Here is a 63,538-nt window from a genome sequence, read left to right on the forward strand (position 1 = left end):
TATTGAATCTAACTTAACTTAATCAACCTAAATCCATTAAAAGTAGAAAACTAAACTGAACTAACTTCAAAACTGATTCATAATTAATATTGAAATTCTACTCAAACCAAAACTACATTAAACTACAATTAAAGGAAGTGAAAAAGAGTTGTTCAAGAACCTGTAATGAAGAACAGAGCAAGAAATAAGGAAACACGTGGATGTTGCAGTGGTAGTCGCCGAAGTTGCTGTGGCGGCAGATGGTGGTGATGGCAAAGGAGAGAGAGAAAGTCATTGGAAGAAAGAGAAGAAAAAGGGGTATCCGTAAAGGTATGACGGCAACGGGGAGGGACTGGCGACGGCGGTGTTCTCGGCAGCAACGGGAGAGGGCAGAAAACTGAGGTGGTGGCGATGATGTGAGAGAGAGGGTAAAGATGAAGAGAGAAAGTGTGAAATTCGAAATGGGAGAGACAGCGTTCGCGCTTTCATTTAGGGTATTATTATCATTGGAGTTATCGTCGGATTCATCCGACAGTAACGTTTTCCATGTGCCCAAAATGCAGCGTTTCACTAAATATTGTTACTGTTGGATTGTCCTGCCGGTAGTAGCGCACCAAAAATTTGTTCTTTTCCCTCTAAATATTACCGTAGACGTTATCATCAAACATGTTCTGACAGTAATATTTTAGAGTGATAAATTTATTGTCAAATCTAACAAAAAATTTGTCGTTAACGTCCGACGCTAAATTTGACGATACTCAACGTTTTTCTTGTAGTAAAATTTACGTTTGATGACTTTATACAAGATAGTTATTTGTAATCTCTAAGGTTATCTTTACTAATTTTTATTTTAAAAATTCAAGCTTCACGTATTTATATTATCAACTATTTTGTAAGTACAAATGGATTTTATTTTTCATTCTAATTAGAACATAAATACTAAAATGAAATAACATTGAATGACCACTTGAAAGAATTCAAAAGTTAATTTTTTTAAGTTAACTATTATTATTTTTTATGATCTTATAAATGTGAATTACTTTTTGAGTATATTTATTAATAACTTTATATAACATTATTATTTATTTTCTTATTTTGACTATCATTTATCATAAATTAATATTTGTGTTTTTAATTTGTAAAACCATTAAAGTAAATACTAAAAAGTTTAAAATTTAAAGTAAATGCTCAAATCCGTAATAAAATGTAATTATTTTTTATAGTGTAGCAAGGAAATAAAATTTTATGACAACCTACTCCAAAGATTGCCTCTTATGTGTGTATGCATGTAAATTATGTGTTTTATAACATATGAATTGAATAATTAAGATATTTAACATTATTAAAAAAATATTTTAGCTATAGGAAGTGGAAGTCATCTTACTAATTATATGAGGATCGTTACAAGATATACATTGAATATAGTTGGAAGGACCACTTTACTAATTGTTGTAGGAATCGTTACAAGAATTAAGGTTAAAATGAGATATATTTAAGTTTATAATAAAATGATATTTATAAATTATAACAATATATTGACGTGATAAAATTATAAGTAATTTATGTGTCAAACTTAAATATAGAATAACTTTGTTATGAGCTTTTACGTAATATAAATAGATAGATTAGACTTAGAGAATAGTATAATAAGATTTAAAGAGAGTTATTTTCTTTAAAAGACATGATAGTATTATTAGTATCTTAAGTCTCCGCTAAGTTGTTATTCTAGAACTCATACACGTCAGGAAGGCCAAATAACCAGCTTCGGATTGTTTTAGTATGTATAAATTGAAAAATAGAAAATATTTCCAAAATTTATTTCATACCTGGATGTTAGCGTTTATATTAACGGTTTGTATAAATTAGACTTGTATGTTTATCATGAATTATTTAACTGAAATTGTAAATTAATACATCTATGCTGATTCCCATGTCCGTTTTGGGAAGAAAAATACTTGAAAAAAAATGATAAGATTAAACGGTTACTATTTGGCGTTAGTTATGCATAAACCAAAGTTTGTTAGTTAGGAGGGAAAAAAAACATACGCGCAACTTTTTCAGTTATTAGGAGAAAAAAATAAGAAGGGAAAGAATCAGAGTATGCAACGGCTATATTTGTGGAAAGCCATTTTTTGCACATCTGTCATGCTGTTGAAATTCTTAACTACCCTCTTTTTTTGTTAATTAGTTAGTAGAAGAGGCAATGAGACTGCTGATTTCTAGGCCATATCCGGCTTAGTCGAATTTCAGCCGTGGCGGCCTTCAACTCTGTAGTCTCTCTAGATCTTTCTGGAAACAAAATTCATATTATTTAGTCTTCAATATGTAATGTTCTCATTTCTCTCTGTTTCATTATTTATTTTGTAACTAAATGTTTTGCTTATGCATGGCATGAAAACTTCAATCATTGCTTTGGATTTGTTTGCATAGGAAGCTATTTTTCCAAACTTTTGTGAAGTATTGATAAGCATATATACCGTGTTGAATTCCAGGTTTGGCAAAGATTCATAAACTTATTTGTTGAAGCCGAAGATTTACAATTGTGCATGCATTTTATTAGTTCTGATTCTCTGCATTTTGCTTAGAAGAAAAGAGAAAAAAAAAACTATGGTTAAGATTATGCCTTCAAGGTGTTTGATGTTATGATTCTGGTTTTGCAGAGTAACTCAGGAGCCTGAATCACATAAAGCTGTTTAGATATGGAAGCTACGAGTTATGATAAATTCAATTCTGTTTGGAGTACTGATCCTCCCACAAAAAAAGGTGATTTGCGTAAAGAAACTGTAGTAACAGAACAAGGACATGGAAGCACAAACAATTCAAGCACCCCTTCATCATCATCATTACAATCCCAAAATCCCTTGGTACAGAATGATTCAAAAAATGACATTATAGAAGGTAATAATAATATGAGCTTCAAGAACATTGGTAGTTCTAGCACATGTCATTTATCATCCACATCTGAATCATCATCACTAAGGAATGATCCCTTAAAAGGCACAGATAGAGGTTCTAAATCTTCTAGTCAAGAATCAAACCAAGTTTCTACAAACAATTCAAGCACCCCTTCATCATTGTCATTACAATCCCAAAACCCCTTTTTGAATGATTCAAAAGATGACACTACAGAAGGTAATAATAATAAGAGCTTCAAGAATAGTGATAGTTCCAGAACATGCCATTTATCATTTACAGCTGAATCATTATCACCAAGGAATGATCCCTTAAAAGCCACATACCATGGTTGTAGATCTTCTAGCCAAGAACCGAACCAAGTTTCTACAAACAATTCAAGCACCTCTTCATCATTACAATCCCAAAACCGCTTTCTGAATGAGTCAAAAAATGATATTATAGAAGGTAATAACAAGAAGAGCTTCAAGAATATTGACAGTTCTAGCACATGGCATATATCTTCCACATCTGAACCATTATCACCAAGGAATGATCCCTTAAAAGCCATAGATCAAAGTACTAAATCTTCTAGCCAAGAACCAAACCAAGTTTCTACAAACAATTCAAGTACCCCTTCATCATCATTACCATCCCAAAACTCCTTGCAGCAGAATGGTTCAAACAATAACATTATAGAAGGTAATAATAAGAGCTTCAAGAATAGTGATAGTTCTAGCACATGCCATGTATTATCCACATCTGAACCATCATCACCAAGGAATGATCCCTTGAAAGGCACATGTCAAGGTCCTAAATCTTCTAGTGAAGAACCAAACCAAGTTTCTACAAATGCCACCAATAAAAAAACCAATGTAGACACTTCAAACTCTAGTGATGATGATGACAATGATGATGATGATCACACACAACCAGAATCATCAGCTGCAGCTTCAAATGATGAATTTGGCTCAATGAACAAAGGGTTAGAACTAGAAATACAAAAGCCTGCAGTGCAAGTAATGGAGCGGCCAGATTTAAGCATCGATGCTAGCTCGTCTTATGTATTTCCACCACATGTGTTTGCTAAGAACACCACAAATGCCCAAGCAGATTGGAGTCTTGCCTCCAATGAATCACTTTTCAGCATTCACATGGGAAACATGAGCTTCTCACATGAATTGGCTTGTTTGAGCAGAAATGATTTTTGGATTGATACTCCTCTTGCCTCTCCTCTTGCCTCACCTCTTGCCTCACCAAGTCAACCTCAACCACCACCACTGCCACTGCAAACGCCGAGTAAATTCAACGATATAAGCCAAAGAGCTGCTGAAATACATGAAGAGAGTGCAGGAGTAAGTGAAATGGCTATTGAGACAATGAGAGAGGTTATAATGGAAACTTGTCAAAACAAACCAAATGCTACTAAACGGGGCAAAAAGAGTAAGAACACACCTGTTGTTGCTGCTGCTACTGCTTCTCAATTGTAAGTATTGTCCACTAACTACTTATTTGTTATGTGTAAATGTGGTTTGATTCACTACATGAATTAGGAAAAACTAAACTAGCTATTTAGTTCTTTAAAGATATATGGGATATGTGACATCAAATTAGTCCATGAAAGATTTCTAATATTAGTTTATTCGTTTGAAAAATGTATATTTGACATCAGTTTATTCCCTGAACAATATATTCACATTGATTTGTGTTTTGGAATATTATTGACAATGGTTATTCCATGAAAAAGATATTTGACAGACTTTGATCTTAAAAGATGCACCTGACATCAAATAAATTAATGAATTTGACACTAGTACATGAATTTTTAGAAATGTATATATTTTGGTGACTAAATTGATGTTTTAAATCTTTTGTACAACAAAATGGTGCCATACCTATCTTTAAGAGAAATAAGTATTATTAACAAAAACTTTTATTCTGAAATTCCTATGGAGATTGTAGAGAAATGAGCTGACACTCTTTTTTCTTTTTTGGGTTCAATGTGAAGATCAACCGATCAAGATCAAAATGTAGCATCTAAGAGCACTGATGAGAATGCAGATAAAACTGTGGCAAGTAACGGTGCTATGGGGAAGCAGCAACAACAACAACAAACATCAAATGCATTTTATCAATCACCAAAGCCAATGAAAGCATCTAGGGATGCTGAGGAGGAGAATCAAAAGAAACAAGAAGCACCAAATGTAGTTGAGGATAACTCCTCAAATCCACAAACCATAAAGAACCCTCCTAAAGCAGGAGGAGGAGGATGGCTGTCTTGCTTCCTATGTTGTTGTCATTAAAAGTAATTAATATTCCAAAGTTCTTGGTGGCTTCTTCTGGCCAAAACCACATACTATTCCTCTATTCTAATCTTGTCCAAGCTAGTTTAAATTCACTAGCATTGCAGAGTAGCCTTAGCTAGTATGTTGTACATCTTAGTTGAGAAAATCAGAGATGAATTTCACTGATTTTAGCATTGTATATAGGGTTGTTAGTTCATGATTGTACTATTAATCAGGAGTGTTTAGGAACTCCATTGGTGAGGTTGTGCATAATTGTATTGCATGCTCTCTAAACTTCTTGTTGAGTTGTTGAAATGCCTCTTATTTAAAGAGAAACTAGATAATAAAGAAGAAACAAAATATAATTTAATGGACTCCAAATTTGAAAACACTGCAGATAAGATAGTTAGCTTATACATGAAAACTGAAAAAATGGTTCCAACCATTAAGGGGAACTAGCAGTTGACCCGCGCCTCCGCCTAATGTCAATCGTTTGAAATAGCACAAAAAATTTGAAAATATTTGACCCTGTAATGTAATTCTTATTTGATGAAAAAGAAATGTTCACATTGATTTTCATTAGAATATTACATTCCAAAGCCAACATTGCACAAAATTACCTAAAGATGATTTTGATTCACAGCCACCATTGCCTCAATATCCCCATATGAGCTAATACGAAAGGGATTGTATACGAACGTGTTATTGGGACTACGTTGATAAAAAATTGTTCGTACCCTAGTCCAAATAATTTAGGATTGCAGACTCATTAAGGGTTGGATCATTCTAAGAACAACCCGTTAATCCTAGAGATCCAATCTAATAGGATTATAGATCTACTAACCCGACTTATTGAAGTATGGGTTCTGTAACTCCCGACCAACCCGACTTGTGCAACAAGCAAAGTCTTGTCTCCTCACTACCCCAAATGCTATCTACAGCAAACATTACAACGTGAGATAACCTCCCTAGAAATAAGGTAAAACCATCCACTACTACAAGTGCAAAGAAACAAAAGTGATGGCCAAATCATTTCCTCTATAAATATTTCATTAATTTTAGGTATTTCTCAAGTCAAATTCAATTAAATTTGCCTAAAACTTTTGCTATTATAAACATCGAAGTTCTTTGCAGGTACTCCCACCACTATTTATTCGTGGACGTCGGACATTTTTACCATTCTAGTAAACAAGTCAGAGCCTTCATTCAAAGGGGTATGGACCTAACGTCTACTACCGGGGACCCAGAAATCAACCATCAACCATGCAGATGTTCACCGAGAAGATGGACGTACTGCACCAGACTCATAATCACGAAGTGAAGGTCACCACAATGAAGATTGAGCGCTCTCTATACCTCAGCATTTTGAAAGCGATAAAGGGGGGCAAGGTAGACGAAAAATGAGCTCCCAAATTCACATCCCAGAAGTATTGGGAACTAGAAATGCAGCAGAGATCATGGGCCTTGTTCATGGTCACCAAAAATGACTCAAACAACTAGAAATCGAGCTGGAAAACAAAGTGAATCCGAGCGATAATTGCGGAGGGAGTTATGCAACCGCAAAGAATTAGAAGACAAGTTGAAAAAGTTGGAAACCAACCTAAGGAACTAGGAAAAGTTGGGAAGAAAAGAACTCAAATCCCTCAGGAAGAGATCATTTTTCCAAAGTAATCATGCATGCTAAAGTTTTCAGAAACTTCAAGAGTCTAGATATGAATCTTTACAACGGCAGAATTAACCCCTGACATCACCTCAACAACTTTAAGAGCCGTATGTTAGTAGATGCGTCTGATGCGATTCGGTATAATGCATTTTCGACCACATTAACTAAGGCGACCATAAAATGATTTGACAATCTACTCCTAAGGTCGGTAACATGTTTTGATAATTTAGTCAAAAACTTTCTCCCCCATTTTTCCATTCAAAAAGACAAAATCAAGCACACTCTAACTTTGTTCGGCATAAAACAAAAGTTAGGATGAGTCTTTTAGAGCCTATATAAAAAGTTTCAATAAAGCTTGCTTAAAAATCCAGAGCCTACCAATAGAAGCGGCCATCATAGGGTTAGTGAATGACCTCAAATATGGACCCTTATCGCAATCAATCTCAAAGAGGCACCCGATCTCTCTCTATAAGGTACAAAAAAGAGCAAAAAAATACATTAACATAGAAGAAACGACACAGCTAAAAAGGACTCATCAGAATAAAGAAGTCGGCCAAAGTGGCAGGAAAGAAGAATAGAGAAAGAACGAAGACTATACTAGTCGAATAAAGAGGTACTATTCCGAGGGTTACCTAAAACTGGAGGTCGATCTCGGTCGAGATCTTCTGTACTGGTCGGTGTCGACGTGTCCGGCTGGTGAGTGGCGGCCGGAGCTGTACTGCTGATCCTTGGTCACCGGAGGGTGGGGGATACCTGCAAGAGACTCTGATGCTTAAGTTAGCACGGGTATTAAGCAGGTTTTTAGTAGAATCAGAGTATGAGTTATACATGGGTGCTCCAGTGTATTTATAGTAGTGTGGGCTGACCTTTCTGAGAAGATAAGTTAGTTATCTTATCTTATCTTATCTTATTTTGAGTGAAGTCAGCTTATCTTTAAGGGAACTGCCTTTATCTCTATGGGCTTGGGTTGCCTTTGGATTTGGGTCGTGTTCCTCTATTTGGGCCCTTTATTGGGCTCTCCTGTCGATTTGGCCGACCTCTTTGAGAAGAGGTCGGGTAGCCTGAACTGAAGAGGTCGGTCGCTTTATCGCCAATCATCCCAGGTGGGATAACTCGACCCAGGGTATAAACAGTGCCCGTGCTTGAGCTCGGTCTTTTTGTTGAGGTCGAGTCTTTGACTTCGGTCCTTCTCTGGCGAAGCCGAACTCAAGCATTTTGTCGATTCCTTTCTTTGTAGAGCCTTTTTGAATGTGAAACGTTTTCCTTTAAAAGCGCGCGCTTTTATATCGGCGCTTTGGAAACGTGCGAAGGTTTAATACCCTCATTAATTGACTTCAAATGCCCCGTTTTCCTTGGTTTTATTTTGAATTTTGCCATCAGAAACGGTTTCTCTTATTCGTTCCTCTTCGTAACTTCTCCGTTTACTCTCTCATTTTCTATTTTTTTTTAGAGTTTCACAGTTTCTTCCTACGACGCCTGCTCTTCTACCGCTTTCTGTGGAAAAGGAGTGATTCTGGGTTTCTCCTTCTGTCTTCTTCCGGCGAATTTTTTTTCGTTCGAAGGGTGGCTCTGTCGCTTCTTGCTCTTCAGCTTTCTTTTGAGGTTTTCTTCTATTTTCCAGGTTCGATTTTTCCTCTTCTGTCATTTTTATGCCTGAGTTTGATTTTTTCTTGGAGAAAGTTTGGATCTTTTTGCTTTTACTGCGCCTGATTGTTGCGTATTCTGGAGTTTCTTCGTATTTTTTTGCCTTTCCTATTACTTGATGCTTTTAGGGTTTTTTTGCATGTTGTCGCCGTTTCTGCTTGTGCTTCTGATTATGGTTTTTTGCTTGGTTCAAAAAGGTTGTGTCTTTGACGATTCTCTTTTTGGCATGTTTGGTGTTGTCGAAGCTTTTTGCTGATAGACTGTAAAAAGACAGTGGCTTTGACTTTTTGTACTTTTTTGTGTTTTGTCTTTTCTCCTATGAAAATGCTTGCTGTTTGAATTCTTCTTTTCTTGTTTGGGGGATGCCGAGACGTAAGCTGTAGATTTTTCCTGAAACCTTGCTTTGTTACTGCCTCCAAAAGATGCCCCAGGACTTTGGTTTGAGTCTTGGGATTTTCCTTTTCTGTTTGTTCTTCTGTATACTAGTCGAGTTATTTTTCCCCTTGTCCGAGATGTTTTTTGGTAATCCCATCTTCTTTTCTTATTGTAGGATTAGTTGGCCTCATGTCTTCTCGCAATAACATTGTAGAGATGTCTTCTAAAGTTTTCGAGGGGATGTCTGATTGGCTGGACTCCCTTGTCTTGATGTGTGTCTCTGTGGTGGATGCTAATTTTTGTGTAGAGCTGAGAAAACGTCATAAGATTTGTGGTAGCGGCGCCCGAGAGAGGGATTATGAGCTTGTAGCGCCCGATTCTGATGAGAGGATTTGTTTTCCTACTTCGGTCGAGGGGGAGCGTCCCTTTTTTTATGCCTATGAGTATTTCTTCAGCCAGTTGGACATTACCTTTCCCTTTACTGCTTTTGAAACCGATTTGTTGTGGTCTTGTAATATTGCTCAATCCTAGCTTCATCCGAATTCCTGGGGTTTTATCAAGATTTTTCAGCTGCTTTGCCGAGAGTTAGGCATAACACCTTCTCAGGCTCTTTTTCTCTATTTTTTTGTATCTGCCAAGCCCGGAGGGTCTGCCAAAAAGAAAGCTTCATGGGTTTCTTTCAGGTCGGCCCAAGGGCATAAAGTTTTTGCCATGTATGATGAATCTTTTAAAGATTTTAAGAATTATTTCTTCCGAGTATGTGCTGTTGAGGGGCCCGCTCCTTTTTTCTTGATGAAAATGATGAGCCTGCATTTCCTCTGGAATGGCAAAAGAATGTGAAAGTGTCTCGCTATACCTGGGAGATGCTTGAAGAGGTTGAACGAGCTTTTGTAGTTGTTCTCGAAGATTTATGGGGGAAACCACCCCATCTTGATACAAAAAGGTTTTTGAGTGACCCGTCTTTGGTTCGAACTGTTTTAGGTACTGTCCGACTTGTTTACATGCTTGCTTTTTAGTTTTACTTCTTCTTTTGTGATTATAACCCATTGCTGTGGTTGATTCTGTTTTTCAGAGATGTCGAAGAACAACGATTCTATGCAGGCCTACAAAAAAGCGAAGAAGGTTGCTGCTGCTCAAAATATCTCGGCCAAGGCGGCGGGAGAGGGGTCTTCGCAAGTTCAGATGAAGCCACCCGTAGCGAGCTCTCCTGGGCCAAGGAAGGTGGTTCCCACTCCTCGGGTTCGCCTGGCCGAGCCTCCATAGTCTTCCACTGCTACCTCTGGTGCTCCTCCCAACAAGAAACAAAAAACAATTGAGCCTTTCAACCTTGATGTCCCTGACTTTGACGCGGTCGAGTTCGTAGATCAGCAGATCGGTCCTTACGGTGTCCTTCCTATGGATGATGTATCACTCATTCGTCATTTGGACTTTATAACTCGGAGTAGTGTAAAAATGGCACATATGGGAGCTGCCTTGTACCGAACAGCTCAAAATCTTCCTTTCCATGCCACCAAAGCCTTCATGGAGGAGGCAAAACAGGAATTCGATCGGATGAAGGGCTTGAAAGAGGAGCTTGAGATGAAGGTGGCCAAACTGGAGAAGGATCTGGAGAATGAGAAGGCGAGTTCTCTTGCTCTGGCGGCTTCTGTGCGGTTGGCTGAGGACACGGCATTGAGGCATAAGGACAGTTATGTTACATCTTATCGGGAGGTGGTGCGTCTGAGGGAGGAGCTGAAGTCTGCCCGAGTTGATTACTCCGAGCTCCAGGGGCATCTCGTTGGCAGTGTGAATGCTGCTTACGAGAATCTGAAGGACCAGGTCCGAATTATTGCTCCCGAGGCCGACCTGACTCTTTTTAGCTTGGACAATATTGTGAAGAATGGAAAAATTGTTCCCGACGACCAAGATGACGATGATGTCGAACCTCCCTCTGCGCCTGCTGTTAAAGTGTCGACCTCTATAGTTCCTCCTGCTGGGATTGCTCGTCCAGAATTAGATCCTGATTGTCAAATTCTGAATAGGGACGATGGTACGGTGGATGCAGTGCCTCTCCAAACTCGCCCTCCTTCACCCCAGACTGATGCCACTGAGAAGGCTCCCAATCTTAACTAATCTTTCTTGGATGTTTGTGTAGATAGCCCGACTTGTGGGCTTTTTAAACTCTTTATTTCTGTAATTTGAATATTTTGCTGACTGTTGATACTCCTTCCGGTTGCTTGTTCAGCAACTTTTGATTTTTTGAAAAAACAAGTAGTTTTCAAGCTTTTGGGCTCGACCCTGAAGCTTGTTTATAATATTGTATTTTATATCATGCTTGTTTGCACTTGTCTTGGCACTTTTCTGGGTTTTGAGGATGCTGAAACCTTGCTGCTCGGCCTCTTTTAATTGCTTTTGTGCTTATTGCTCGTAGCTTGGATCCTTTGATGTTGTGGATGTGTGTATCCCACTTGTATTTCGGTTTTCTGGCTCTTACTAGCAATCCATAACCGATTTCTTTTCGTTGGTCCTTTTTCCAGTTATTTTTGTAGTCATCTTTTTTGGACCTTTGTCAGGTCTCTTTTCAGGGACTACTCTATAACTTGTTGGTTGTAGAAGACCGTCTTCTTTGCGTCATCCTTTTCCAAGTTATTTTTGTAATCCTCTTTCTTGGACCTTTATCAGGTCTCTTTCAGGGATTACTTTTATAACTTGTTTGTAGGAGGTCGACTTCTTCATGTCGTCCTCTTCTAAGTTATTTTTGTAATCCTCTTTCTTGGACCTTTGTCAAGTCTCTTTCAGGGATTACTTTTATAACTTGTTTGTAGGAGGTCGACTTCTTCATGTCGTCCTCTTCTAAGTTATTTTTGTAATCCTCTTTCTTGGACCTTTGTCAGGTCTCTTTCAGGGATTACTTTTATAACTTGTTTGTAGGAGGTCGAGTTCTTCATGTCGTCCTCTTCTAAGTTATTTTTGTAATCCTCTTTCTTGGACCTTTGTCAGGTCTCTTTCAGGGATTACTTTTATAACTCTTGCATTATTCTGTGTTCATCTTTGCTGATTTGTAGAAGGTGGTTTCTGTCTTTCTTTGGTCGACCTTTAGATGAATCGCGTTTTCATCTTTATTGGTCTTTTATCGTGATCGTGCAGTGAATCTGTTTTTCACTTTCTGCCGATCTATTACTTTATAATCGGACAATGAATGCTTCAGATTAATGCGTCTTGAGAGTTTGTAGAATATCTAAAATATTTTTTATCCAAAAGAAAGTGCAAATATATACATGTTTGGAGTTTTTCATCATTTTAAGTCGGATAATATCTGGATCTCAACTTGGTGCCTCATTAAAAAACCTATTCAGGAAAAAGAGTGCATCCTATGATGAGATCTTTTACCTTCTCTAGCTATAGTACCTTCTTAGGTTGCAGGCGTGCCACGATCTGGGAAGCTCTCGTCCATCGAGTTCGGACAGTCTGTAGTAGCCCTTCCCAAGTACTTCTAGGACTTGGTAGGGTCCTTTCCAGTTTGCTGCCAGCTTTCCTTCTCCGGGTCGAGTTGTTCCAATATCATTTCGGATTAGGATGAGATCATTCTCCGCAAAACCTCTTGGCACTACCTTTTGATTATATCTTGAAGCCCTTCGGCGCTTTAGCGCTTCTTCCCTGATCCGAGCTCTTTCTTGGATTTCCGGAAGTAGGTCGAGTTCCTCTCTTTGAAGTTGAGAGTTGGCTTCTTCATTGTAGTGGACTACTCTAGGCGACCCTTCCTCGACCTCTACTGGGATTATTGCCTCTACGTCATACGCTAATCGGAACGGTGATTCGTTTTTGGTGGAATGTGGCGTAGTTCGATATGCCCATAGGACCTGTGGAAGTTCTTCAGCCCAAGCTCCCTTCGCATCTTGCAATCTCCGTTTCAACCCAGCCAATATGACTTTGTTGGCAGCTTCGGCTTGCCCATTGGCTTGAGGATGTTCGACGGAGGTGAACTGGTGCTTTATGTTCAAGTCGGCTACTAATCTCCTGAAGCCTGCATCTGTGAATTGAGTGCCATTGTCTGTGGTGATGGAGTATGGAACCTCGAACCTCGTGACAATGTTCTTATATAGGAATTTTCGGCTTCTTTGAGTAGTGGCGTTGGCTAGGGGCTCTGCCTCAATCCACTTTGTGAAATAGTCTACTCCGACTATGAGGAATTTGACTTGTCCTGATCCCTGGGGAAAGGGTCCAAGAAGATCGAGTCCCCATTTTGCAAATGGCCAAGGCGAAGTTACGCTGATGAGCTCTTCTGGCGGGGCGATGTGAAAGTTGGCATGTTTCTGGCATGGGGGACATGTCTTTACAAATTCTGTAGCTTCCTTTTATAGAGTTGGCCAGTAAAATCCCACCCGAAGTACCTTTTTGGTGAGAGCTTGTGCCCCGAGATGATTGCCACAAATACCGCTGTGTATTTCTTCTAAAACTTCCCTTGTGTTAGAGGTCGGCACACATTTTAACAATGGTATTGAAATCTCTCTTTTGTATAGGGTGTTGTTTATGATGGTGTAGTACTGAGCCTCCCATTTTAACCTCTTTGCTTCCTTTTCATTTGTGGGGAGTGTTTCTTTTTTGAGGTAATTAATTATGGGGGTCATCCATCCTTGATCCTGATTTGTTATAGCTAGGACTTTTTCTACTTCCGAGATTGACGGGTTCTGTAGCATTTCCTGGATGAGGCTTCTATTGTTGCCCTCTGGTTTGGTGCTGGCTAGCTTTGATAGTGCATCAACTCGGACATTTTGTTCGCGGGGTATGTGGCAGATCTTATATTCCCCGAGTTGTCTGAGATGTTCCTTGGTTATATCCAAATACTTTTTCATGGTGGGATCTTTGGCTTGGTAACTCCCTGTTATCTGTGAGGTGACTACTTGTGAGTCGCTGAAGATGTTGAGTTTTTGAGCTCCAACCTCCTTAGCCAGCTTCAAACCAGCTAGTAACGCTTCATATTCTGCCTGGTTGTTTGAGGTCGGGAACCCAAATTTGAGGAAAAGCTCAACTTGGGTTCCTTGGTTGCTTTCTATTATCACACCTGCGCCGCTTCCAGTCTTATTTGAAGACCCGTCCACGTAGAGATTCCATTCTGTGGGGGCTTCCAGGGTATCTGTGAATTCTGCAATGAAGTCGGCCAAGTACTGTGATTTGATGGCTGTCCGAACTTCATATTGGAGGTCGAACTCGGATAACTCGACTGCCCATTGTAAAATTCTGTCTGCTAGATCTGTTTTCTGCAGTATCCCTTTTATGGGCTGGTCGGTCCGGACCTTAATGGTGTGAGCCTGGAAGTACGGGCGTAGTCGTTGAGATGTCAGTATGAGAGCATAGGCAAACTTTTCTATTTTTTGGTAGTTCAGCTCGGATCCCAGCAGCGCTTTACTAATGAAGTATATAGGTTGTTGCCCTTTGTCGTTCTCTCGAACTAGTGCTGAGGCTACTGCCTGACTTCTTACCGCAAGGTACAATACGAGTGCCTCTTCCTTTCGTGGTCGAGTTAGGATAGGTGGTCGTCCCAGGAAACTTTTGAAATCCTGGAAGGCTTGCTCGCATTCCATTGTCTACTCGAAGTTCTTTCCTTTCCTTAGAGTGGCATAAAAAGGAAGGGATATTATCGCTGATCCCGCTAGGAACCTGGACAAGGCCGCTAACCTCCCGTTGAGTTGTACTTCTTTGACACAAGTTGGGCTTTTCATGTTGAGTATGGCCTGGCATTTATCCGGATTTGCCTCAATTCCTCTTTGTGTGAGTATAAAACCCAAGAACTTGCCTGCTTCTACTGCAAAAGTACATTTTACGGGATTGAGGCGCATGTCATGCTTCCTTATAGTGTCGAACACTTGGGCCAGGTCGGACAATAATGTCTCTTCACTTTGTGTCTTTATTAACATGTCGTCCACGTAGACTTCCATGATCTTTCTGATATGGGCTGAAAAGACTTTATTCATTAGCCTTTGATATGTAGCTCCCGCATTCTTGAGACCGAAAGGCATTACAATGTAGCAATAATTTGCTTTTGGCATAAAAAATGAGGTCTTTTCTTGATCTGGTGGATATATGGGAATTTGGTTGTATCCAGAATATGCATCCATAAATGAGAGGTATCTATATCCAGATGAAGCATCTACCAGAGCGTCGATACTTGGGAGTGGGTAGGGATCTTTTGGGCAGGCTTTGTTGAGGTCGGTGTAGTCGGTGCACATTCACCATTTTCCATTTGATTTTTTCACCAAGACGACGTTAGCTAGCCATAGTGGGTACTTGACTTCTCTTATGAATCCTACCTCCAGTAGTGCTTGTACCTGTTCTTCCACAGCTTGGGATCATTCTGGCCCAAGTTTTCTTCGTCTCTGTTATATCGGCCGAGATCCTGGATAGACCGCCAACTTGCGACTCATTAGCTTGGGGTCTATGCCTGGCATGTCTGCAGCTTTTCATGCGAAGAGATCGACATTATCTCGTAAGAATTGTACTAGTAATTCTTTTGCGTCTCCCTTCAGGATCGTGCCAATATTAGTTGTTTTGTCCGAGGTATCCCCGATCTGAACTTTCTCTATTTCTCCTTCAGGTTGTGGACGGAGTTCTTCACGTCTCTGAACTCCACCAAGCTCAATTTTATGGAACTCTTCTCCTCTACCTCTGAGGTTTAGACTTTCGTTATAACAGCGACGTGCCATCTTTTGATCTGCTTTTATCGTGGCTATCTCTTCTGTAGTTGGAAATTTCATACATAGATGTGGAGTCGAGACTATTGCACCGAGTTGATTTAGTGTTGTCCGACCTATTAGGGCATTGTAGGCTGAACTCACGTCGACCACAATGTAGTCTATCTTGAGTGTTTTGGATTGATTCCCTTTTCCGAAGGTTGTATGTAGCGACACATATCCCAGTGGTTGTACTGGGGTATCCCCTAGTCCAAACAGGCTGTTCGGGTATGCTCTAAGCTCTTTTTCTTCTAAGCCGAGTTTTTCGAAGGCAGTTTTGAATAAGATGTCGGCAGAACTCCCTTGGTCTATTAATGTGCGGTGGAGATTGGCGTTTGCCAGTATGATGGTGATGACCATGGGATCGTCGTGTCCTGAGATGATACCGGATGCGTCTTCTTTGGTGAACATGATTGCAGGGATGACGAGTGCTTCCTCCTTCCCTTCGACATGATATACTTCTTTGAGGTATCTTTTGTGGGATGATTTGGAGATTCCACCTCCTGCAAATCCTCCGTGTATCATATGGACATGTCTTTCTGGCGTACAAGGTGATCGCTCAGCTCGTCCGACATCTTCATCTCTTCGTCTTTTTCTTTGTTCATCATCTCGGGTGGCTAGATACCGATTTAGTTTTCCTTCCCTTACTAACTTCTCTATGATGTTTTTTAAGTCGAAGCACTCGTTGGTGGAATGTCCTTGGACCCGATGATATTCACAGTATTCGTTCTGATTTCCTCTTTCTCTTTTGCCTTTGAGTGGTCGAGCCGGGGGTATCTTTTCTGTGTTACAGACTTCTTTGTAAATATCCACAAGGGACACCCGAAGAAGGGTGTAATTATGATACTTTTTGATTTTTTCGCCCGTTCGATCTTCCTTCTTCTTGGATTCTTTATCTTTATCTCGGTAGGTGAAACCGGATTTCGAGGCTTCTCCAAGTCGGAAATTTTCTTCCATGTTGATGTACTTCTCTGCCCGCTCTTGTACCTCATCTAAGGATGTGGGATATTTCTTTGATATAGATTGGCTAAAAGGTCCTTCTTGTAGGCCGTTGATGAGGCCCATGACGGCAGCCTCTGTTGGTAAGCTTTGCATGTCTAGGCACGTTTTGTTGAATCTTTTCATGTAGTTGCGAAGACTTTCCCGATCTCCTTGCTTGATACCAAGTAGACTGGGGGCGTGCTTAGCCTTGTCTTTTTGGATGGAGAATCTGGCCAGGAGTTTTTTGGCCAGGTCGTCAAAGTTGGAGATGGACTTTGGAGGTAGGTTGTCAAACCATCTAATTGCTGTCTTCGTGAGAGTCGTTGGAAAATCTTTGCAGCGAACGGCGTCTGAGGCGTCGGTGAGGTACATTCTGCTTCTGAAGTTGCTGAGGTGATGGTTGGGATCTGTAGTGCCATCATACAAAGTCATATCCGGAAGTTTGAAGTCTTTAGGGATTTTAGTCTTCATGATTTCCCTAGTGAATGGATCTTGATCTTTGCGAGAGTTGTCTTCAGGGGTGGTCCGGGTAGTCTTTGCTTTGAGATCGGCTTCAAGTTGTAGAAGTTTATCTTCTAATTCTCGACGTCGCCTTACCTCTCTTTGTAGATCCTTGCAGACTTCTTGCTGGTACTGGCTTTCTTTTTCGAGTTGCTTTAGGCGATCTTGAAGTGCTTCTATTACTCCCGGATGTGATGAGTTTTTGTCTCTGTTAGATTCCGGAGTGTCCTTTGGTGTGGCACCCGTGTTTTTGTGCGGTGTTCTGTCCTCTAAATCTGAGTTGTGGTCGTTATCCTATTCGTCCACCATGGTGAAGGGATGACTTCCAGGTTCCCCGGCAACGGCGCCAATGTTCTGAGGGTTACCTGAGACTGGAGGTCGATCTCGGTCGAGATCTTCTGTACTGGTCGGTGTCGACGTGTCCGGCTGGTGAGTGGCGGCCGGAGCTGTCGTGTCCGACCTGTTGACTGGCTGTACTGCTGATCCTTGGTCACCGGAGGGTGGGGGGTACCTGCAACAGACTCCGATGCTTAAGTTAGCACGGGTATTAAGCAGGTTTTTAGTAGAATCAGAGTATGAGTTATACCTGGGTGCTCCAGTGTATTTATAGTAGTGTGGGCTAACCTTTCTGATAAGATAAGTTAGTTATCTTATCTTATCTTATCTTATTTTGAGTGAAGTCAGCTTATCTTTAAGGGAACCGCCTTTATCTCTATGGGCTTGGGTTGCCTTTGGATTTGGGTCGAGTTCCTCTATTTGGGCCCTTTATTGGGGTCTCCTGTCGATTTGGCCGACCTCTTTGAGAAGAGGTCGGGTAGCCTGACCTGAAGAGGTCGGTCGCTTTATCGCCAATCATCCCAGGTCGGATAACTCGATCCAGGGTATGAACAGGTACCACTCCTACCTCCATTAAGAGTGTCTCTAGTTGAAGTTTACAAGGATATCTGTCAAGTCAAAAAGTTACCACCTATGACCTATTTGAAGCAATAAAGGAGGCAAGAAGTAAGAGTATTGTAAATACCATCACATCTATGGTCACTACACCAGTGATTGTTACGACCTCAAACATGTCATTAAAAAATTTGCACAAGATGGCAACCTTGGTAAACATCTAAAAAATTGATTGGTCGAATAAGAAGCACAGGACACCTAGGAAAGATCATAAGAAAAGAGAATAAGAGGGATCAGATCAACCAAGAAGAACCCCAGAACTTCATATCCATATGATTGCAGGAGAGTTTGTAGAAAGAGGCATCTCAAAGACATCCATAAAAAGGCACCTAAATGAGGTATATCAGGTAAGAGTAGGGAAGCAAAATATTTATCTACCTTAGATCACCTTCACCAAAGAGGATGCCCGAGGTGTGTTACCCAGTCATGACAAGCCACTGGTAATCACAATGGTTCTAGCAAATGCCAACTTGCATAGAACTTTAGTAGACTAGGGTAGCTCAGCTGATATTCCCTTCAAAGAAGCATTCGACAAACTTGGGCTGGACGTGAAAGACTTGATAGCATACTTGGATACTCTGTTTGGATTAGAAGAAATACCTATTCATCCTCTAGGATTCATCAGTCAATACACAATTTTTGGAATGAACCCCAAGAGTAGCACTATAAAAATCGACTACATAGTGGTCAATTTTTCCTTCGGCTTACAATACACTCACTGGAAGAGGTACATCAAATCGATTAATATCTGTAAGCTCTATACCACATTTATGCATAAAGTTCCAATAAATGAAGGAATTGCAACAGTCCACAGAGACCAGGCCCTGAGCAGATGATGCTACATTCAAAGATTAAATCTCAAAGGGATAAAGGCGAACAAGCTTGTTTTTGTGCTAGAAGTCGAAAGACCAAGGGAACGGAATTATTTCTGACTTCATCTAAAGGAAAGGTTGGAAAAAGTACAAATTGAAAAGTGTGCTAGGCAGAACTCTATCAAGAACTCAAGCAGGAGCTGATCCAACTCTTGCAGGAGAACTTGGATATGTTTGCATGGAAGGCATTTGACATGCTAGACATCTCACCTGAGCTAATGTCACATAAGCTATCTATCTACCCTGGTTCAAGGCCAATTCAACAAAGAAGGAGAAATCTTAGTGATAAAAATACTCATGTAATAAAAGAACAAGTAGATGCACTCTTGGAAGTCAGGTTCATTATAGAAATCAAATACCTACTTTGGCGGGCTAATGTAGTCTTAGTCAAGAAACAAAATGGGAAATGGAGGATATGTGTTGACTACACCAAATTAAACAAAGCATGTCCCAAAAATTCTTACCCTCTCCCTAGCATTGACGCTTTGGTGGATGTAGCATCATGGTACAAATTCCTATCATTCATGGATGCTTATTCAGGATACAGTCAAATACTCATGCACATCCCAAACTAGGAAATGACCTCATTCATCACCTTAGAGGCAAATTATTGCTATATACTAATGACATTTGGATTAAAAAATATAAAGACTACATATTAAAGGCTACACAAAGTCTTCCACGAACATCTCGGGCCTCTAATGGAAGTATATGTGGATGACATGCTTGTTAAAAGCAGAGAGGAAGAAACTTTAGTATTTGGCCTGCAAAAGGTGTTTGGTACGATCAGAAAGCATAACATGAGGCCCAACCCTACTGAATCTGCATTTGCAATATAAGCAAGAAAATTTCTAAGATTCATGCTCACCTAAAGATGGATAGAAGCCAACCTGAACAAATGTTTTGCCATCATAAACATGTCAAGTCCGACCTGTCTCAAAGAGGTATAACAATTGAATAGGAGATTGGCAGCTCTTTCCTAATTTCTTGGGGGATTAGCTCTCAAGTCGTTGTCTTTGTTTTCCCTATCAAAGAAAAACACCAACTTTAAATGGACCAATGAGTGTGAAAAAGCATTCTAAGAATTCAAAGAATACCTAGCTTAGCCTCCAATTCTAACTAAGTCAAAAGTCAGGGATGAGCTGATCATCTATCTACCAGTAGCTATAAAGGCCATGACAATAGCTCTCGTTCGAGAAAAGAAAAGGGCAGAGCAACAACCCATATATTTACAAGTAAAGCACTACAAGGAGCTTAACTCAATTGCCATAAGATTGAAAATGTAGTCTATGCACTTATTTAGCATCCAGAAGGCTACGAGCTTATTTTTAAGCCCACATAATTAAAGTTCAGACCAACCAATCCATGAAGAATATCCTGCAAAAAACTGATGTGACAGGACATATGTTACAATAGGCAGTGAAATTGTTCGAGTTCGATCTCAAGTATGAATCAAGATTAGCCATCAAGTCTCAATACTTTATTGAATTTGTAGCAGAACACACTGCTCAAGAATCTGAAAAAGTGTCAACAACTTAGAAGATCTATGTTGATGGATCTTCCAACAAGGTTAACAATGGCACAGGAGTAATCCTGGAAAATATAGAAGGCATTACAATAGATATGCATTCGAAATTAAATTCTAAACCATTTAATAACCAAGAAGAGTATGAAGCAGTGCTAGAAAGATTACGACTGGCTCGAAAAGCAGGAGCTACCAATGTGCCTATATTCAGCGACTCTCAAGTCATTACATCACAAATAAATGGAAGAAATCAGGCAAAAAGTATCAACATGAAGCAATATTTGCAAAATACCCTAGACTTGCTATCTGGATCCATGAGGCTGAGGTTCAACGCATAGAGAAAAAGGAAAATGGCTGAGCTGATGCATTGTCAAAACTTACAAGCACAAAGCCAAGAGGGAATGACAAGAGTTTAATACAAGAAAATCTCAAAGTTCCCTCTGTTATAAACAACTCGGACACAATGGTACTCATGGTAACTAGATTGGATATGGGTTGGATGAATCCCATCTTAGAATACATCAAATTTAATATCCTTCCGACTAATCAAAGAGAATCTAAAAGGCTCGTTCGAGAATCACAATACCATGAGAGACTCTTTACCGAAGGGGGTTTTCCATACTACTGCTCATGTGCATCCCAACGTCCAAAGTTGAGAAAGTATTGGAGGAAATCCATGCAAAAATTTGTCGAAACCACCTCGGAACTCGGTCACTAGCCAAAAGGTGCTCCGACCTGGATTTTATTGACCTACTCTATAAAAAGATGCCACTAATTATGTACAGAGATGCCCGACTTGTCAACTCTATGCCAACATTCATGTAGCACTGCCCGAAGAGCTCATCAGTCTCACGCTATGAAGCACAGACACAGACACGAACACGGGACACGACGGTACACCAATTCTAAAAAATTGTCGAACATGAGGACATGTATATATAAATAATATATATCCATTAATATTAAATTAATAACTATTTAAAAAAATAAGATATGCATTTCTTCCTAAGTGTATAGATATTAAAAAAATAAAATCCTAAACTCTTATATCTTAATAGAGTTAGTAAGAATTTTGTACATCACATGTGCATAAAAAAATTATCTAAAGTCATATTATTTTTTCATTATATATGGTTGATATCGTCATTATTAGAAAAAGTTACTCTTTCCAACTCTGGTTCATCAAGAAAAAGATGAAAAACTATAAGGATGCCATTTTCTTCATCAATTGGTGAAAAATCATCTCCAATAAAATCCGACATCATAGTTTCTCTTTCATTGTATCGTGGAGTTTTTCTTGAAAAAAGACAAAGATTAGTGTGGATAAATACTAAATTTTCTGCACGTTTAGGCTTCAATTTTTTTTTAGGAAATGTATAAAGGAATAAGTGCTCCAATTCCTTTCATAATAAGAGATGAAAATAGTTGCCCAAGTAGCTTAAAAGCAACTGGATCAACTATATTTTTATCATTCAAGGAGTCATAATCATCAAAGACCCAAATTTTATGTTTACTTTTCTCCTCTCTTCTTCTTTAGGAAAATACTTCTTCAAATATTTAACTCTTTCATTAGTAATCTTAATATCTTGATGAGGAAAAACTCGTGCAGGGTCTTCTCTCAACCATTGGTGGCTATAATACCTAAATAATTAGTGGTTAAGAAGAAATTAATAGTAATTCAATTATCTTTACTTAAACTTATAAACACAAGATATAAATTATAAATGTAAAAGGTTACCTTAAGTTCAATAAATGTGCTAAATAATGAAGAGGTGTGCTAAACTCTTATATATCATTTTTTATCTTTTTGATCATAGAATCCTACATCTCATAAACCAAATGAAGAGTAGGTGCATCGGTGTCTGTGCTTCTTAAAATATCATAAATAGGATTTGTGAAAGCTAGAATATAATCAATTTGTTGCCGTTAATTTCACTCAATTTTCTTTTGTAACAAACTCAGTTTTGCCAACATTTATCTTTCTTGTATGAAGACCACTTCTCACTTATAACCATCTCTTTGAGTCCTTGCTTTAACAACCTAAACCTTTTGAGTATCACAATGGTAGAGGCAAATTGAATAAGAGCAACATTAAGCAACTTCAATGTATTAAATTCATTAAATATAGATAACCTCATAATCTCATATGATTATTAACAATGTTTTTTTATAAAATAAGCATCTTCAGCAATTTGAGTAATCTATAAGCATTCTTCATAAATAAAATTGTTCTTCTATGTATTCTTAGCTGCACAAATATCCTTTAAAGCAAGATTGAGAGTATGAACAACACAAGGAGTCCAATAAATAGATAGAAATTCAACTTTAATTAATAAATCAATTTCTTTACAAATCGATGTATTATCAATTATAATATGCACTATATTTGAGAGACCAATAAATTCTCTTCTCTTATCACATCTCTTATTTGCTTTGCAACATAATCCTTGTCTTTGATCTCATCTGAATAATCTACAGCTTTCAAAAATACAGGTCCACTTTCAGTCACAGCCATAAAATCAAGAAGTGGCCTTCTGTGGGGATCACTCCATCCATCACTTACAATGCTCACTCCTTTTCCACTCCATGAATTTTTTATAGGCTCTAAAATTCTTTTCTCGTGTTACTTTTCTTTCTCAAGTAAAATTGTCCTCAATTTATTGTAACTAGAAAGAATATAACCATCAATATAATTATTGGTAGCATAAGAAAAAACTTTGACAAAGTAAGGATTCTTTACTAGATGAAAAGGTAATTCAGATGAAAAAAAATATTCTAGTAATGTGTAAATTTAGAGTCTCCTTTGCATTCAAATTAAAGGCATTCATTAAAGACCCAATAGCCCTTCTTTTTCTTGAATCAGGTTCACTTGCATTAGATAAAGGTGGAAGATGAATTGACTTAGACTTTTTACTTTCATGCAATAACGCACTTTCACTATCAAATTTCTTAAGTTCTTCAAGCTTTATTGATGTAACTTTTGCACAAAATCTAATTTCTTTTCCTAAAATCTTCAATAAATATGCTCTTACTCTAATATAAGAACTACTAAATAAAACCTTGCAAAATTTACATTGAAACTCAAGACACCGCCTTCAATCTTATCTTTCTTTATTACAAATTTTCATAGAGGCTTATCTACACTTTTTCAAAATCATTTTAAAAGATTCTCTAAGCTCATCTCTCTTAATCCTACAATAATTTAAGAAAAATAATTATTTTTCACAATCTAATTCTTTTTGTACGAAACAACAGCCACTAAAGAANTTACATTTTACATTCAAATTTTTTATAGTTTTAGAACTCACTAAGATCTAAGAGAGGGAAGTGAGAGCAAACCACAAACAACAAGTTTAAAAAAAAAGTCACAACAGACTAATACAACAACCAAACATATAACATAAGACTCTAAGCTAAGAACCAAGGCTACAACTATAATATCATAAACCGTGCAAGCACTAATACATCTAGGATCACCATCAAAGCCTTTAATTATTACGAGCAGGGTGCCCTACTAAACAGTAGCTTACTATTTTTCATCTGAACGAAATTAGTGGATTAGGTTCTTGAACAATGAATAATTAAGCATCTGTGTGGATCAAACCAAAAAGAAGTACAGAGCAAATCAGAAGTATAGAACAAAAATGAATGACAAAAAAAAGAAGGATTCTCTCTTAATTGAAATGGAAAAGGCAGGCGGTGACCAGAGGGATGATGAACACGATAGCAAGCACAGGAGCAACAACGACAAGCACAGTGGAGGTGGCGGAAGTGAGGAGAAGATGTTAAGATTGAAGCGACTGGAGCACTTTGGAGCATGTATAGCAACAGGAACGAGGGATGAACACTCGTACAATGGCGACGATTGGAGGTGGTGGCAATGACGAGAAGAGGGTGAGACCGTGAGATTGAGGGGGTGTGACACTAGAAGTGGGTGGAAAGGAAAAAGTTAGGGTTTTTACTACCTTTGAATGAATTTTACTGATGTAAAATTTGGGGAGTTCACTACGCCGTGTCTGGGCAACGTTCGACTATTTTTTTTGTTTTTTGGACAAGACACTTGAGGACATGAGAAACATGCGTGTCGGACAAATGTCTCTGTGCATCATGTCCATAAGGTGTCCGACATGCTGACACGACAATTTAGGAATGTGCCTGTGCTTCATAGGTGTTACGTCACCTTGACCCTTTGCAAAATGGGAAATGGATATACTCAAACCATTCCCGCAAGCCCCTGAGCAAATAAATACTTGATTGTGGAAGTAGATTATTTCACAAAATAGATAGAGGCAAAACCCTTAACTTCTATCACAGCTCAGCAAAGTAAAAGGTTGTTACTCAGGGGAATATCATTATGAATAGGATTTGTACCGGTCTAGAATTTCTCAATAAAAGAATCACTTCGTTGATAGCATAGTTCAAACCGGCAATTAAATCCCACCATCAAAGTTTAATTCAAAGATGTCACAATTCAAATCAATTAACCGAGAGTTTTAATTTTCGGGTCGTTCTCTCTAAGAATTGCAATAGAATGTTCAATTATTGGCTATGAGGGAATGGGGGTTTGATGGCAAGAGGCAAGAAATGTAAATAGCAAGAAATTAAAGAAACGAACAATAACTAAATATTAAAAGTAATCAAGCTCAAGGCAATTAATCAAAAGAAAGGAAAAATCAAGTGCTAAGAAACCTCTTGGCAAGGATTGAGAGTTAAGGTTATCTATCATAGCCATTGACCACAAACATATGATGATTATGAAGAGTTAATCCTACTTAGTCAACCCTTACATCGAGAATAAGTCAAATAGGCATAATTGATCTCAATCCACAAGTCCTAGCCAACTCACTAATTAACTTAATGAAAGACTAGTGTTAGTGAAAACCAAATCAACTAACTACTTTAATATATCAATCAAGAATGGACATCAATGACTCAAGGTCACCTAAGTCCTCAATTCCAAGCCAAGAGTGGGAAAAAACTACACTAAAACTAAGCCAAGCATTTTATCAAATACTTGGTATGTATGAAAATAAAATCATATTAAATTACAATAATAATAAATTCTAAAGCTACCAAAAACAAGAAAATAATATTAACAACTCAATTAAATAACAATAAACAAAGAAACATTAAATTGCATTAATAGAAATTCAAATTAACAAGAGTTCATCAACAATAAAATAACCAAATAAAAGAAATAACAAGTAAAACTAAAAGAAGTAAGATGCTAGAACAAGAAATAGCAAAGAAACTAAATCAAGAGATGAATTAAAGCATCAATCTAAGAGAAATTTAACTAATCTACCCTAAATTCTAGTGAGAAGAGAGAGCTTCTCTCTCTAGAAAAATTAAGCTAAAACATGTAAAAACCTAAACCTAATTGTTCCCCCCTTTGTTCCCTCTTGAATTAGGCTTGAAATGGCTTCAGAAACGAGTTGGATTGGGTTCTGGAGGCCCAAAAATCGCCGCCAGTGTTTTGCATTTAAGGGAGTCACGTGCCAGGACTTGTGCATACGCATCGATGTGTACGTATGCACACTTGCTGATTCTCTTCTCGTGTGTACGCACGCTGATAAACCCTATTTTTAGGGTTTTTCTGGTGCTTAATTTAGGGGATTTTATGACCTTTTTCTCACATTTATTCAATGAAATAGCATGATTTCATGATTGTCTCCTAATTTGTGCTTGAGTGTGAAAACATACTTTTTAGGCCCTTAATTACTAATTTTAATTCACCTTTGATTTTACTAGATGCCTTGATATCTGTGTTAGTGATTTCAGGTTGAAAAGGCTAGGAATGGATCAAAAGAATGGAGAGAAAAGCATGCAAAGTGGAGAAATCATGGAAAAGCAAGGATTTGGGATGAGATCAACGACGCGCAAGCGCAGCAGACGCACACGCGTGGACTGTGACGTCACATGGCGACGCGTGGAAAGAAAATTGTCAAGCGACACGTACGCGTACATGACGCGTACGCGTCGGTGTTCGCATGTGACCCACTTAAAGTGAATCTGCTGGGGGCGAATTCTGGGCTTCCTAGGCCCAAATCCAACTCATCTCTGATGCTATTTAACCCAAGGACTGAAGGGGAATCACATGTCTAGTCATCATTAGTTTAGTTTTAGTTTTAGTTTTGGAGGGAAAGTTAGTTTCTAGAGAGAGAAGCTCTCTCTTCTCTCTAGAATTAGGATTAGGATTAGGTTTTAGTTCTCTTCTCTTAGATCTAGATCTACTTCTTCTCTTGCTTCAATTTTCCTTTTGCTTTATGGATTTTTATGTAGATCTTTATTTCTCCTTCAATGTAATTTATGATTTCCATGCTTTTTCATGTTTGATTTGATTTTCTATTATGGATTTATTGCCTTTGTAGTTAGATCTCTCTTTAATTCTTGCAATTCATATGTTTATCTTTATTGTCTTTTATGTGTTTGATAAAATGCTTCTTTTAGCTTTAATGTAGATTTTATTCCTCTTGGCCTAGGTAGAGTAATTAGTGACTCTTGAGTTATCTAATTCTCTTGTTGATTGATAATTAGAAGTTGCTAATTGATTTGAATGCCACTAAAGCTAGTCTTTCATCATGATTAGGCTAGGACTTGTGGACTCAAGTTAATCCATCCACTTGACTTTCCTCCATGGTTAGGGGTTAACTAAGTGAGAGCAATGGACAATTGTTGTCACAATTGAGGAGGATAACTAGGATAGGACTTCTAGTTCTCATTCCTTGACAAGAGCTTTGTTAGATGTTAGTTTATTTTCCTTACCATTTATATTTCTTGTCTATTAATTTAAAAACCCCAACCATACTTCATAGCCAATAACAAGAACACTTTATTGCGATTCCTAGGGAGAACGATCCGAGGTTTGAATACTTCGGTTATTAATTTTAGGGAGTTTGTTACTTGTGACAAACAAATTTTTGCATGAAAGGATTATTGTTGGTTTAGGAACTATACTTGCAACGAGATTTCATTTGCGAAATTTTATACCATCAAAAATTCATTCATCAAAATGGCGCCGTTGCCGGCGAATCGCAATAGTGTTATGTTGTTGGTTATTGTATATATGTAAATATTGTGAATAGCTTGATTTTTGGATTGCTTGTTAGTTTTTGCTAGCTTTAGGACTTTATTTTATTCTTTCTTATTAGTGTTAGCTTCTATTTTCTCTTTCTATTATGAATTCTCACTTTGGCTATGAGTTTGGTTCTAACTATATTGTAGGAAATGAGAGCTACAATGAGGATGTGTATCAAGGATGGGACAATCAAAGGTGGGAGGAGCCATATGCATATGATCAATCTTCATGGCAACAACATCCACCAATATACTATGAACAAGAGCCATTCTATGATGTATACCAATCAAATGGCTATGGTGAATCCCCTTGTGACTTTCAAGTACCACCACCATATGCCTATGAGTCATATCCTCAACATAGCCATCTACCACACTCACAAGTCTCTTTTCACCAAACACCTCCATATGACCTTGACCCATATCCACCATACCAACCACCTTTTGAACCATATGAGCCATACATAGAACTACCATTCCAATATCAATACTCCCAAAAACCACCGCAATATACACTACCACATCCTTATCATAATGAACCACCTTCCTACCATGAACCCTTTCTCCAAAATGATGAACCCTCCTACCCTCCCCAATCCTCAATGGATGAAATCCTTGGCCTTATACTTCAAGGGCAAGGCGAGATGCAAAGGGAGACACTAGAATTTGTGGCTACCTTGACCGAGGTAGTAAGCCGGTTAGCCTCCCAATGCTTGAGCACTCAAAGCACTCCCATGGTCACATGTGGAGAATCAAGTGAAGAGCATAGCATGAAGGAGAGATTGGAAACTCTGGTGGGTGATGAGGGATGCCACTTTGTATTAGAATAATTGGAGGAACCTATGCTTGTTGAAGAAAAAGGAGAAGTGGTTGAAGACCTAGGAGATGCGGAACCTCCATGGGAAGCTATAATCATAGAGAATTCCTCCAAAAGGATTGAATTTGATGTTGAGGAGGAGAGTGCACACCCTCCAAAATAATTGTTGAATGAAGACTTGGAAGGAATGAAGCAAGGATTGAGTTCCCTTGGAGATGAAGATCATGCACCCAATTTTCTTGGTGGTGAATCCTTTGCACTTGAAGAACCTTCTCCCAATGAGATAGAGAGCAATGTGGAGGTAGATTTTTCTCATCCTCCCATTTATGATTTAAGCGATGGAGAAGAGTTAGATAAAATTGATGAATAAAGGATTGAAGTTGAAAAAGTTTGTGAAGAGGTGGAAGCAACCAAGGAAGAATACAAGGGAGTAGAGCTTGTAAGGATATTGAAGATACCTCTCCCCAAGCTATCACCACCCATTCTTTCATTCAAGTGGGTAAACCTCTTATCTCTAAGCTTTAAGATTCCACTTGAATATGGGTTGCTCAAGACGGGTGGACAACTTAGACATATTTGTGGCTTTAAGAGCAAGAGAGAGATGGTTAGTAGTTGGCATCATAAATCAAGGTTCATTATGGTGACATGTTCAAAGCCTAACAGCAAGGGTTGGTATAGAGCTAGATTGCTTGGGTCTAGGAGAATGTTTGGTCACTTAAATGAGAATTCTAAAGTCATGCCACCCGGATGGATTAATGATAATCATTAGGGCTGGCAATTCATACCCTACCCGCGGGTATCCAACCCGGTCCAACCCGTTCGGGTAGGGTAGGCTACCCGACCCGCTGCGGGTAGGGTAGGGTACGGTCCGGGTATGCCTGCGGGTAGGGTAGGGTACGGGTTTAGATGTACCCTACCCTACCCTACTCGCACCTCATATATAACACATATTTTATAAAAATTAGGTATATAATGAAGGAAGTGAGATTTGAACCCACAACCTCCCTTATGTAATGACTTACAATAAGTGAATAACCACTAAAACTAGTTAGTTAATTTAGTAATTTAGAGCATTAGTTTTTTATTTTATATGTTATTAATATGTATAAAATTTAAAATGATTGAATTTTATATTTACTTTGAAAAAAATTGATATTTCTGCGGGTAGGGTAGGGTTTAGAATTTTAGGGTGCGAGTAGGGTTAGGGTTGAGAGATTCTCAACCCGCGGGTAGGGTTAGGGTAGGATCCAAACCCTACCCTACCCTACCCATTGCCATCCCTAATAATCATCTCCAAGATGGGTGTGAAAACAAAGTATGGGATTCCGGATTACAAGATGTGGATCAACCTTGGGAGCTCATGGTTTGTGAAGGACTCCATCAAAGTTTGGAGCTATTAATTGTGAATGATGAAGTTTATTGGAGGCTCAAGCATTGGTGGGTGTTCCAAGATGAGTACAAGCACAAGCCACCTTGATGAGGAGCTCCCCATAAGTCCAACTTAAGGACAATAAACAAAAATGCTAGGTGGGAGACAACCCACCGTGGTGAAATCTTTTCATTTTCCCTTTTGTACATATTGGTAATTAGTTTAAATTCATGTTTTGTTTAGTTTGTTGAGTTTATTTGGTAGTTTAGTAGGTTAAATAAGGTTTTATGGTGTCTCGGTAGCTGTTTGGAGGTTTGGAGGGATTGGTATGGTGCAAAAACATAGAAAAATTTTGAAAAATAGAGCACAATCCACGCGTGGGCGTGCCTCACGCGTACTCGTGCATCAAGCATTTTCGACCATCCACGCGCACACGTCATGCGCGCGTACGCGTGGATGCCACATTTTCACCTCCCAGCCAAAAACCCGAGAGTTGTGTGTGTACTGTGCGAACGTTGAGCCGGAGGCACAAACCAACCATGCGTAAGCATGGAGGATGCGTACGCGTCGCTCTCTGAATAAGCCATCGACGCGCACGCGTGACCCACGCGTACGCGTCGCGCCCAATTCACCACCATCCACGCGCATGCGTCACCTACGCGTACGCGTGGATTGCCCTCCTCCATCATCTTCTTTTCTTCTCTTCTTTCCATTTCTTTCCTTCTTCTTTTCTCTTCTCTTCTCTTTCCACCCTTCAATCATCATCCAACCTGACCAAACACCATCCATAACCATTCCTTTTGGGTAGTTAGTTAGTTAGTCTAATCTTTATTTAAATTTCTATTTTCCATTATAAGTGTTGAATTGTTAATCTTGTTTACCATTCATTGCTGCTGAGTATTAGAACAGTATATTATCTTAACATCCTTATGTTTATAATCTTTGTTAGATTTCTTGATTGAGGTTATATTTTGCTACTTGGTTTTGAGTTCTTCATGCTTACCTTTTGAGAATACCAAGTGATGAGAATTGTCTTGGAGCTTGTAACTCTTCTTGAATTGCATGATTTGGCCACCATGTAATTTGAATCCTTTTTCTCGATTAGGCAAGTTCTTGATGGTTGATGTTGTGCATTTATCTTAATGCATTGTGTTTCATGATTATATGCATCTATATGTTTATGGCTTGAATGCTTTCATGCTTCTTCATTGCTTGTTTGGTTGTTTAACCCACAAGTTTAAAGCGCCCCAAGCACACTAGAATGAGTGAAGTGCATGTTCCTCTTTTGTATAATTGCGACATAGTTCTTTTCATACTAGTATGTGTTCTAAACCGCGCGCAACTTAGAATGCACACTTACTTTTATTAATGTCACAATAATTCACTCGCTCCATTCTAGTGAGTAACCTCATTCCAACAATTTAGGCTTCTTTGTTTTTCTGCGTTTACTTTTCTTACTATCCGGTCTTCTATTTTTAAGATAGAGTCATTATAAGCCAAAACGGACGCGGGAAAGAGAACACGCAGCAAACCGGTTGATCTACCAGCTGAAGGTGGCAATCCGGAGAGTCGTCGTACCCCCTTGCTCATATTTGAATGCACCGAGAACGATGCAAACTTTTAAGTGTGGGGAGGTCGTCCGACCAATCGGCATTTTTGGGTGACAAGTTTCTAATCCCGACACTCTTGCATTTCATTCTTAGGTCTTTTAGGATTTTTAGTTGTATTTTCTTATTTTTGCGTATATATACACAATAAGCTTAGTCAAAATAATAAAATTTTTAAGATTTCTATCTATAGGACACCTCAACTGATTTGAGTGAAAGCTTTTCTTTAGAACTTGCTTGAATTATATATCTTGTGGATCATGTCTTTGAGCTAAGGACACAAACTTGTGAGTTTTGAGCCTAATAGTGTGGTTACATCTTATAACCACTTGTCTTCCTTCTTGTGTTCATTATTCTCTTTCTATAATTGTAATCTTTGATTTGTTTGATTCTTTATGTCCATTATTTTGTGTAGACATGCATTTATATGATTGAGGCCATTGTTTCACTAGCTCACTCATCCAAATAAGCCTACCTTTTACCTTCTATTGTTAGCCAAATTTGAGCATATGCTTAACCCAATTGTTCTTTATTTTATCACATTACAAGTCTAAAGTGAAAAATAATAAAAGTCCCTAGTTTGAATCTTTGATTGGCTTAGCCTAGTGAGAGTGTTTATTATTCAAGTTTGGGGAGATTTGGAAACATTGGTTGGGATAAAAGGGTGCTTTGTATTTTTATATTTGGGAATTGGGTGCGTGCTCATGTATTAATCAAATATTAGACCTTACGCATTGATGTTCTTGTATATAGAAAGAAAAAAATGAGAAAAACAAAAGAAGAAAGAAAAAATATATGGAAAAGAAAAGGAAAAAAATAGAAAAGAAAGAAAAAGAAAAAAGAAAAAAAAAATAAAAAGGGGACAAAATGTCCCAAAATAAAGTTCAATAAAGAATCAATGCATAAGTGTTGTGAAATGAAAAGAAAATGCATGAGTATGTAAAAAAGTGAGAAGAACGGGTAGTTAGGTTAGCTTTGAATTGTATAGGTTGTCATAGGTGTTAGGTGGGAAGTTTAAGCTTGTCAAAGATTCAAATTTCAAGCCCACTTGACTAAATATGCATCCTACCTTTACCCTAATCCCATTACAACCGATGAATAAGACCTCATGACATTTGTATGCATGCATGGAATAAATGATGATTGTTAGATGAAAAATAAATCTTGGAAAGCATGATTAGGGGAGAATTGAGTGAATCGACCCTAAACACTTGAGCGACTAGAGTGCAAACACTTCCGGTGAGGGTTCGATTGCTCAATTACATGTTTCCACCTAGAATCATCACTCTTCATGCAAGTTTGTAAAAATATTTACTAGCTCAATTCAATTGTGGTTTGGCTTGGTTGTTAATACCTTTAGCCCTTGTGCTTATATATGTTTTCTTGGGAATTGATTTATTTTGACCAAGCAATTGCCTTCATGTAGATAGTTGCATATAGTTTAGGTTGCATCTAGTTAGTTTACATTGAATAAATGTTGATACCCTTTGTTTCCTTCTTGATTCTAGCATGAGGACATGCTAGGTTTAAGTGTGGGGAGGTTGATAAACCCCATTTTTAGGGTTTATCTGGTGCTTAATTTAGGGGATTTTATGACTTTTTTCCCACATTTATTCAATGAAATAGCATGATTTCATGATTGTCTCCTAATTTGTGCTTGAGTGTGAAAATATGCTTTGTAGGCCCTTAATTGCTAATTTTAATTCACCTTTGATTCCACTAGATGCCTTGATATGTGTGTTAGCGATTTTAGGTTGAAAAGGCTAGGAATGGATCAAAGGAATGGAGAGAAAAGCATGCAAAGTGGAGAAATAATGAAAAAGTAAGGATTTGGGATGAGATCAACGACGCGCAAGCGCAGCAGATGCACACACGTAGACTGTGACGTCGCATGGCGACGCGTACGCGTATATGACACGTACGCGTGGAAAGGAAATTGTCAAGAGACTCGTACGCGTACATGGCGCGTACGCGTCGGTGTTCGCACATGACCCACTTAAAGTGAATCCGCTGGGGGCGAATTCTGGGCTTCCCAGGCCCAAATCCAACTCATCTCTGATGCTATTTAACCCAAGGACTGAAGAGGAATCACATGTCTAGTCATCATTAGTTTAGTTTTAGTTTAAGTTTTGGAGGAAAAGTTAGTTTCTAGAGAGAGAAACTCTCTCTTCTCTCTAGAATTAGGATTAGGATTAGGTTTTAGTTCTCTTCTCTTAGATCTAGATCTACTTCTTCTCTTGCTTCAATTTTCCTTTTGCTTTATGGATTTTTATGTAGATCTTTATTTCTCCTTCAATGCAATTTATGATTTCCATGCTTTTTCATGTTTGATTTGATTTTCTATTATGGATTTATTGCCTTTGTAGTTAGATCTCTCTTTAATTCTTGCAATTCATATTTATCTTTATTGCCTTTTATGTGTCTGATAAAATGCTTCTTTTAGCTTTAGTGTAGATTTTATTCCTCTTGGCCTAGGTAGAGTAATTAGTGACTCTTGAGTTATCTAATTCTCTTGTTGATTGATAATTAGAAGTTGCTAATTGATTTGAATGCCACTAAAGCTAGTCTTTCATCATGATTAGGCTAGGACTTGTGGACTCAAGTTAATCCATCCACTTGACTTTCCTCCATGGTTAGGGGTTAACTAAGTGGGAGCAATGGACAATTGTTGTCACAATTGAGTAGGATAACTAGGATAGGACTTCTAGTTCTCATTCCTTGCCAAGAGCTTTGTTAGATGTTAGTTTATTTTCCTTGCCATTTATATTTCTTGTCTATTAATTCAAAAACCCCAACCATACTTCATAGCCAATAACAAGAACACTTTATTACAATTCCTAGGGAGAACGACCCGAGGTTTGAATACTTCGGTTATTAATTTAGGGGGTTTGTTACTTGTGACAAACAAATTTTTGTATGAAAGGATTATTGTTGGTTTAGGAACTATACTTGCAACGAGATTTCATTTCTGAAATTCTATACCATCAAAAATCTATTCAACACACACATCACTGTGCGTATGCATGACTGCATGAACTTTCGATCGTGCGTACACACGCATCATTGTGCGTACACACACTTGCTGAAAAGCTCCAAACTCCATTTCTTCACGAATTCTCCACTTTTGCATGCTTTTTCTTCACTTCTCCAATCCATATTAGCCTTGTAAGCCTGAAATCATTCAACAAATATATCAAGACATCAAATAGAATTAAAATGAATAAAATTTAGCAATTAAGGGCTTAAAAAGCATGTTTTCACTTTTAGACATAATTTAGGAAGAAATCATAAAACTATGCTATTTCAATGGATAAATATGAGAAAAGTTAATGAAATCCACTCAATTAAAGAAAATAAATATCATGAAATGTGGATTCATCAATCGTCACTAGTGTGGAACATCCTGAAGCCAATGAACAAGCGAAAGCAGCAAACAAAGTCATTTTTGTAGGATTGAAAAGAAGGTTAGACACAATGAAGAGAAAATGGGCTAAGAGCTACTACATATCCTATGGGCATATCGTATGAAACCTCAATTAACTGAAGTCACTTTTTTTACTCGACATAATAGAAGGTATGATCCCAGTAGAGGTAAACGAAGAAAGCCTACATGTCCAATTTTACAAGGAGGTTAGAAACATCAAGCCTTGCAAAGAAGAGCTTGAGTCATTGCCCGAGGTCTGAGAAGAAGCTAAGATTAAAAAGGAGGTCATGAAGTAAAGAATGACAATCAGATACAATAGAAAGTTCATCAAGAGAAGTTCCAATGAATATGACCTCATCCTAATTTAAAATGACATCGGAGCACTAACTCTCGGGGAAGGAAAGCTTGTAGCAAATTGAAAAGGTCCTTACAAGGTTGTACAAGTCCTAGGAAGGGGATACTACCAAATCTCCTATCTATACGGCAACGAAATTCCAAGATCATGGCATGCTTTCAACCTTAGAAGATACTATAGCTAGATAGAAAACCTTACTTCTTGGTGTACTTTTTTTTCTGACTTCATGAATTTTTTTTTTCATAGGATTTTACTAAAGGAAATTAATGAGGTATCAAAGCAGGGGCTACGAGTGAAAACTTGTAAAACTCTTAGTAGCAACTAATGCATATATTGTAAAATTGCTTCATCAATAAAAAAAGCAAATTCATTCAACTATTTTCTCTTTTTTATTCGTTAATCGCACCCACTCAAGCTTGAAAAAAATACAAAAGCTATGACCGACCTCATCTCGTTGGCACCAAAGTGACGAGTTTCGAGTTGGGATGTAGGAGTTATATACACAATCTATGATCAAAATTGTAAAAAATAACTCGCAATCTAAGTTTTATAAAACAACAAACAAAAGCAACAACCAAGAAATAGGAAAATAAACATGTAGTTAAAAGGCTCTAAAAAAGAGAGTTAACATTGTACTTAAACTATTACAGAATAAAGTGTTCAAAATCCCATAACCCGAGCTATCAAATGTACAATATAAAAGGAAAAACTAAGTAAAGCCAGGAGTAGCTTCATCCTCAGTAGGCTGGGAGGCTTCGTCAATTGGAGCAGGAGCAGAAGAATAAGTCATAGGATCATCCAGCTCCTGCTCCTTTGGATAAGGATGATTTGACCATCGACCACAATCTTGTCGGGATCTATGATCGAGATATCGAGTCGGAAGACAAAACTTGAAATTGGGCTTTTAAGTTGTCTATTGTATCATCCAAGACCTTCATTGACATGTATTCCAAGTCCTCATTGATGATTATCAGTGGCTAAGAGAAGGGGGTTGAATCTTGGCCTCCTTTGTTGCTGAAAATTACTTTTTATTATTAACATAACTTAGGAGATATTTTTACTTTTGTCTCCTGTCGAGTAAAGAGACTCCATTTTTTGTCTCCTAAAATAGAAATAGAGTAGAGAAAAAAGAGTGACACCTAGATATATCCTGGTTCAGCTACTAAGTGCAATGTAGCCTACATCCAGTCTCCATCACAATTATGATAAAATTTCACTATCTTTTTCACAGGATTACAAACACCAATAATTCCCTAGGATTTATCCAATCCTATCTGGGATAAATCCAGATTCTAACCCAATCTGAATTTGACAAGGTCAAAACAAATAGAGAGAAGGCCGAATCTGAGACATGCAACTCACCTTCTTTTTCATCCTTTTTCTTCAAGCTCCATTGATCTTGTCCGTTGAGCTTGACTTTGGCCCCAAGTTTTATTTTTGGGCTTAATGAGCTTCTGACCGTGTTTGACTACACTGTCTCTATGGTTGCTTCATTTGAGCTTAAGGCTCGGTAGATTTCTTCACAGTTCCTTGGTGTAGCACAAATGGGAAAAGAAGCCTTTTGACATTCTCAGACCAAATGAGAATAGCTTCTTGGTTATAGTCCTTCTTCTTTGCTTAGATTTAGAAACAATCTTTTTCTCTTTCTCCATAACCTAGCTTCTACAGTTTCTTTTTCTTCTTTCTTCTTCGTTGAGTAACGTGACCGAAAGAGAGAGGAGAGAGAAGAGTGTGTTTGGCTTTTGGTGGAAGCTTCAAAAAAATTAATTGAAATGAATTTTGGGTTCAAGTTTTCTGAATGGTGACCTAGTGAAGAGTGTGGCTTTGGCTTTGTGATCACCGAATTGGACTTGGGATGATTTAGGCCATCTTTCTTTTTTTTTCTCTAATTTGGTTCAGAGGCTTGTTATAAGGCTTGGTTTAGTTATAATGGACCAAGGTTTGTTTTTGTGTGGGCTTGATGATTTGTTTCTTAGGCCATGTTTATTGGCTTCATTTTCTTGCACACTAAACCAACCAAATTACACAAACAATTGATAATTATCTAATAATGTTTGTTCATCACTTTAATCAAATATTAGTTTTCCAAATTCAACATTCATAATTTTACTTCATTTTCTCGAGCTCCTTCTCCAACTCGATTTTTTTGCCAAAAACTCATATATGGCTCTCCTTGGCCTTCTTTTTAGCCGCTAGCACTGCTTCGCAATCTGTGTCCACTTCACCATCTCTTTCAACATTGCATTGTCTGACCTAAGGTATATTTTTTAGTCTCAAGTTGATTTTTCTCCTTCTGGAGGGTCTCAACTTGAGTCCTCAACTCAGACAACTCAACTTTCATAACCCCGGGGAAAGGACTCTTTCAGCTTCTTCTGTATAGCTTGACACACAACAAAGGTACACTACCCTTTATCAAAGTTTCTAAATTCTTTTCCAACCCACATCATCAATAGCAACAACACTGCTAGGCATCACACATTCATCTACAAAATCCTGAGCATCAAAATCAGGATCAAAGAAGTTCTCATGTTTTCTACTAAGGGTCTTTCTCTTCCTAAAACCCCTTTCTCTGATGACTTCTTGGACTTATGAAACTTAGGAATAGGACGAAACTTAGGAGTAGCCTTAGGAGCCTATACCTCTGGCCGTGCTGCTTCAGGAACTAGTGAAGAAGTCGGAGAAGGACAGGATGCTTGTCTAATCTGCTGCATTTGTTGAGCCTTCTGGGCTTATTGCTGAGCAATATTCTTTTTGGAGGCTTTTAATCTTTTAAATGAAGCTGAAGAGCCAACTATTATCTTTGAAAACAGAAAAGACAATCTACAGTTAGAATAGATATAAGAAAAAGCAAGATATTTAATCTACAAAGACTTACCTAACTCGGTCCACACATAACTAGGCTTACTAATCAGTAAGATTTTGGTAGAAAGATGAGGAGATCAGCCCAACACTCTTGAAATATCTCTACCATCATAGTCTCTTCCTCAGCCAAGTCATTCAAATAATAATGAACAACATCGGGTTTAGAGTCCCAATACAAATGAAACATATATTCCAACTTGTCTTTTAACCAAAAATGTTGGAAGTCTCCCTTAGGCTAAAGCTTAAAATAATAGTTCTTAAATAATGAAAGGATTTCTCAAAAATGGAAAAAATTTTATGATCTTGTTGAGCTCGAAAAGATGCCTATTGTTGTCTTTTGGTTAAGCTAAAAAGTCTGATAAGGTAAAAGAAATAAAAGAAAACTTGGAGAAAAAAAAGGAAGTCTAAAGACATGGTATACAACCTGGTAAATGCACATGAAACTCCAAGAATTTGGGTAAAGTTGAGAAGGAACTACTTTAATTTGGTGGCAAAAACAACATCCATTTCGAACTCGATAAAAGGGATCTTAATTCCTATCCTATCAAAGAAGCATTCATAAATATTTATGTAATGAGGTTCCGAATTGTCAAGCAAAGGGTAACATACTCTCTCATTAGGTTAGGTGCTACCAGATCATAGTTCTCCTCCTCATTTTGATTTTTACAAAAAGTCTGAGTAAGTTGGAACTCTTCTAACATTTTCGTGTACTGACGGAGGAAAAATGTCGGTAAAGATTTTCACAAAAATATTGCGTTGCAAGTATAGTTCTAAACCGACAATTAAACCTCAATCAACGTTTAGATTGTTTGTCACAAATACAAACCCAATAAAATTAACCGAAGTATTCAAACCTCGGGTCGTCTCTCAAGGAATTACAGGGAAGTGTAGTTTATTATTGGTTATGGGGAAGTATATTTTTGGGATTTTTTTGAAATAAAGAACAAGAAAGTAAAATGGCAAAAAAATAAACTAATAACTAAGAAAGCTCTTAGCAAGGACAGAGAATTAGAAGTTCTATCCTCATTATTATCGTCAATTGTGATGGTAAATGTGAATTGTCTTCACTTAGTTAACCTCTAACCAATAGAGGAAGGTCAAGTGCATATAATTAGCTTGAGTTCACAAGTCCTAGTCAACTCATAGTGAGAGACTAGCTTTGGTGAAGTTCAAGCTAACCGACAATCTTCAATCACCAATCAACAAAAGACTTTTGATAACACAAGAGTCTCTAAATAATCAATCCAAGTCAAGAACATAAAAATCTAAATTAAAATCCACCCAAGCATTTTATCAAACACTTGGAAGGTACAAAATAAAAGCATAGAAAATTATCAAGACATAGCAAAATCTAAGACCAACAATTGCAAGAGAAAACAATAACAACAAATTAAAGAAAGCAATCATAAACATGGGAACATAAATTGCATTAATATGGATTAAAGGAAATAAGAAGAATTCATAAACTAAATTGGCAACATAAAGAAATCAACGAGAGAAATAGATAAACTAAAGTACTAGAACAAATAAAAGTAGAAGAAAAACTAAATTAAAGTAAGGTAGAAATCTGAATTTGAGAAGGAACAAGACTAAAAACCCTAAAACCTAGAGAGAGGAGAGAGCCTCTCTCTCTATAAAACTACATCTAAAACCTAAAATTGAATGAATGAAAAGTGAATGATTGATCCTCCCTTCCTTCCCCACTCTGCAACCTCTAATATGTATTTTCGGGCCTAAAACTGGGTCAAAATTATCTCAGAAATTGCCCCCAGCGAATTCTGTAAATTGCAGCACGTGATGCTCGTCACGCGTACGCATCAGCCACGCGTACGCGTCGTTGAACTTTTCACTTGGTCACGCGTAGGCGTCGGCCACGCGTGCACGTCGTATGTCTGCTGCACCAGTCACGCAAACGCGTCGCCCATGCGTACGCGTCGCTACCAGCTTCTGAAATTCTCAATTTCTTGTGTTCCTTCCACTTTTGCATGCTTCCTTTCCATCCTATAAGCCATTCCTTCCCTATAAACCCTGAAAATACTTAACAAACATATCACGGCATCAATGGTAATAAAAAAGGATTAAAATTAGCAAATTTAAGGCCAAAGAAGCATGTTTTCAATCATAGCACAAAATTAGAAAGGAAAATGTAAAACATGTGAATTATATGAATAAGTGTGAGAATAATGGATAAAATCCACTCAATTCAATACAAAATAAATCATAAAATAGTGGTTTATCAATCTCCCCACACTTAAACATTAGCATGTCCTCATGCTAAACTCAAGAGAAGCTATAAAGGAGGTGAAGAGGAATGGTAGAACTTAAGAAAATGCAACATATCTATATGAATGCAACTAAATGTAAAATGCTTTTACCGACTTGGTTAAAAGTAAATAGAATCAAACTTAAAACACAAGAAAATCATAATTTAGAATGCATTTACCAAGAGAATCTCCAGAAATCAAAACAAAAAACATCAAGAAGACAAAATGGTTTTAAGAAGATCAAATATTTTCTATAAAGGGAAATGTAAAAATGATGGGACACAATCTTTTACTAAAGAAAATACATGAAATGCAAGAAATGCATAGAAAACAACAACATTCATACATACAGAAAAATAAAAAAATATATATAATAATAGTAACCTTGAAGATGAAGATGGCACGGAAGAGTATGGTTAACGAAGCCCTGGAAAGCCCAAGGATGGAGGAAGAAAAGCTGGAGAGATTAAACGAAGAATACTGAATGTTTGCGAAATAGAAGAAATGGTAGAAGGAGAAGTATATATATATGGGCAAAAATGTAATTTTTTACTGATTTAAATACAATGCACGGTTACCAAGTCGAGTTCTCCAAGAATGTATGCAAACTTATATTAACAAATAACTGTGAAGATTCATCCTACACTTGCTTGAAGTACGACCTCTCTAAGCCTAACTTCCAACAGAAGCACTGTTCATACTCTAACCCAAAGAGTTATGGACCATGGACTCAATAAAGGTTGGCCCATTCTAAGAACAACCCATTAAGCTTGCGGATATAATCTAATAGGATCCTAGATCTACTAACCCGACTTGATCGGAGCACGGGTTCTATGACCAACGACTAACCCAACTCGTGCAACAAACAAAGCCTTGTCTCCCCACTATCCCAAATGTTACCTACAGGTAATCAAACATTACAACGTGGGATAACCTCCCTAAGAACAAAAAAAAATCACCCACTACTATAAGTGCAGATATACAAAAGTGATGGCTAAGTCATCATTTTCTCTATAAATACCCAATCAACTTCAGGTATTTTTCAAGCCCAATTCACTTAAACCTGCCTAAAACTCTTACTAATTTAAACAGAGTCCCTTGTAGGCTCCTTCCACCATCATCCATTCGTGAATGTTGGATAACTTCAATACCCTGGTGAACAGGTCAAAGCCTTCATTCAAAGGAGTCTGGACCTCACGTCTAGACCCATATAACTTTGGTTTCAAGTATTTTCTCATAGCAAAAGTCCTTTTGTAAAAACTTAATTTCTACTTGTAATATATTGTTTTAAGTGGTTTTCTGTTTAATTAAACAAGAAAGTTTTTCCTAGAGTAAATTTCATGCGCCTGAATCAAGGCCCTAAATACCACAATGTTTGTTCTCAAAATTGTACAACGAATACAATCACTCTTATACTAAAATCCAAAAAAAAAAATGAAAGAATTAATATCAAGCAACATTATAAATACTAGTGTATCAATAGACATACTATTTTTTTATTTATTAAATATGTGTAAAATAACAAAATAAATTAGTTGAGATGACATGTAATTTATAACAATTAAGAGATTTTAGGTTCAAGTATTAAAAATAGTAAAAAAGTATATATCTTTGTATGAATTATATATAACGAAAGATATTTTTAAAAAATAAAGTTAGACACTAACTCATTTTAAATTCTCATTATATACAATATAGTCTTATAGATATAGATAATCTGACCAAATTAAGATCAAGGAATCAATGACAAAATCTTTCATTATAAAATACCATTTTCATGCCATAAACATTTTTTGGGTTTCATTGGCTACCGAATTTGATTAAGTGGCTCCAAACTCACCTACCTATAACATCATGGATATTTAGAAATCACACAACTATTCCATTAACTTAAGAAATAATATACCAAAATAATAGCAATACCTCTCAATTAGGAAAAATTGGCGCTGGTCAAATCCCTCCAATCAACACAAAGGTATATGTTGATATGCCCAAGAGAGAAGTAATCCACAACATCCACCTACGTTCTGCTGATGGTAATCTGTGGCACGACATATCTAGCTTTATAACCACACCAACACAGCTGACTCCCATGACAATCTCCCACATCGATCGAGGTCATCTAATATAGACAACCACTTCATGTGCACGTGAGAGTCAGAGGCATCCAGAAACAAAATACCTTTGATAATCTGCATGATGTGTCTTTTGCTGTACCACAGCAGGTGTCTTCCGTTGGGTACTATATTACGAAATCAAGTGAGATTGACAGCCCACTTACTCTGTGACTGTCTATCATGGGTCCAGAACAATACCAAGCAGCTCCTCATAGAGGTCCTCAATAGAGTGCCCATCATAGAACTCCTCCCGTCCACTGATGCAGCCGTTGACTGGATCTCCATCAATGTTGAGTCCTAATTGATACTCCACGTCCCGCAGGTGATAGTCATCTCTCTACATGACAGGTAAAAAGTATGGGACTCAGGATGCCATCTTTCGATCAAATCAGTGACCAATACCCAGTCATAGTCTCACTCTATCATATATGTTACATGCTCAAATCCTCCTAGTCTAAGGTGTGTCTTAATCTTCTCGGGAGAATCTTGTAGTAAATTTCTTCTCGTATGCAATACTGAGTTCCTTACTAATTAAATCAATGAGTCAGACAAAACAGAGGCCACAAGTAATAAGACAAATTTTAAACATATAAAAGACATAAGTTATAAAGTATATTGCTCGGCCAAGTCTGCCAGCAATTTGGTCAATCCGATTTTGTCTATAAAAGGTATCCTTGTAACTTAACATATTTTTGCCATCAAACTACACTATAATAGAATAAATTAGAATAAAATAATTTAAAATTAACTAATCTATTATCAAACATATTCGAAATAAATCTAAATACAAAAACCATAAATTATAATTTTACTCTAAACCATAATTAGCTCAAATGAAACAATAATATAACTAAAATAATTAAAAATTAACTAATTATCAAACACATTGGAAACAAATATAACCACCTAAACCATAAATTATCATTTTACTCTAAATCATAATTAGTTCAAATACAAAAATAATCTAAATAAAATTTTTCATTAACTAGCATCTATTAATCTCCTACCAAAATTACATGCGCGTTTGACATTATCTAAACTAACTATATCATCTAATTATCAAACTAAATAATTATCAAACTAACTATAACTAACATGAAAATTTAATCTAACTAAACAAACATGTTAAAACTATAAAATAATACAACAATAAATTAAATTCAAAAGGAATAGAAGAACATAATTACCTGAAATTAACGAATTAAAGAGATAAAAAGATGAAAAACAGCCAAAATAAAAAATAAGACAAAAAAACATGAGAGTGAATAATAAACAGTGAAAAGCGAAATGTGAGGAGACCTCAAATTCTTATATTTGAGCGAATTTGTTTGAAGTTCGTCGAGAAAGACGGTGAATCTTGTGAAAATGACAAGGCTCATGCGAGTGGAGCGACAAATTTGCTCCAATTAATTCGAGAGCTTTTAATTATTTACCAATATTTTAAGGTAAATGCTATCCTACCCCTCTCTAAAGTAACATGTAAGTTATCTTTTCTGACGTGTCACATTCTAATTGGGTGTTTATTTTAACCTGAGTTACTTTCTCCACTCTTTCATCGTCATTGCGCCTCCCAAACATCACCGTTTCATTGGTGTTTCGTTTTCTCTTCCAAAATCATTCTTCTAGAAAAAGTATTCCAACTCTATCTAATTGTGTTTACTCCTCTTCACTTCTTCGTCGTCGTCATTACGCCTCTCAAGCATCACCGTCTCATCGGGGGTCTTATTTTCTCTTCCCAAATCATTCTTCCAAAAAAGAAGGTACTCCAACTCTCTCTAATTGCGTTTACTCCTCCCCACTCCTTTGTCGTCGTTGTGCCTCCTAGGCACTATTTGTTTAGTGGGTGTGTCCACCAAATTTTGAGACACGGTGACACACTCACACCCATGTTTTATGTTTAGTTTTCAAATACATAAAATAAGCAAAGACACGATGGTACACATTGGTACACAAATACATAAAATTTGTGTACTGCCATTTTATTGAGACACTAAGACACAAAGGTTAAGACATAAGTTTTTCCACTTTTATCCTTAATAGTAGTGACTGTGGTGATTTTTTTGGGAGATAAGAATAATATTGATATTTGCAATTTATATTTTGTCTTGTGCATAGTTACCAAATAAAGTAAAAATTGTGTGTCTCCTTTATGTATATGTCTTCAATATTTGTGTATTTGTGTCTATATCTTCACCCATACATAAACCACACTGTCTTATTGGGTGTTCCATTTTCTTCTTCTGTCAGATTGTCATCGTCTTCCAAAGATATTATTAACTCTCATGAGATTAAAGTAACTCAAGTTAAAATAAACACTCAATTAAAATATGAATCATCAAATAGGATAACTTATATGTTACTTTAGAGAGTTTAGGATACCATTCATTATATTTTAATGTTTGAGTTAAAAAAAACTAAAGAAATCTAAGACTTAGTTGGAATAAAATGCTTAATTAATTTTTTTTGAAAAAAAATAAATAATAAATACTTATATTAAAAATAATTTATAAATAAATTATTTTGTGTTTGATTTTTTAATTTTAAAATTACTTAAATGAAGGGAAAATAGAAAAGTATGTATGGGACCCACTTAAAAGTTTTCACGTCAAAATTGGGCAGAAAAGTGAGATAGAAAGAAAATTATGAGTAAAAAGACAAATTTACCCTTTTAATTATCGAAATTAAATTCTCTAATTTCAATCTTTCCAAAAGAAGGGAACACCTATTTTCCTGTTCATTGTTACTTGTTTTTGCGTTTTTGTTATATTTGTGTATATTTAAAAAGAATGATATATATTTTATTTATGACATTAAAAAATAACATAAAAAGATAAATTCAAAAAAATATTATTGTTAATAAAAATAACAAGTTAAAATTTTGAAATGTAACTGTAATTACTTTTTTTTATTTGAAAAATAATTTAAATACACTGGTATAAGATAATTTACATATAATGTAGAAAAAGGTATTAAGGTAATTTCATTTGGTTATGATTTTCTCTCTTCTTATTTTTCTTTCCATCCAAACAAAAAAAAAATTTCTTCTATTATTTTTTCATCTATTTTTTCTTCTCCAAACAACATAAAAAAAAGGGCAATTTATCTAAATAAATAAATTGGGTGAAAGCTTTACTCAAATACACAAAACAGAAATTCTTTATGTACATGTGCATTTTTACACTTCTATGTAAATCGTGGAAAGTTACCACGGTTTATGATTTTAACATAAACTGTGACAAACTACCACGAATTATGGTGTTTGTGGTTTGTGTGTAAACCGTAGCAAGCTCCACGAAGAGAGAAAGCTAAGCATAAACCGTGACAGGCTCCCAAAGTTTATGAAGGAGGAATTTTTATCATAAACCATTTATTTTTAGATATTTGATTGCATCAATGTGGTATCATTTAGACTGTGCATGATAATTGCATCAATGTGGTATCATAAATTTAAGAAATAAATTAAACTAGTTTTATTTTATATATGAGTGTCCATTTGGATGATTATGCTATTTTAATTTACATTACATTTAAATAGTAGAAAAAATATAATCTAAATCTATAATTTTTGCCTGTAGTCCAAATTGAACCAATTTTAATAATAAAATTATATAACTTTGATAAAAAAAAATAGTAAAAAAAATAAATTTTATCATATTACCACTTTAACTACTCATACATTCATATCACCACTTTAACTACTCATACATATATATGTAAGTAATGACATTATAATATATATATAAAAATATTATTAATTTAAATTGGACCAAATTCTTAAAAATAAAACATTTCAAATAATAGAAAAGATGGACGGTTTTATATAATAGAAAAGATAGACGTTTTAAAAATGGAACACTATTAACACAATTAAAATACGATTATTAAAATACCATTATTAAAAAATACGGTGTGCTAACTCATACAAATTAAAATATGGGAATCATGAAGTGAAGTTAATGCACGATAAATAAAACACAAAAAAAAAAAGAGAAGAGAATTGGCAAACGGTTATCTCCTATTTTTTCTTTGTTTTATTTATCCCCATCAACTTCTCTTAACAATTGGCGAACAGTTATTTCTTATTCTTTTTCTGTTTTATTTATCTCCTTAACACACAATTAAAACTGATGGGTGTGCGGGAACGCCGCTGAATTCTGTCACAATTATCATGCGCAGTCTAAATGATACCACATTGATGCAATCAAACATCTAAAAATAAATGGTTTATGATAAAAATTCCTCATTCATAAACCGTGGGAGCCTGCCACGGTTTATGCTTAGCTTTCTCTCTTCGTAAACCGTTGGAGCTTGCCACGGTTTACACACAAACTACAAACACCATAATCCGTGGTAGCTTACCACAGTTTATGTTAAAATTAGAAACCGTAGTAGTTTCCCACAATTTACATAGAAACGTGAAAATGCACATATATGTAAAAAATTTCTGTTTTATATATTTAAGTAAAACTTTCACCCAATTTATTTATTTGGATAAATTACCCTAAAAAAAAATAAACTTTTTCTTTCATTTCCTTTCCTTCCATTTTCTTTCTTCTCATTTTCCTTCCTCAATCCAAACAAAGGGTAAATGCTAAATGCAAAATCCCAATTCTTTCTTCGGGTGTTACTAAAATTTTCACTTCTCCCGCTCCCAGCCAGTCACCAAGTCAGCCACCGTCCTCCTCTTCTCTCCGGCAGTCCGACGCCTCCAGCCGCTCACTGTTCTTACGCCCTCTAATCTCTCTGCTTTCATCCCTTCACATTCACAGCTTCTTCATCCAAACAACAGAAGACTCTCAATCTTTTCAAAACCCAACTCCAAGCTCTCTCCCCTTCCCAACACTCTTCATCCCCTTCAGTATGTTCAAACACACACTCTCTCTTTTCTTTTCTTTATTTACTTGCAATTTGTGATATATGCTTTATTAGAGGCTTGTAGCCAAGTGTGACACTTTTGAAACCTATGCCGTTTCATTCAAAGATATTAGAACAATTTGTTTCTCTTTTTTTTATTAGTTTAAATAAGAGTTTGAGTTGTTGTTTGAGCATATTATTATCTGCCAGTATGTTTTTCTAGTTGGTTCTAGTTGTTGATACCAGGAAATATTATTCAAAATTTAGGGTTTTTGATTTTGCTACACAAACTGTTTGTTCCTTGAAGTATTAAAACCTTAGGTAGTCCGTGTGCATCATATTAATTCAATATAGTCCACATTTCTTTATACTCTTGACACTCTCACGGTGCATCAAAAGGAAAAACTTATTTATTATACTTTTTTTTTTTCACCAAAGATAGGAGACTCGAACCCGTAACCTCTTAATTGAGTATGGGGAGACTATGCCATTTGAGCTATTATTCATTGGCTATTTATTATACTGTTAGTGTGTTACTATTCTTTTTGGTGTATCATGTTGTTTAGTGTTTATTTATTGAATTTATTCTCAGTGTAAAAGAGTCAATCTTGTAAAGTAACTAATTTCCAAACTCACTACTTAAAAGTTTATCTAAACACATAATCTAATTGGTTACTGCACAAAACTCTTTACACTTTCAGCGTTTCAAAATTAAACACTTATTTATTATACTATTAACTATGATATTATTTCATTTCTTAACACCTCCATATAAACACTTGTGTGATTCTTGTATATTATGATTGCAGACACTTTCCAAGTGGAGACATCAGTAAAAAAATGGCTTCATTGAATAAGAAGGTTAGTCCTAGTAATGTTAATTTACCTAATGATCTTGTACTAAACATTCTGTCAAGATTGCCTGTGAAATCTTTGAAGCGATTTAGTTGCGTGCAAAAATCTTGGGCAAATTTACTTGAGGATCCTCATTTCGTCGACATGTATTATGAGAATTTAACTTCTAAAACCCGTGATTCATGTCTCCTCCTGAATCAACATGTACCAAATACTGTTGAAAGTAATTTGTTTTCACTTTTTGGAGAGAGGTATGAGAACAGAGTCAAATTTGATTGGCCATCTCCATTTCATCAGGATAACGAAACAGTTATAGTTGTTGGCTCTTGTGTTAATGGTACAATTTGTCTCCAGCAAGTCTCTATGATAGACACAACCACCAGCATCAAAGTATTATTATGGACCCCGAAAACTAAGGAATTTAAGGTTGTTCCTCCTTCTCTTACTGCTGAGCCTGAACTACGGTTTCAGATAACAATCACTGGTTTTGGTTATGATCATGTGACGGATGACTATAAGCTAATTCAAAATGTGCTTGTACATGCATTAAATAATGATTATGCAGAAGTAAATCCACCTCTTCCTGGTCAATTTTGGCAAATTTATAGTGTAAAAAGTAATTGTTGGAGGAACCTTGATCTTGAAATGACATGTGATGTGTTTCCACAATCAGTCGGTCTAGCTGTGTACTTGAACGGAGTATGCCATTGGTTGGCCATTGAAGATAATAATCAAGAGCCATATGACACAGAAGTGTTACTTGTGTCATTTGACATGAGCAGTGAGATGTTTGTTACTACACCGATCAGTCGATATAACCATCATGATTTTTGTGATAGATATTTGGTGGTGCTCAAAGAATCTGTTGCTGTAATTTCAACGTTTGAAGATAATAATTGCTTTGACGTATCAATTTTGGGTGAAGCTGGTGTTAAGGAATCATGGGTCAAACTTTTCACCGTTGGCCTGCCAACTTGTGTTGATCATCCTATTGGTGCTGGGAAGAATGGTGACATATTCTTCAGAAAATATGATGGTGAGTTGGTTTGGTATGATTTTAGCAGCAAGACGATTAAGGAAATTGGTATCAAGGGAGAGTTTTGTTACAGCCAAACTGTAATATTGTGATCTTAAGACTATTTTGGGAGACTTATGACTATTGTTATTATGATCTGTCTATAAAACTAAGATCAGTTTAGTTTGTTCTTACATTCACTCTTGCCACATACCCTATTGTGTTTTTCCAGGTAACAAAATATGAGAGGTATATGAACAAGGGTATTTTTGTAAGATGCTTATTGTTAAGCATAGAATGTATGAAGTAAATGACTACATTGATTGAATCTCAAATTTGTTTATATGACCCAGAAGAAAATACAAGTTTCGAGTCCTATAAATAATTGTGAAAAGATCAAAGTGATTCATTTTTCAATAACATTCTAGGCACATACTTGTCTTCTTAGATAAACCTGAATTTTGACTGTAATTACAACGAGAGAAACTGATGGTTATAAACTGAAGTAACCAACTTTTATAACTTATATTTATTAGAAGTGGGGAATTTTTTATATGTCAACCTCCAAATTAAACTTAGCTGTAGCTAAAATAATCTCAAAACTCCACTCATTAACGTGCAATGCAGGAAAGCATTGTAAGACCAAGGGTATGTTTGGTTGGAAAATGAAAATGAGAGTAAAATTAATTAGGTAATATTTACATTCACTTTGACACTGTGACTAAACATCTTCGCCATAACACTCATTGAAGGAAGAACACAAGGACCATCTTCACAAACACAATTACACAAGGACCATGTTCAGGATTTTTGTTTCTTATTTCGGAGTATACTATATGTATAAAGAAAACGTAGACAATATAATCTCAAACAAAGTAAAACGATAAAAAAAAATTCAAAAGATTTTAGAAGCTGATAAAAGTGACCAATTATCAATTTATCATAAATGTAGGGTTGCATACTTGCATTTGCTTTGCTATTTTAACAATTTTTTGCATAATTTTATCGACAATATTCTTTTAAGGAGTAGCGGAGTAGATATTGTCTTTTTTCTATTATATATTATTCACAGGCCATCCTAAACTTTGGTGAGTCATTTTCCATGGCCAAAAAAAAAAAAAATTGAAGGATAATTTGAAAAAATTACATAAGGGGAAAATAAAAAATGACAATATTAATTTTTTTATTGTTTTTATTTTATAGGTAATTTTTATTAATTATACTAGGTGTACATAAAAAATCAGTTATCTAAATAGAATACATGTTAAAACAAAAATTATACATTGAAAATGAGTTAAATAACACATATATTTGTACATAAATATATGTGACTAATTTTCTGTATACATATAATATTTTTATATTTTATTTGCACCTAAATCTCTTGGTATATTTATTTTCTTTCTAGTTTTTTCTTTTTGTTTATTGGTCAAAATTTTTGTTAACTAATTTTTGCATGAAGAAAAAGTTGATTTTTTAGNAATAATACAAATAACAATAAAGCCGCGAAACCCTTAAATTTTCAAACACAAGTTCCCGCCACAACCCCACACTCTACAAAGCACAAAACCCTCCCTTTCTTCTTCTTCCAATTCCAACGCGCTCTCTCTTTCTCTATCTTCCTAAACACGCTCTTTCCGCAATTACAGTTTCCATTTCTAGAATTCCAATGGCGAAATCCGTGAGCCCCGACGCCATTTCCACTCTGCTTGCAAATCCAACACCGGATTCCTCCTCTGATCTTCCCGAAATCGTTGTGCAAGTCCTCGATCTCAAGCAAAGTGGCAACAGATACATGTAACTAGCTATCTATCTATCTATCTGTCTAAGTAACTGGATCCCTTCTTGTTTTTGGTTCTCAGATCTATAATTTAGCTTCTATTGTTTTAATTTTTTGTTTCATCTTTTCAGGTTTAGTGCTAGTGATGGAAAATTGAAGCTGAGGGCGATTTTGCCCTCGAGTCAGTACTCTGATGTGCTCTCTGGCAAGATTCAGAACCTCGGCCTTATTCGAATCCTTGATTACACTCTCAATGATATCCCCAACAAATCTGAAAAGTAAATCCCTAATTATATGCCGCTTGTTCAATGCGTTGCTTAACTCCTTTTTGAAGTGAAGTTGTAATCCTTTTGTTATTTGGGTATTGCAGGTATCTTATTGTTACCAAATGCGAACCTGTGTCTCCTGCTCTTGAATCAGAGATAAAGAGCGAGGTGAAAAATGAAGGTGGTGGCATTGTTCTGAAGCCGAAGCAAGACAGTGCGGTCAAGATTGAAGGTGGGATTGTGTTGAAGCCAAAGCAGGAAGTGGTGTCAAAATCTGCTGCTCAGATTGTGCATGAACAGCATAGAAAGTGAGTGTACTCCTCCTCATGGTTGTTTTTTGTGGGATTTTGAGCATTTTTTAATTTGTGAGTTTTATGAATTTTGTTTTTAGTGTTGCACCTGCTGCGAGAATGGCCATGACGCGTAGGGTGCGTCCTCTTGTTTCATTGAACCCTTATCAGGGTAATTGGACTATCAAGGTTAGTGTTACGAGCAAAGGGAACATGCGCACCTATAAGAATGCTCGAGGAGAAGGTTGTGTCTTTAATGTGGAGTTGACAGATGAAGATGTAAGTAAAGTGAAGGCATTAGTATATTTGAACGAAATTTTGATTGTATGATTTGGATTTTTGTGTTGTATTGTAACTCTAGTGGATGGAGATTTAACTATGTTGTTATTTTGTTAACTTCTTTCAGGGCACACAGATTCAAGCAACCATGTTTAATGATGCTGCAAGGAAGTTCTATGACAAGTTTGTTTTGGGAAAGGTTTACTACATATCAAAGGGTACTTTGAAAGTTGCTAACAAGCAGTTCAAAACTGTACAAAATGACTATGAAATGACACTGAATGAGAATTCTGAGGTAGAGGAAGCTGCCAATGAAGCAAGTTTTGTTCCTGAAACAAAATTCAGCTTTGTTCCAATTGATCAGTTGGGTCCTTATGTCAACAAATCTGAACTTGTTGGTGAGTGTTGTCTGTAAGATAAGCATATTATATTGTGTTTTTGTTCCGTTGCTAATCATTTACTGTGATGTTTGTTCTCTGTATCAGATGTTGTTGGAGTTGTTCAGAATGTATCTCCAACTATGAGCATAAGAAGGAAGAGCAACAATGAAACTATTCCAAAGCGTGACATTACTATTGCTGATGAAACGTGAGTATTTTCTATAGTTCATTTACAGTGTGTGTGTGTTTGTGTGTAGCTTTTTTTATTTCATTAAAAAAAAAAAACAAATTCAGTGAAATTTTAAATATCTATACTTGACATTGCAGGAAGAAGACAGTAGTGGTGTCACTGTGGAATGATCTCGCAACTAACATAGGTCAAGAGTTGCTGGACATGGCTGATAAATCTCCAGTAGTTGCAATTAAGTCTCTTCGGGTTGGGGATTTCCAAGGTATGCATAGTCATAAACTCCTCAGCTGTGATGGTAAATTTTTGCATGTCATAGTGAAAAAGGGATTGTCAATTATCATTCTTGAATCTTTTCCATTTCAGGTGTTTCTTTGTCAGCTATAAGCAAAAGTGTAATTAAGATTGATCCAGAGATACCTGAAGCAAAGAAACTTAGATGCTGGTATGCTGTTGCCTTGAATGCTTATTGCCCCTCTGTTTTGACATCCGTGTTATTCTCGTGCTTACATGTTAATGTGACCAACAGGTATGACTCTGAAGGCAAAGATGCTACAATGGCTTCTGTTGGCTCTGGCTCGAGTCCTTCATCCATGAATGGAAGTAGATCTGTGTACTCTGATCGTGTTTCACTTTCTTACATAACTTCGAACCTGTCATTGGGAGAAGACAAGGTGCATGACCTAGAAATATTACAACCTGTTGTTTTGAGTTCTAACTTTCAATAATGTTATAAAAATAGTTCCAATATGTTGATGTTTTAATCTGAAATGTATTGAAGTTTTGCAAATTTGAATGGATTGTCTAATTTGTTGTTGTGGAACAGCCTGCATTTTTCAGCCTTAGAGGATACATAAGCTTCATAAAGCCAGATCAAGCAATGTGGTACCGTGCTTGCAAAACTTGCAACAAGAAAGTCACTGAGAGCATTGGTGCTGGGTATTGGTGTGAAGGTTGCCAGAAAAATGATGAACAATGTAGTTTAAGGTAATTCAACTATTGAATTCTTAGTCTGGAAAGTTTCTATGTTATACAATGTAGTTGAAATTCAGATTGTCCTCTTTCAGATACATTATGGTTGTAAAAGTTGCTGATGAAAGTGGGGAGGCTTATGTCTCAGTCTTCAATGAAGAAGCTGAGAAGATTGTTGGGTGCTCTGCTGATGAACTAGACACCTTAAAATCTCAGGTAACATAGTGTGCGTGTGTGGTTGTCTTTGTAGAATTGATATTGGATAGAATTTATTCAATCTTTAATTTCCTTTTGTTTGTTTCAGGAGGGAGAAGATAACCCTTTTCAACTGAAACTGAAACAAGCTACTTGGGTTCCTCATCTTTTCCGGGTTAGCGTTTCTCAAAACGAGTATAACAATGAGAAGAGGCAAAGGATCACAGCCAAGACCGTTGTTCCTGTTGACTTTGCTGCTGAGTCAAGACTTCTCTTGGAAGATATATCAAAGATGAGAGCTTCACAATAAGATTGATATTTATAAATATTTTGATTCAACAGCACTTAGCTCTTTTGGTTTACGGCTGCTGATTACTGTTTAATTAAACACTCAGCTTGTAAATTATCAATCCCTTAGGTTGTTTAGATTACATATTTTGCTGACTTGAAATATGCTCCTTTAGATTTTCTTTACTCTATGAAATTCTTCATATGTGGGAGTTTATATTTAACAGATGATGCTGTCATCTTTATTGGCTTTCCATAGCTGTATTATTTAAGTTAACTTATAACATTGATTTGTTAAAAATTTAAAATTAATCCTGGGCAAGAGTAATATGAATCACTGCTTTTGACAAATTAATTTTGCAAGATTAGGTTGGGTTTGCTCATGGAAACTATAATAATAGCCAAGAAGCAGATGTGAAAAAAAAAAATTTAAAACAAATTTACCAAAGGAACAAATATGGAGCCAAATGCTAAATTATCTTGGAGAACATAATTTAGCATTTGGTTATAGCTAACTAAACTATTTACAAAAGTAACTTATTTTTACTGAGGGCATTTAAAATTTCAAATTGATTAAGTACTGGCAATGTCCCAATGAGATTTGCTCTAGCTTGGTTTGTGCAATTCTTAAAGTTAAAACCAGCCTCGGGCAAAATCTCTGGTGAACAATGAACATGTAGCAGAGGCATATTTGCATGTAAATAAGCAAATTCAGACACTAGTACAGACATTTCAATTTCCACAATTCTTAGTTATTATAAGGAGAGACCAAAAGAGCAATTTTATGCAATATATTGGATTCAGTCTTCGTATCACTGGAGGTCCATTCCTGAAAATTGTGAAGACTTCCTGTGAAATCTGTGAAGAGGCCATCAACTCCTATTTTGTTGATCCAATAATCATACTCTTTATAAGGATCTTGACTAAAGTTGAAGTGCAAAAACTGGTTCTCATTTCGGTAAGTATATGGATGCACCTGCATTGTATTATTGTAATCAGCATTTCATATTAATATTATCATTTACTTAGCTCTAAAGTCAATCCTGGAAATGAAATACAATGGCGAAGTACCCTCGAACAAAATTTATGAAATCTCATGAAAGAAAACAAGGTTTATGATAGGAGTTGCACCTGAAGGTTATGAGCATGTGCCCTGGCAACAAGATCACTAGGCTCTTCCAAATAATTCTTTGCCACAGGTACTATTGTGTCCTTCCAAGGTCCAATTCCAACAACGTAATTCTTTATGTAGTTTAGGTATTTATCGGATGTGATTTCCCAATATGACTGCATATCAGCATTGTAGTAACATTTTGTTAGGCCCATTTTATTATCCTTCCCAGTTTTGTTCATGGAGGATTAGACATTTAGTTATTACTTGTGAGAAATATAAACAAACTACTCAACAGGCTAAGCTGAAGGTTGAAGCTAGGAGAAAAAGCTTACTTTCTCCATTTTTCAGTGTTACAACCTTATTTTTCTTTCTTTTAAATAATGGAGGATTTTGTTCAACAAGGAAAAAAAATTATTAGGGCATGTTTGGTTTGTGAAAACGTTTTCTGTTTTTGTTTTCATTTCATTTTCATTTCAATTTAACTAAAGTGTGAATGCATGAAACGGAAATAGAAAACAAAATTCCACTTTTTTTCACTTTTTTCTTCACAATTTTGGAACATAAAAAATTGAAAATTAAAAGACAAACAAGATAGGCCCTCACTATTCTTAGTATTCGACATACATATGGGCATAAAGTTACTACTAGATTTCTCTTTGTATTGACTTTAACAAGGCTGAAAGCTGCACTACAGGTATTATAATAAAAAAAAAAATTCGTATCAAGCATAACAAATTCCATTGAAAAAGAAATCCATTTTGTTCCAAAACTTGCAAACTGCACAAAAGAAGTTGAATGATTTTAATGCAGGCTAAATAAGGAGAATGCCTTACGCACCTGATTAGTGTCTTGCGTTGAAACAGTAACATCGTCAATTAAGAAAACCTTGGGCAAATCCGTTTGATTTGATATATACACAAGTGATGTTGGAGCAAATGACTGAATAAATACAGGTTGTTTTAGCCAATATTTTGATAAGTATGAACCTTTGTATCCATATTTCTGAAGTGTCTTGACAAATATGTCTTCAAATCTTTTGCCATTTGGCCATTTCACCTGTTGATTGTATCAACTTAATGAACAGACAGCAGACACAAACTATAAAAGAAATTAGCCTAAATTGCTGATTAAGAATTAAATTGTCAAGCATGAAACTGTAATATTTTGGATATACCATATTATAACAGATGATTAAAATACTGTTGATATTAGTAGCATATTTTGAAACTTCCAACAATAATCCCATTTCCTATAATAGTTATTATCATTAGTTTAGAGTATAGACATTTGTTAGATTCCAGGTATAAAAACTCACATGCTGATTGATAAAAACTGGATTCTTTATCTCTGGATATATTCCAACAACTCTATCTGCATCCAATGCAATGGAAATGAACTCTTCAAAAGTGATGATTCCAAATTTTCCTGAAAAAGAATTTTGAGTATCTATAAGGTTAAACACTAACAGTTAACTTCTTTTTGAAAAACAAGATGATAAAGTAATAATATTTCATGTAACAATAAAAAAAAGACAAAACAAGAGATCAGCATGCTGCACCAATGAAAGGCTAAAGGCGAAAAAATAATAAGAGAAGTTCCATTCCGGTGGTGGTTCGGGGTTATAGTTATGGAGGAGAAAGGTATATGAAACAAATATTGAAAGATAATATTGATAAACAACTTTCTCATAATGGTTTTGAAACTATGACATAGTGAACCCTGACAACAGAACTGTTGACAATCAATGCATAAACAAATCAAACAAACAAAGGGGGAACAACTGAATAACAGAATGAGAGGCCGCTAGTAATAAGAAGGTACAAACCATTATACTGTTTATCCCTGAAGCTATACCTCTGATTCACCCTTAATGACTTTAATTCCTCAATTGTGAAATCAACTGCAAACATAGAAATGAGTATAACCAGTTTAGCGAATAGAAACTTGAAAGCATAAGCAAACTTCCATAGATATACATTATCAAACACACTAAAGTTTGCAAAGTTTATTCCCAATCATTTATGAAAGAAGCAAAAATTACAGCTGCCAGATAAGCCTAAAAGAGATTTTTATGCATGAAATTTGCAGGGAACTTCAACTTGAATAACAACTAACTATACCAGTAAAAAATCCAGTTCTGTTGACCCCTTCGACTTCGTATGTCCTTTTGCGATTTTCAAACTTTTTGTACTTCGCAATGTCAGTGGTATCATCAAGGGTAACATCGTGGAAACATATAAGAACACCATCTTTGGAAGATAAGATATCAGTTTCAATGAAATCTGCACCATCTTCAATAGCTTTCTGCGAGAGAGATTCATTTTTGGACAAGTATAAGACAAATATGAAAATATGCTTATTTTTTTATCTGTATTGTACCTAATTGGTTTCTGGATAATCAATTAAGCATTGAACTTATAATTGTTGAAGCTTTGAAAAATTAAGACTGGAATGCTAACTAGGAAAGCATTGAGCTAATCAGTGCATATAATCAACAAATATAAATAGATGCACTGGATCGAATACCAGGGGTATTTCAGATAAAATTTTCTTTGCATATAATTTTATTTAATTTGGAAATCAGATATAAAAGTAACAAGGAAGGAATGCAGTTTTGCCAAGAATTTTGCACTTATTCACCAAGTATGCAGGACGAGTTTCTTCAGGAATCACTCCATTTGCGCCTCGGTGTGCAATGTTGTATGGCCGGAAAGTTTGTAGAGGCTGCCGAATTCTATGATCGTCTTGACTAGGAAGTGGATAAATAGGCCTTGCAGTGCATCCAATAACAAACAATAGAAATACCACAAGTGAAAAACCTGTTAAGTTTAGAAATATAACACCAAGTTAAGAGATATTTAACCAGAAATAAATAAGTATGATTTACGAGCACATGAACATGGAAATTATACACTCAATTTTCATGAGAAAGTGAAACCTGATAAGATAGATCCCTAATAATTCCAGAATCATTCCCTAAACCAAGAACAAAAGTTGTATCTATCATCACAGAATAACCAAATATTTAATCATTGAGTCAACACTCAAAATTCCCAGAGTTGAAGAAAGTTGGTAGGTCCAATGATCCATTCATAAACTAAATGGCCAAGGATCATTGCTCAATTAAAAAAAAAAAAATTTAAAAATCAAATACCCAATAAACTTTGCGGAGTAAAGGCCTTCTGCCGCAATAGAAAAAGAGCTCTACGAAGAGGAATCATCAGATCAACATAAACAAAAGCCGTAATATGAAGAAACCATTGTCAAAATAATCCAATTCCAACAGTGAAAAAGGTAGAAGCAATCAGAAAAATATGCTCACAGTATAAGCTACCAAAAGCTATTTAAGAAGCACAATAACAAAAGAAAAAAAAAAGAAAAAAGAAAAAAGAACAAATGGGGAAGAAAAACACATTGAACAAACAGAATGATAATTTAGGAGCAACAAAGTTTTCCAAAAGTTTGAAACTTGCAGCTGTTCATTGTTGGGGGTTGCTTACTGGTTGGGTTAGCCATGGAAATGGCCCTTGAAGTCAAGTCCACTCTTTGTTTTATGAGTCTTGTTCCTTCGCCGAATGAACATATATACATATGAACCAATAACTGGTCAGAACTTTTCTCAACCACATGGCAGAGTCATTCAAATGAGAGCGTGAATATTGGACTCATCCACGAATATTCCACGCACAAATTAATAATAGTTTCGTAAATCTCAAAACATTTTTCTTAAAAAAGGGTAAAACTGTAATGTGAAAAAAAATTATGAACTGTAAGTAGTATTCGAAATTTGAACTTTCCTTGTTGTTCTGACTTCAGAAACAACGAGGATGATGAAATGGTTATTCTTTATTTTTTTGGTGGGAAAGTATGGAAATATTTGTAGAATGTTGACAATGGAGGTTTACGGAGTATTAGAGATATAATAATTAGTGTTACTTTTTCCATCAGCGTAAGCTTCTAGGATGAGTGGTATCATGACATAGTATTATTGAAGTTCATTTTATAACTTATATAGCCCATTGTACACATTGTACAAATAAGCCATTGACTCCCTAGCACGATTCTTTAGTGTTGAATTGAAGGAAATTGAATAGTTGGTTGTTACATGGGTCTTATCTTGTATAAAAATTAAAGAGTATATACCCGTTTTGGTCTTCAAACATTTTTGAACAAGACACTTTAATCTTTAACTAAAATTAATTACTCGATTAGTTCTTAACAATTAATTCCGTCTGTCACTTAGGTTGCGTTTGTTTCCGAGAACAAGACAAGATAAGACATTGAGAACAGGACAGGATAAGATACTGATGGACAGAGACACAAAATTTGTGTTCTTGTATCCTGTTTAGTGATAAACTAGAACAAATTATGAAAATTAATTTATTCTCATTTTTTTCATCAAAAAAAATTTGAGATGAAAAATATAATAATAAAAAATATAATGATGAAAAATTAACAAGAATAATGAAAGAAAAAATAAAAAATAAGTTGTGTCCCTTGTTAGTGTCTCTGTGTCCTTCCTGTCAGGATGGACACAAAATACACTAATTCAGTGTCTCTGGACACATTGTCTTTCTCCATGTCTCCTCGATCAAACACGATTTTGTGTTTCTGTGTCCCTGTCTCAGTGTCCTGTCTCTGCAAACAAACGCAGCCTTAGGTCCTTGACTCCGTCAACTCTAACAGAGGGCAAAATGATCCCTGACATCTCTAACAAGGGACAAAATGATCCCTGACCCCTTTATTCAAAAATGACACTGTTCTTCCCCAATTTTTATCATATCTCGCATAATCCTAACATTCATACTCTCCTTCTTCACCTTCATAGTCTTCTTTTTCATCTTTTCCTTCCTCCTCTTTAGCTACAAGATTAAGCGATGGTGTAATTGCCACACGTGTCGCACCTACCTCAATATGTCATGAACCACACATTTCCTAAATTTTTGTGATTGGTACATAGGACTGGCAATCTATACCCTATTTGCGGGTGCCTAACCCGGACCAACCCGTTCGGGTAGGGTTGTCTACCCGACCCACTGCGGGTAGTGTAGGGTGCGGTGCGGGTTTACCTGCGGGTAGAATAGGGTACAGGTTTAGGGTATACCCTACCCTACCCTACCCATACCCCTAATATATTCTTTAAGATTTTATTGTTTTTAATTTTAATTTCAACTTAGTTTTTTATTTTCTATTTTATTAATATGTATGAAATTTGAAATGGTTGAATTTTATATTTGCTTAAATTTTTTTTATTTTTTTGCGGGTAGGATCGAGTAGGGTAGTGTTTAGAACTTTAGGGTTAGGATTGAGAAATTCTCAACCCGCGGGTAGGGTAGGGTAGAATTTTAAAAAAGTTTTCAATCTGCGGATAGGGTTAGGGTAGAGTCCAAATCCTACCCTACCCTACCCATTGCCAGCTCTACTGGTACATCCACCTCCTCTGCACTTCACCCACCAGAAGCATCCACTTTCACGTCCTCGATAACATCACCTCCAACCCCGACAACGTCCACGACATTCTCAAGACCAAGTTCCACAACTACCCCAAGGGCACGCCTTTCTTTACTCTTCGGCAAGTAATATAGATTGTTGGACATTAGGACATCATGAGAAGATTATCATTCGACATCATATACAAATTCTCATTTGAAATAGACACCGAGTGCTTCATTCCTTCTTTCCCGGAGTCCAAGTTGGCAGACAGCTTCGACCTCACATCCAAGCTATCAGTACAACGAGCAATATCGCCGTTGCCGCTCATATGGAAACTAAAGCGATTACTGAACATTGGTTCGGAGAAGAAGCTGAAGAAAGCGATCAGAGTGGTGGACAATGTGGTCATGGAGATGATAGGGCAGAGGTGGAGGGAGATGGCAACGACGACGACGGGTCTTGACAAATCAGACTTGTTGTCTAGATTCATGGGATCCACCGAAGACGACAAGTAGTTGAGAGACATAGTCATTAGTTTCCTGAGTATGAATTGGTTGAGAACAAGTTGAGGATTTTTTTTCTTGTGAACATTGAAGTTGTAGAGTGTGCATTGTGTAGCTTGAAGTTACAGTGTTAGATTGTTAGTGTTATACGAGATATGATGGAAATTGGGAGAGAACATTGTCATTTTCGAACAGAGGAGATCAGGGACTATTTTGTCCTCTATTAGAATTGTTAGGGACTATTTTGTCCTCCGTTAGATTTGACAGAGTAAAGGACCTAAGTAACTGACAGAGTTAATTGTTAGGAACCAATCGAATAATTAATTTTAGTGGGGGACTAAAGTGTCTGGTTTGAAGTTCTATGAAGACCAAAATAGATAATCTGTGGTCTAAAAATGTTTATATAGCTATTAAAAATATTTTATTATTTATTCAACTTTTGAGATAGATGTAAATATTGTTCAAAGAATAATAACAACCTTGTTATTTGTTATAAAGGACAAATCAGGTATGTTTAAGTTATTATTATTGGAAGAATTTTGTTAGGAGCCAACAAAGTATTTATATAATGTGTATAATGGACTATTTATTTGGCCAAATATAAGTTAAAAAATGAACATTCAAAATAAAATATTACTAATTTTTTAAACACAATACATTCATACTATCCAAAATAACCATCTGGATGCCAAAAATAATAAACATCTAATATCTTACTGAATCAAACATCCCTATACCACTATTGTACGCATTGTAAAAATACTCCATTAGCTCTATACTTCCTCTTATTGGAAAGGTTTTCAGGTATGCCACTGCCCTTTCTTGCCTCATTGCTATAGTAGTGTGCATGCCGTTGATTCTTATAATAAAAAATTCTGATGGTCCAGATTGGGTATTAAAATGATAATGTAGACTCGTAAATGCAAGGTGCATCATGAGGATGAAACTGGTAGTATCGTGAACCGTGGGAGAATTTGTGACAATGACATTGTGGGGTTGTTTTTTTTTTTGAAAAAATATAGGTAGATAATGAGAATACTAAATAATATGAATAATGAATATGTTAGATATTTTAATTCACTAGGTATGTAGATGGTTATCTTTTTAATATTAGAGTTTAAGAGATAATTTAGGAGTAAAATATTTTTTTTTTATTTTATTGGGTCAATTTTAAAACCTATTATTTACATTATTTACAAAAGTCATTATTTATCTAACAAAAATATTTTTTTATTAGATAAATTGAACATCCCTCAATTCTAAGTATCTAAATATCTCGTGATTATACATTCAATCACACAATATTAAAATATTCCTTGTTAATTCTAAGTATCTAAATATATCCTCAATTCTAAGTGCATTTAGCAAGGTTTGTGTAGCCGAATAATATTAGCCTTGGTGCAGCTGGTAGTTGAAGCCATCTGAAGAGTGGGCCATAGGTTTTTGTTTATGGTATTTGGGCTGATGGGTTCTAAACACTTCTGTTTGAAAAAGTATCCCTTTCCTGAAAAAAAAAAAAAAAAGAAGTGTCCCTTTTTGAGGCCTATATAGAATAATGGATTGCACTCAATTTATATGATTTAGTGATAGACAGATTGCCATTTGTGTGTTAAAGTATTTTTTAAATTTTGGGTCAAAAATATTTTATCTGAAATGGAATAATAATAATAATAGGGATAAGTATTGTTTTGGTCCTAACGTTAAAGGGTCAGAATCGAAACCGTCCCCATCGTAATTTTAGATTTAAAATCATCATTAACGTTTTTTTCGTATTAAAATTGTCCTTTTTAATAAAATTATTTATTTTATTACTAAACTACCCTTCTTTTAATAAAAAAATATAAAATTAAAAAAATAAGGGGAGCTCGAGCTGCCGATCTACCCAGCCGTGGAGTGAGTCGCCACCGTTCATGCATGCTCCTGCCACCGCCGATCTACCCAGCTGCTGCTCCTCGCCGCTTCGCCGCTGCTCCTTGCCGCTGCTGCTTCTTGCTTCGATCTCTGTTTTGGTTTCTTCTATTTCTGCATCTTCTGCTTCATCTTCTACTTTCTGCTTCTGCTTCTACTTCTAATTTAATTTTAATTTATTATTTACTGATTTTATCATTGTTGTATGTTGATTTGTTAAATCTGGATTTGATTTATTGAATCTGATATTGATTTGTTGAATCTTGATTGGAATAATGGATTTGTTCATCATAATCCCTAATTTTTATTGTTGGTTTTGTTTTTGTTTTGATTTCTGAATTGCTGTTACTTTTTTTTTTTGTTTTTGGATTCATTGTTGATTTGTTTTTGGATTTTTTGAATTTCTAATTTTGAGTTGTGTGTTTTTTTTGTTGAATCTGTATTTTTAATTTGTTAATGGAAGAAGAATTTATTTTTCTGGAAGAAGAAGAATTTGTTTTTGGATTTCTTGAATTTTTTATTTTGAGTTGTGTGTTCTTTTTTTTGTTGAATATGTATTTTTAATTTGTTAATAGAAGAAGAATTTGTTCTTCCGGAAGAAGAACCAGAAGAAGAAGAAGAACAAGAATAATGAAATGGTGAAAAAAATGGTATTTTTGTCATTTAAAAAAATTATTAAAAAGGACGATTTTAAAATAAAATGTAACATTAAGGACAATTTTAAATAAAAAATTACATCGGGGACAGTTTTGATTCTAACCCACAACGTTAGGGACTAAAACAATACTTATCCCATAATAATAGTAGTAGTAGAATGTTTTATAATAGGAAATATTAATTTCAAGACTTTAATTTAATCATTTCATGAGTAATATTTCAATTCGTTTTTTAATAAATTTTTTTGTTCCAAAAAAGGAGTTTGACAAATTGGTTTTTAATATTTTTAATATTT

At 36.1% G+C, this 63,538-nt stretch overlaps 4 protein-coding genes across 9 annotated transcripts; 3 read left to right on the forward strand and 1 right to left on the reverse strand.

Annotated features, from left to right (window-relative positions):
* LOC107611551 (uncharacterized protein DDB_G0283357) lies at positions 2,034-5,478 on the forward strand. The gene is made up of 3 exons (XM_021124026.1): positions 2,034-2,304; positions 2,640-4,357; positions 4,880-5,478. The coding sequence occupies exons 2-3, from the start codon at positions 2,679-2,681 to the stop codon at positions 5,172-5,174; spliced, it is 1,974 nt and encodes a 657-aa protein (XP_020979685.1). The 5' UTR covers positions 2,034-2,304; positions 2,640-2,678; the 3' UTR covers positions 5,175-5,478.
* LOC107619306 (F-box/kelch-repeat protein At3g06240-like) lies at positions 46,807-49,319 on the forward strand. Of its 3 annotated transcripts, none has more exons than XM_021124034.1 (3): positions 46,818-47,125; positions 47,931-47,982; positions 48,331-49,319. In XM_021124034.1, exons 2-3 carry the CDS (start codon positions 47,962-47,964, stop codon positions 49,102-49,104), a joined length of 795 nt encoding a protein of 264 aa, XP_020979693.1. In that variant the 5' UTR covers positions 46,818-47,125; positions 47,931-47,961; the 3' UTR covers positions 49,105-49,319. The 3 variants fall into 3 exon arrangements, with proteins under 3 accessions (XP_016177050.1, XP_020979693.1, XP_020979689.1); XM_021124030.1 differs by having other exon boundaries at positions 46,819-47,125; positions 48,274-49,319; XM_016321564.2 differs by having other exon boundaries at positions 46,807-47,125; positions 47,931-49,319.
* LOC107634573 (replication protein A 70 kDa DNA-binding subunit B) lies at positions 50,530-53,882 on the forward strand. 2 transcript variants are annotated; one of them, XM_016338013.2, is made up of 12 exons: positions 50,530-50,788; positions 50,903-51,049; positions 51,142-51,345; positions 51,429-51,448; positions 51,798-52,004; positions 52,092-52,194; positions 52,314-52,438; positions 52,540-52,618; positions 52,703-52,847; positions 53,000-53,160; positions 53,241-53,361; positions 53,450-53,882. In XM_016338013.2, the coding sequence occupies exons 1-12, from the start codon at positions 50,661-50,663 to the stop codon at positions 53,648-53,650; spliced, it is 1,641 nt and encodes a 546-aa protein (XP_016193499.1). In that variant the 5' UTR covers positions 50,530-50,660; the 3' UTR covers positions 53,651-53,882. The 2 variants fall into 2 exon arrangements, with proteins under 2 accessions (XP_016193499.1, XP_016193495.1); XM_016338009.2 differs by having other exon boundaries at positions 50,532-50,788; positions 51,429-51,606; positions 51,734-52,004.
* LOC107634590 (glycerophosphodiester phosphodiesterase GDPD6) lies at positions 54,152-58,516 on the reverse strand. Of its 3 annotated transcripts, none has more exons than XM_021124044.1 (8): positions 58,216-58,516; positions 57,383-57,561; positions 56,863-57,046; positions 56,568-56,642; positions 56,058-56,167; positions 55,580-55,798; positions 54,760-54,915; positions 54,152-54,604 (listed from the first exon to the last, which is right to left on the reverse strand). In XM_021124044.1, exons 1-8 carry the CDS (start codon positions 58,331-58,333, stop codon positions 54,377-54,379), a joined length of 1,269 nt encoding a protein of 422 aa, XP_020979703.1. In that variant the 5' UTR covers positions 58,334-58,516; the 3' UTR covers positions 54,152-54,376. The 3 variants fall into 3 exon arrangements, with proteins under 3 accessions (XP_020979703.1, XP_016193510.1, XP_016193512.1); XM_016338024.2 differs by having other exon boundaries at positions 58,243-58,514; XM_016338026.2 differs by having other exon boundaries at positions 57,897-58,260.

This window comes from Arachis ipaensis, chromosome B01, assembly GCF_000816755.2.
Source record: "Arachis ipaensis cultivar K30076 chromosome B01, Araip1.1, whole genome shotgun sequence".
Lineage (NCBI taxonomy): Eukaryota > Viridiplantae > Streptophyta > Magnoliopsida > Fabales > Fabaceae > Arachis > Arachis ipaensis.

Coding starts and splice junctions, on each gene's coding strand:
- LOC107619306 (XM_016321564.2), top strand. CDS start 47,962: ATGGCTTCATTGAATAAGAAGGTTAGTCCTAGTAATGTTAATTTACCT.
- LOC107634573 (XM_016338009.2), top strand. CDS start 50,661: ATGGCGAAATCCGTGAGCCCCGACGCCATTTCCACTCTGCTTGCAAAT. Junction 51,607..51,733: donor TGGAGTTGACAGATGAAGAT/GTAAGTAAAGTG, acceptor AACTTCTTTCAG/GGCACACAGATTCAAGCAAC. Junction 52,619..52,702: donor GCAAAGAAACTTAGATGCTG/GTATGCTGTTGC, acceptor TGTGACCAACAG/GTATGACTCTGAAGGCAAAG.
- LOC107634590 (XM_021124044.1), bottom strand. CDS start 58,333: ATGTATATATGTTCATTCGGCGAAGGAACAAGACTCATAAAACAAAGA. Junction 55,799..56,057: donor CAGTTTTTATCAATCAGCAT/GTGAGTTTTTAT, acceptor TACAATCAACAG/GTGAAATGGCCAAATGGCAA. Junction 54,605..54,759: donor CACATGCTCATAACCTTCAG/GTGCAACTCCTA, acceptor AATACAATGCAG/GTGCATCCATATACTTACCG.
- LOC107611551 (XM_021124026.1), top strand. CDS start 2,679: ATGGAAGCTACGAGTTATGATAAATTCAATTCTGTTTGGAGTACTGAT. Junction 4,358..4,879: donor GCTGCTACTGCTTCTCAATT/GTAAGTATTGTC, acceptor TTCAATGTGAAG/ATCAACCGATCAAGATCAAA.